Source organism: Tachyglossus aculeatus, chromosome 6 (assembly GCF_015852505.1).
Source record: "Tachyglossus aculeatus isolate mTacAcu1 chromosome 6, mTacAcu1.pri, whole genome shotgun sequence".
Classification (NCBI taxonomy): domain Eukaryota; kingdom Metazoa; phylum Chordata; class Mammalia; order Monotremata; family Tachyglossidae; genus Tachyglossus; species Tachyglossus aculeatus.
This window is the reverse complement of record NC_052071.1, coordinates 11,131,848-11,200,951: the sequence shown is the minus strand read 5'-3', so window position 1 is coordinate 11,200,951 and position 69,104 is coordinate 11,131,848. Positions and strand designations below refer to the sequence as shown.

Below are 69,104 nucleotides of genomic sequence, written 5' to 3'. Positions count from 1 at the left end.
CACTGTGAGGGGGTGGGGGGCCCACCCTCTCACCTGTGCTCCATTCTGCCATGCCCTAGGTGGGAGGGAGCGGGACGGAGGGGCCGTCTTTTTGGCCAGACTTTGAATCTTCCTGCGCGTTGGCCCCCTTGCTCGGTTGTGGTTTCCAAAGGCAGAGTAGGGGGAGAATCTTAGAGTAGTCCACAAAGGACTGAGGAGTGGGGTCTGTCCCCCCCCCATATCTTGACTTCCGTTGGGCTAACTTAAGGCACGGATTGGGTCTTAGTTGAAATCCTGGGGGTCAGAAGTGGAGGGATTTGGGGTAGGTAAGCTCACAGCAGAGAGCCCATCTTTCTCTTGAGCCTTGTGTTCTGGGATGCTGGGAAAACATGAGTTTCTCACCGTGACACTAGTTCCTAACCCCGAAATGGAGGAGAAAGCTCTGCCCACTTCATTCCCATCAGCTAGACTTCCCTGTGCCATAGCCTTCCTTCCCTCTGCTTCTCTCTTCTGCCTTTCCGGCCAGGGTATGGTGGGTTCGGCCTGCGACGCAGCCCGACCCTTTGGCGAGCAGGGTTAGCTCTTTGTTCACCGAATTCTGGAACTGCCCCCCTGTCCTTGACATGAATGACCCCTCGGCCCAGCGGATGGGACCAGCCCTGGCTGGACAAATCCCTGGTAGTAAACCTCTGGCCACGCCACCAGCCTGCTGCTCCTTCCTGTTCTCCATCCTTCCCAGAAACCGAGGTGGGAATGAGGTTAGCGATGGCTGTGCTGAGCCCCCTCTGTGGACAGAGACCTGAGCTGGGTACTGGCAATAGTCAGGATAAGGACTAACATCGGTATAAATGCAGCACACCCACACCAAAATTGTCCCTCATTGACAATTGTTTCTTCGGGTGCCCGATGCTGTTTTCGCTTTTGCTTCGCTGTCTCTCGATCCTCTCCAAATTTCTGCTCAAAAAAGCTGCTCCTTTCTGGCCTGTCCGTAGCAGTTGTTTTCAGCAGAGGTGTAGTGTTATCCCAGGCTTCGTTTTACAGCACCCTTACAGGATTTTCTCTGTTCTTGTTATCGATTGCCCAGTTTCAGCTTTCTATTCACCAGGCATTTTTGGTGTCCTGCCGTCATCCAGTCTCTGCCCGTCTTCCCCAGTGAAACTGTGTTGAGGCGATCGTGGAATCGATGCTGATGGACGGATTTCATTCCATGATTTGGTCATTGGTGACGAGAATTAATTGCGGTACTTGTTAGTGCTTACTATGTGTCAAACACTGTTCTAAGCGCTAGGGTGGATACAGGTTAGGTCGGAATATCCCACATGGGACTCACGGTCCAAATAGGATTATGGAATTTGACCTCTGGAATTGTTCAGCCAGTGGGATGTGGAGGAGATCCGGGCCTCACAGTCACCGCTTGGGCAGTGATATAGGTGTAAAGATGCTCAAATCCCCCTGAAACATGTTGCCATGCTCCCATACTCTTTGATGGTCTCCTGGAGGATGTGTTCACCATCTTGCTCTACTTTCCAGTCTACTGTTGCGTTGCTGGCCAGTGTGCTGCCTAGGTAACAGAATTTGATGATGGTCTTCGGTTCTGAGTGGCCACTGACTACCTTTAGGTTTACGTTTAGGGGTTGCCTGGCACTGCCCAATGCATTACTTGAGTTTAATTTTGTTGTCAATCTGTAACCCCCATCTGGTTCTACAGAGCAGTGACTGTCCCTTGCTTCTGGGGGCTATGAGCCTCTGGGCTATGGTTAGCAACTCCTGGATAGCTGCCTCTGGGACTTAAGACTATGAGCCTCATGGGGCATGGGAACTGTGTCCAAACTGATACTCTCGTATCCCAGTGCTTAGGGGCAGTGTGTGGCACTGGTGGTTAACAAACACCATCATTATCATTATTATTATTATTATTATTCAGGTAGCCTGTTGATTTGGAAGGATCTCCCGGGAAGGAAGATGCGTAGTCCAATGCCTGCCTTCAGGTGCCACATCCAGCGTGGTTGTGTGGGATAAAGCACACAGGACATCACCATAGTGATTATTTCCCCTCCCTGATTTATTCTTTTGGAGATGGGGATTGGCTCAGACAGGAACCTGCAGCCCCCCACCCTAAACTTTGAAACCTGCCATGTTGCGTGAAGGAGTCTTGTCCTGTTGATGAACTTTCCGGGCAGCTACATTTACTGAGTGTTTTCCAGAGGCCAGCCGTACTTAATGGTGTCAGATACCTTCATGAGGCCTAGGAAAACTTCCTGCCCTTCTCCTCCTCCTGAGGTGCTGCCAAGTTCATGTCTGCTGGGTGACCAGAAGCCTGAAGCCCCATTGTGATTCTGGGAGTGGGTGACCAACAGTATTCCTCAGGAGCTGGTCCAGTGGTCCTCTAGATGGAACCTGGTCAGCAGAAGAGTTCAGTGGTGGCCGCGGTCTGATCTTTTATGACAATGGTGGTATCTTTGAGATCCTGTGGCATTGCCTCAGTTATCCACATGTTGAGGATAAGCATATTGGAAGGTTGATCCTTCGTGAATTGCTCGGTGGTTTTTATTGAGCCCTCGCTGTGTTGCTGGCAGGGCAGGGTACTTTGCCATTTTAGTAGTAGTAGTAATCGTATAAAGCGCTTCCCGTGTCAACCGATCACTGGTATTTACTGAATGCTTACTGTGTACTAAGCGCTTGAGAAACTCTGTTGTACTGTATGGAGCACTGGGAGAAAATACATAGGTGGGAATTAGATGTGGTCCCTGTCCCTCTAGGGGCTCACGGTCGCCGATAGTTGGAACAAGTGCTCTTAAAGCAGTTTAAGGTTTTGCCGGGCCTCCTCTTCAACAGTAGAAGGAGGGATGTTCAGGATAGAATTAATGTTCTGCTGCCGTAGTTTCAGCATCACCCTCTGAAGTCCGTGATGAGGGTGGAGTTACCTTCACTCAAGGACCAGTATAGAGGGCTGGAGGGCTCCTTTGCCGACGTGTGGAAGTTGCCGGTCTGATGTTGGTCTGCCTAGCCGTGGATCTCTTCGCCAGTGAGGTGCCCCCAGAGTGCCTTGGCTTGATTTGCAGAAAGCGATGCATGTTTCTGTACGTCTCATCCTCGCAAGGTGTCGGAGCAGTTTGGCTGCAAGTAGACTCTTTCAGCTTGGAGTCACTCTCACCTGACCAGCCGTGGCATCTTCAGGTAGCCAATATCCAACGTCTAGACAGCTGTTGGGTAGAGGAACTTGGGCAGGGATGCCTTTTGGGTGGAGATAGTTCTGTGGCGCCGTGGGCTTGGAGCTGCGGGACCTGGCTTGGTGGGTCGGTTGAGGCAGTTTTATGATATGGCTGTGTCGTCAGTGTCAGAATTTATCAAACCCCGCCCAGCTTTAAGGTCACGCGTCCACTGTGTGGTCCAGTGCATGAGATGCTACTGTTTAGACGTTCGTTTGATGGGCAGAAGTTGGTGTCGGTCAACGAGAAGGATTTTCGGGGCAATGACGCGGCCAGAGTAGGCCATCACCAGATACTCTCATTTGGTCCGATGACTCTTTTTCATGTTGGGATTCCACTCCTGGCCCAAGCGTGAAAACCACCCGCCACGAGAGCTCTGTCCTATCTCGGCACTCCTGGGTTGAGTCTGCTGCCTTGTCAGCTCGCTGTAATTTCGTTCTCAAAGCTTAGCATCAGGGGTAACGTAGGCGATGAGGATGGTGATGATGCACTTTGATTTAAGGCGTGATTGTCAGCTCATTGTGGGCAGGGAATGCGTCTACCAACTCTGCTGTATTGTACTCTCCCAAGTGCTTGGTAAAGTGCCGTGCCTGCGGTAAGCACCGTTGAGGATGATAATGACAGTCACTTGCCATCCCAGGCAGATTCGCTGTCTGGTGGTAAAATCAGCCCGGGGCCCACTGTCCTGACACCGAAAGTCCTTTCCTAAAGAAGGGAAAATCAGTGCCCGTGAACTGCCCCTCATGGGGAAGTCTAGTTTGGCTTAAGGGCTGTGCAGTCTGGACAGTTCTTGCACTACCAGTCAGTCAGTTGTATTTATTGTGCATTTACTGTGTGCAGAGCACTGTACTAAGTGCTTGGGTGAGTACAGTGTAAACACACATTCCCTACCCACAACAAGCTTACAGTCTAGAGAGGGAGATAGACATTAAATAAATTACAAGTATGTACAGAAGTGCTGTGGGGCTGGGAGGAGGGATGAGTAAAGTGAGCAAGTCAGGGTGAAGCAGAAGGGAGTGGGAGAAGGGGAAAAGAGGGCCTCTTGGATATGTGCCTTCAGTAAGGCCTTGATGCTGTGGAGAGAAATTGTCAGATGTGAGGAGGGAGGGATTTCCAGGCCAGAGTCAGGCCATGGATGAGAGGTCGGAGGCAAGATAAGAAAAGATCGAGGTACAGTGAGGACGTTGGCGTTCACCTTCCTGGACCAAACATCCTGCCCTTCCATGTGCAGATGATTATTTTAGTAGTATTCTCTTATTCATCTCGATAACCATGATGATTTATTTGCTAAGCACTTACTATGTGTCAAGCGTCGTTCTAAGTGCTGGGGTAAATACAAGCCAGTCGGATTGGACACAGTCCCTGTCCCACATGGGGCTCACAGTCCTTAATCCCCATTTTACAGATGAGGTAACTGAGGCACGGAGGAGTGAAGCGACTTGCCCAAGATCAGACAGTAGACAAGTGGCGGAGCTGGAATTAGAACCCAAATCCTAATTCATTCATTCAGTAGTATTTATTGAGTGCTTACTGTGTGCAGAGCACTGTACTAAATGCTAGGGAAGTACAGGTCAGAAACATATGGAGATGGTCCCTACCCATGACTCCGAGGCCCATGCTCTATCCACTAGGCCACACTGCTTGCACTGCAACTGTTCCATACCCCTTCGACAGTGAGCCCGGTAGGGTTTAGATGAAATAAGCACCTTTTTTAGGTCCTTTCCACATTGGGGACGAGCAGGGCCTTTCCCTGTCGGGTGACTCGGTTGCCCAGGGTGCTGTTGCCTCTTCAGCACCCCGGGCAGCCAGGAAACTCAATCCATTGAGTGTGCAGTGTGTGCAGAGCACCATATTAAGCACTTGGGAGAGTACAATATAACAATAAACGGACACATTCCATACCCACAACACGCTTACAGTCTAGGAGGGGGAGTTGGGTATAATTTGTGGTTGGGGATCCTTGGCATGTTTCAACTGGGTGGCATCATCGTTAGCCAGGTTGCCCCTGCGACTTCTCCCCCGATCCTAATCTACAGGCGGGGGCCGTGTGTGACTAGAACTGAGTTTATTGGCCGTGTCCCCGCGGATCCTGGTCCTCTCTGCCGAAAGACCCTCACACCAAGAGTCCGCGAACCCCGGAGCCCCAACGCCAGCAGCAAGAGCCCCTGCCCCACCCTCGGGCTCACAGTTTATCCCGTGAGTGCCGCCCAGATGTTGGCGAGATGTTGGTCACTTCCTTCTCCACCCACACCGTCCTCAGCGAGGGCTTCGTATGTAACATAGGGTTGGCGTGACCATTCAAATGAGCCTCTCGCCACAGAAAAACCATCCTCTTCGCCCCTGCGTGTATCTGGTTGCCATGGCGAGGGCACAGCCAGCCCCCAGGTGGTCAGCTCCGCATCCATCCCTATCCGGCGCCTACTCAATTTTCAACTGGTGCCAGCAAGTCTCTCTCATCCTCCGCTCTTCACACACAATCCTACCGTTTTCTTGGGGAGCCGGTTACCCTAGAAACGGGGTCCCAATAGGAGCACATCGAGATTAACCCTTTTCTTCCCCCAAGTCACGAACCGTGTGGCACTTGGAAACGTACAGTAGAAGGGAAAGAAAGTCCTTTCCCTCGGAGAGCTTACAGAGGGAACAGATGGTTAACTACAAAAGGAAAGAGGGCACGAATATTGGTTAAAATGATAAAAACTAAAATTCTGGCAATCAGACTGAAAGGACAGTTCGTTCCTTCAAACCCATCAGTAGTATTGTACCAGGTGCTTCGGAGGGCACAGTAGAGGACAAACACAATACCTGCCCTTAAGGAGCTTACAGTGTAGAGGGGGAGACTGACAAAATTGTTTACAGGTAAGAGCAAAAGAATGGAAAGATGGATAGGTGAATAGGTGTTTAAACATTTGCAGATTGAGACGTTCACATGTGCCAGCGCTAAGAACAGTGCTTGTCACATATTAAGCGCTTAACAAATACCATAATTATTATAAATGTTGAGGTGGGGGTTGGGAGGGTGGAACCTGGGACCCTCTAGAACGTAAGATCGTTCTCAGCAGGGAATGTGTCTACCAACTGTGTTATATTGGGTTTTTTTTTCTAATGGTATTTGTTAAGCACTTACTGTGAGCCAAGCGCTCTACTAAGCTCTGAGGTAGATACAACCTAATCAGGTTGGCACAATTCATGTCCCACATGGGGCCCTCAGTCTTTCTCCCCATTTTACAGATGAGGTAACTGAGGCACAGAGAAGTGAAGTCACTTGCCTAAGGTCACACAGCCTAGAAGTGAAGGAGCAGGGATTAGAACCCAGGTCCTTCTGACTCCTAAGTCTGTGCCCTATCCAACAGGCCGTTCTGCTTCTCTTCTAATAATAATATTATTATATTGTATTCTCTCAAGCGCTTAGTACAGTGCTCAGCACACAGTAAGAGCTCAGTAAATATGGATTAGAGAGAAGGAAAAGGAAACGGAAGAGCCCCTTGGAGAAGGTGGGATTTCAAGAGACCTTTGAAGATGGGGAGAACCGCGGTCTGATAGATTTCAATTGTGCCTCCAGTCGGAATGTGAACCGGGACCAATTTTTACTTCTTTACCTTATTTTTACTCGTATCACTGGGAATTGTGTACCCGATCCTAGATGAGTGTGGTAGGTGTGATAGGGGAGCCATCTGACTTCATCGGAAGTAAAATGGGTTTGTCCAATCTTCCCTGGTCACTCTGCCTGGTGACCGGGGGGCCTCCCTCCCCCCAGCCTCTCGCTCCACTCCACACTTTCTACTTTCCCCTCTTTCCCTTCACCATCAAGACCTTTGAAGTGGTTTCCTCTTTTCCCCCCCAACACCCTTGTAAGCCACATCCTCAAATGCTCCCTGCCCCCTGGTTACCCAACTGCCCCCCGTCCTCCCCGCCAGGCCCTGCCTTCTGGATTATTTTGTATTCCAGTTCAGTGTGTACTTGTCTCCCGGCGAGGCCGGCCCTACTGTCCTGACCACGGCTCCCCCTCCCCGCCGACCCCCCAGGCTTTATAGGGACCACCACAGCTGTGGGGACCCGGGCCATCGAGGCAGGGGCAGGGGGGAGACCTGGGAGAGGACCACCGTGCCCCTCTCCCCCTTCTCTATCTGCTCCGGCTTGGTTTTCCCTCGCGTGGCAGTCCAGGTGGACGGGGGCTGCCCTCCAGGGGAGGATTCAGGGTCATAGGGAGAGGGACTGCTCCCGAGTAGGGGGGCCACTGATGGGCCCTAACAGATGCTGGAATAGGAGATCCCGTGCAGGGGAACGTGATGTCACACACACTGGGTCACTGGTGCAGGGATGTGATGTCACACCGGCCGGGCCTCCCACGTGGGAGAATGTGATGTATCATTTGTGTGGAAGTTTGCTGAGTTTTGTGGGATTCTAGAGTGTTTCTCTGGTGTGGGGGGACCCTGAGACCCCCAGTGGCCCCAGAGCCTTTTGCTTTCCAACCGAGTCCAGTAGTCTTGGAGGCAGTGAACGGAGCAAGCTCCGTAAAAAAGCCTGGGGTTTGTAGAAGGTCAAAACCGATGTGTCGTAAAGCAGAAACAGGGCGGAAGTCTGCAAACGTAGGTGCTGTTCGTCGTCACTCGAATTGTAAATCGGATTGCCTGTGAGCAAAAAATAATAAATTGAATAAATAACCACAAATGAATGCGTCCTTGGGCTGGCGAGATCAGGTCAGGGTAGAACTGGAATTCCCACCCATATCTCCCACACCCTTGCACATTAACACAAACACGCAAGCACGTACACACACAGACACACAGATCCCTCTCCCCACCCCAACCTCCTGTCTCTTTTTGTTATCTGAGAGACAAGATTCCAGGAAGTATTCCATTTGCCTCCCGGGGAATAAGAAAGCCAAACTTACGGATTGGCCAGGAACTATGGCCTCGCCGGCTTCAAAGTTCTCAGTCAGCTTGCCCCCGCCTATCTTTCCTTGCTGATTCCCTACTAAAAATCCAGCATGCGACCTTCGCTCCTGTAATGCCGACGACTAAACCTCGATCTCGTCTATTTTAATGCCGGCCCCTCGCCCACATCCTGCCTCTGGGTTGGAGCTCCCCTTCATCTGACGGTCCACCGCTCTCCCCATCTTCAAAGCCCTATTAAAATCACATCTCCAAGTCTTCCCCAACTAAGCCCTCATCTCCCTTAATCCCTCTCCCTTCTGTGTGGCCCTTACCCTAGGATCATTTAAGCACCTGATAGTCACCCCTCCCTGCCTCACAGCACTTTCGTCCATACCTCTAATTTATTTTAACGTCTGCCCCCCCCCCCCCCCCGGGACTATGTGCCAGACACTGTTCTAAGCGCTGGGGTAGTTACAAGGTAATCAGGCTGTCCCACGGGGGGCCTCACAGTCTTAATCCCCATTTTTCAGATGAGGTAACAGGCACAGATAAGTGAAGTGACTTGCCTAAGGTCACACAGCAGACAAGTGGCAGAGCCGGGATTAGAACCCACATCCTCTGACTCCCAAGTTCTTGTCGCTAGAACACACCACTTCTCCTCCTTGGGATCACGTCTCCAAACTCTACTGTATTCTCCCAAGCACTGAGTACAGTGCTTTACACCCGACACGCGCTCATTAAATACCACTGATTGAGTGATCGACAGAACCGTTGCCATGAGGGTCCTGCTTATTTAGGCTGTGGACCTTGGTTCTCCTGGTGGTGTTGCCATTCCTAGCTGTGACGTCACTGTCCATACCTATGACATCACAGTGATCATGCCACTCCCTCCCTACTCTCCCCTGTCCGTGGGGTCACTTGACTAATGTCCCCCAGGGCCCAAACAGGGAAACGAGCCTATGAACCCCAACCTCCCAGCCCCTCCGGTCAATCTATCAATGGTATTTATTGAGCATTTACTGTGTAAAGAGCATTGTACTAAGCGCTTGGGAGAATACAATATTAGCAGAGTTAGACATGTTTCCTGCTCACAAGGAGCATACAGTCTAGAGGGGGAGGCAGGCTTTATAATAAGTAAATAACGGGTATGTATATAAGTGGTAATGGCGGGGTGAATCAAGGTTGCAACTCCTCACTTCCAATAGAGCCCACAGCCCCTGAGCCCCCAGTGCTGGGGAGAGGAGAAGACATTGTCCTGCCCTCAAGGGGCTGGCAGTCTAATGGGGCAGACAACATACACACATGTAAACATGAACGGGTATGCCCACATATATTGAAGTGGCACTGAGGAGAGGGGCAGATGCTGCGGGGGGGCCTCGGTGGGGAGGAAGGGGAGACAATGATAATAATAATAATAATGGTATTGAGTGCTTGCTAAGTACTATGTGCTTACACTATTATGTGCTTACATTGTACTAAGCGCTGGGGTGGATACAAGCAAATTACACTGTGGGCAGGGCACTGTGCTAAGCACTTAGAAAAGTATAATATAATACAGTTGGTCTCCACCACTTAATAATAATAATGGAATTTATTAAGTGCTTACTATGTGCAAAGCAGTGTTCTAAGCGCTGGGGAGGTTACAAGGTGATTAGGTTGTCCCTCGGGGGGCTCACAATCTTAATCACCATTTTATAGATGAGGGAACTGAGGCCCAGAGAAGTTAAGTGGCTTGCCCAAAGTCACACAGCTGACAAGTGGCAGAGCAGAGAAGGAGCATGGCTCAGAGGAAAGAGCATGGGCTTGGGAGTCAGAGGTCATGGGTTTGAATCCCGGCTCCATCACTTGTCAGCTCTGTGACCTTGGGCAAGCCACTTAACTTCTCTGTGCCTCAGTTACCTCATCTGTAAAATGGGAATTGAGACTGTGAGCCCCACGTGGGACAACCTGATCACATTGTAACCTCCCCAGTGCTTAGAACAATGCTTTGCACATAGTAAGCGCTTAATAAATGCCATCATTATTATTATTATAAGTTGGATACAGTCCCTGTCCCATGTGGGGCTCGCAGTCTCAATCCCCATTTTGCAGGTGAGGTAACCGAGGCACAGGGAAGTGAAGTGACTTGCCCAGTTATTTGGTTTTGTCCAATCCCAGGCCAAGGAGCTGCTTAAGTCCGGAGATGCCCAAAGCCTAACAGTGGCTCCGTCCTCTTCCCACATCTCCAGGTGCTCCTCTCTCCGATGTTCATTCCTTCCCAGAATTCGGGCAGAAGACAAGAAGTGTCTTGTGGGCAATCGGGTCTACCAACTCTTTTTTTGCTTTGGTATTCGTTACGTGCTCACTATATGCCAGGCACTGTACTAAGCACCAGATACAAGTTAGTAAAGTTGGACACAGTCCCTATCCCCCACAGGGCTCACAGTCTTAATCCCCATTTTACAGATGAGGTAACTGAGGCACAGAGAAGTGAAATGACTTCTCCAAGGTCACATAGCAGACAAGTGAGAAGCAGCATGGCTCAGTGGAAAGAGCATGGGCTTTGGAGTCAGAGGTCGTGGGTTCAAATCCCGGCTCCGCTGCTTGTCAGCTGTGTGACTTTGGGCAAGTCACTTCACTTCTCTGTGCCTCAGTTACCTCATCTGTCAAATGGTGATTAAGACTGTGAGCCCCCCGAGGGACAACCTGATCACCTTGTAACCTCCCCAGTACTTAGAACAGTGCTTTGCACATAGTAAGCGCTTAATAAATGCCATTATTATTATTAAGTGGTGGAGACCAACTGTATTATATTATACTTTTCTAAGCACTTAGCACAGTGCTCTGCCCACAGTAAGCATGAAATACTATTGATTGATGAAGCTATCAGTGGCCTGTACTGAACCTCTTCTGGGGGTAGAGGGTGGTAATTATTATTATTATGGGATTTGCTAAGCACAGACTACATGCGACACTGTACTTAACACTGGGGTAGATACAAGGTAAGCAGATTGGACACAGAATTTGTCTCACATGAGGTTTACAGTCTTAAGTAGGTGGAAGAACAGTTACTGAATCCCCATTTTACAGAGGAAGAAATAATAATTGTGGTATTTGTTAAGTGCTTACTATGTGCCACGCACTGTATTAAGCACTAGGTACAAGCTAGTAAAGTTAGATGCAGTCCATTTCTCACACAGGACTCACAGTCTTAATCCCCCAGGAAGCAGCGAGGCCTAGTGGATACGGCACGACTTGGGTTCTAATCCAAGCTCTGCCACTTGTCTGCTGTGTGACCTTGGCCAAGTCACTTAACTTCTCTGGGCCTCAGTTACCTCATAATAATAATAATGATGATGATGATAATAATAATAATAATGGTATTTGTTAAGCACTTACTATGTGCAAAGCACTGTTCTAAACGCTGGGGTGGATCCAAATTGGGTTGGACACAGTCCCTGTCCCACATGGAGGTCACAGTCTCCATCCCCATAATAATAATAATGATGGTATTTATTAATTGCTTACTATGTGCCAAGCACTGTTCTAAGGGCAGGGGTAGTTACATGGTAATCAGGTTGTCCCACGTGGGGCTCACAGTCTCCATCCCCATTTTACAGATGAGGGAACTGAGGCACAAATCAAGTTGGACACAATCCCTGCCCCATGTGGGGCTCACAGTCTCAATCCCCATTTTACAGATGAGGTAACTGAGGCCCAGAGAAGTGAAGTGACTTGCCCAGGGTCACACAGCAGACAGGTGGCAGAGCCGGAACTATAATCCATGACCCTCCAGCTCCCAGGCCCGTGCTCTATCCACTATCCCATTTTATAGATGAGGTAACTAAGGCCCTGAGAAGCGAAGAAACTGAGGCCCAGAGAAGTGAAGTGACTTGCCCAAGGTCACACGGTAGGTAAGTGGCTGAGCCAGGATTACAACCTCGGGGCCAGAGACCTTGTCTAATTCTCAGCTGGGCCTTCTTTCCCAGCACTTAGTTCAGTGTTCTGCACACAGTAAGCACTTAGTGAATGCTATTACCACTAATAATAATAATAATGGTATTTGTTAAGCACTTACTATGTGCAAAGCACTGTTCTAAGCGCTGGGGAGGTTACAGGGTGATCAGGTTGTCCCAAGGGGGCTCACAGTCTCCATCCCCATTTTACAGATGAGGGAACTGAGGACCAGAGAAGTGTAGTGACTTGCCCAAGGCCACCCAGCTGACTAGTGGCGGAGCCGGGATTAGAACCCATTCATTCATTCATTCAATCGTATTTATTGAGCGTTCACTGTGCAGAGCACTACTACAGGAGGCACTTAATAAATATTATTATTACTACTCCAGAAAGTGCTCAATAAATGCAAATACCGTGGGGCATGTCAGAGCTTCGAAATCAATCAATCAATTGTATTTATTGAGCGCTTACTGTGTGCAGAGCACTGTACTAAGCGCTTGGGAAGTACAAGTACAAGCCCCTTCCTTCCTCTCCCCCTCGTCCCCCTCTCCATTCCCCCATCTTACCTCCTTCCCTTCCCCACAGCACCTGTATATATGTATATATGGTTGTACATATTTATTACTCTATTTATTTTACTTGTACATATCTATCCTATTTATTTTATTTTGTTGGTATGTTTGGTTTTGTTCTCTGTCTCCCCCTTTTAGACTGTGAGCCCACTGTTGGGTAGGGACTGTCTCTATGTGTTGCCAGTTTGTACTTCCCAAGCGCTTAGTACCGTGCTCTGCACATAGTAAGCGCTCAATAAATACGATTGATGATGATGATGATAAGTTGGCAACATATAGAGACGGTCGCTACCCAGCAGTGGGCTCACAGTCTAGAAGCTCCAGCCTGGAGAACAGCAGAGCCTGGATGGGAGGAGCGTATTCCCGAGCTCCTGCTCCGCGTGCAATGGGCTCTCAATAAGTACCTCTGCTGGGTTGGTGAGTAGGTGGTTTTCACCCTCTCCTATTCCCTGCTGGTCACGCTCCCGCTGGGGCCCAGAGGGCAGGGATGCAGCACAATACGAAATTCCCATGCCCCATTCCCTGTGGGATGGTTTTTGGCACCTGCGTTGGTCAGCTATTTTATAGAATTTCCACCGAATCGGTGGCCGCCTTTTAGAGCTCGGTTAAGTGAACCACTCGGGGCAGGGCCCGTGGGGGCAGAGCCCGGACTAGGACTCCTCGCCTCCACGTCAAACAAAAACTCCTCACTACTGGCTTTAAAGCGATCACCTTGCCCCGTCCTATTCGTTTAATCATATTAATTGAGTGCTTATTGTGTGCAGAGCACTAAGTACCAAATAACAATAAACAGACACATTCCCTGCCCACAACAAGCTCACAATCTCCCATCACCTCCCTCCTCTCCTATGATGCTAACCTTCTCACAGTAAGAAAGCGGCCTGGCTTAGCGGAAAGGGCACGGGCTTGGGAGTCAGAGGATGTGGGTTCTAATCCTGGCTCCGCCATTTGCTTGCGTGGGCAAGCCACTTAACTTCTCTGTGCCTCAGTTACCTCATCTGTAAAATGGGGATTAAAACTGTGAGCCCCCCGTTGGACAACCTGATCACCTTATAATCTCCCCAGTGCTTAGAACAGTGCTTTGCACATAGTAAGCACTTAACAAATACCATCATTATTATTATTAACAAATACCATCATTATCATTATTATTATTACCTCAACCTCTCACCCACGTCCTGCCTCTGGCTTGGGATGCCCTCAAATCCGTTAGTTACTCTCCCCGCCTTCAAAGCCTTATTGAAGGCCCATCTCCTCTAAGAGGCCTTCCCTGATTAATCCCTCCTTTCCTCTTCTCCCACTTCCTCTGCATCACTCTGACTTGCTCCCTTTATTCCTCCCCTCTCCCAGCCCCACAGTACTTATATACATATCTGTAATTATTTATATTAATATCTGTTTCCCGCCTAGACTGTAAGCTCGTTGTGGGCAGGGAATGTGTCTGTTTATTGTTGCATTGTACTCTCCCAAGTGCTTAGTACAGTGTTCTACACCCAGTAAGCACTCAATAAATACGGTTGAATGAACGAACAAATAAATGAACAAATGAGTAAGGTCTGGCTCCCAGGGATGGGCTTCTTCCACCAGGGTCAGTCAGATGGGGTGGTCCTGGGGCATACGGGGTGGGCTGTGGAGAACCGATGGACCCCAACGGCTGTGGGGGGCCGAACGAGGGCTGCGACCCTGTGAGCCCACTGTTGGGTAGGGACTGTCTCTATATGTTGCCAACTTGTACTTCCCAAGCGCTTAGTACAGTGCTCTGCACACAGTAAGCGCTCAATAAATACGATTGATTGATTGATTGGTTGAGGGACCCTGCCGCAGCCTCCCCAGGCCCCCCACCCAGGGCCAGCTCCTTCCAGCTGATCGCCCCACCTTCTCCCCTGCCCACTCAGATAGACCGGCAGAGGCAGGTAAAGACAGAGAAAGAGAGGCAGAGGCAGACACAGGGAGGAGGAGACTACCTAATAATAATACTAATAACTGTATTTGTTCATTCATTCATTCATTCAGTTGTATTTATTGAGCACTTACTGTGTGCAGAGCGCTTTGAAAGTACAATTTGGCAACAGAGACAATCCCTACCCAGCAATGGGCTCACAATCTAGAAGGGGGAAACAGACAACAAAGCAAGTAGACAGGCATCAAGAGCATCCCCCCTGCCTTACCTCCTTCCCCTCCCCACAGCACCTGTATATATGTTTGTACGTGTTTATTACTCTGTTTATTCATTTTATTTGTCCATATTTATTCTATTTATTTTATTTTGTTAATATGTTTTGTTTTGTTGTCTGTCTTCCCCTTCTAGACTGTGAGTCCGCTGCTGGGTAGGGACCGTCTCTATATGTTGCCAACTTGGACTTCCCAAGCGCTTAGTACAGTGATCTGCACACAGTAAGCGCTCAATAAATATGATTGAATGAATGAATGAAGTAGACAGGTGTCAATAGCATCCCCTCCACCTTACCTCCTTCCCCTCCACAAAGCACCTGTATATGTGTTTGTATTTATTACTCTATTTATTTATTTATTTTATTTGTCCATATTTATTCTATTTATTTATTTTGTTAATATGTTTTGTTTTGTTGTCTGTCTCCCCCTTCTGGACTGTGAGCCCGCTGTTGGGTAGGGACCGTCTCTGTATGTTGCCAGCTTGGACTTCCCAAGCGCTTAGTACAGTGCTCTGCACATAGTAAGCGCTCAATAAATATGATTGAGTGAATGAATGAATGAATGAAGTAGACAGGCGTCAATAGCATCCCCCCCGCCTTACCTCCTTCCCCTCCACACAGCACCTGTATATATGTTTGTAGGTATTTATTACTCTATTTTATTTGTACATATTTACTCTATTTTATTTTGTTAATATGTTTTGTTTTGTTCTCTGTCTCCCCCTTCTAGACTGTGAGCCCACTGTTGGGTAGAGACCGTCTCTATATGTTGCCAACTTGGACTTCCCAAGAGCTTAGTACAGTGCTCTGCACACAGTAAGCGCTCAATAAATACGATTGAATGAATGAATGAATAAACAGAATTATATTCATTCATTCATTCAATCGTATTTATTGAGCGCTCACTCTGTGCAGAGCACTGTACTAAGCGCTTGGGAAGTACAAGTTGGCAACATAGATATATACACACAGCTAATCAGGTTGGACACAGTCCATGTCCCACTTGGGGCTCACAGTCTTAATCCGTATTTTACAGATGAGGGAACTGAGGCCTGGAAAAGTGATATGACTTGGGTCACACAGCTGACAAGTGGCAGAGCCGGGATTAGAACCCAGGTCCTTCCGACTGATTAATTTATATCTCCCCCAGTGCCTAGTACAGGTCCGGGTACATAGTAAGCGCTTAACAAATCTACTATGTGCCAAGCACTGTTCTAAGCACTGGAGTAGATACAGGGTAATCAGGTTGTCCCATGTGGGGCTCACAGTCTTCATCCCCGTTTTACAGCTGAGGTGATGGAGGCACAGAGAAGTTAAGTGGCTGCCCAACATCACACAGCAGACAAGTAGCTGAGCTGGGATTAGAACCCACATCCTCTGACTCCCAAGCCTGGGCTCTTTCTACTAAGCCACTCTGCCTCTCTGAGAGGTGGAGACAAGCAGAAAAGCAGAGGCAGGCAGACAATCAATCAATCAGTTCATTCCTTCATTCAGTCGTATTTATTGAGCGCTTACTGTGCGCAGAACACTTGGGAACACTCGTATTTATTGAGTGCTTACTGTGTGCAGAGCACTGTACTAAGCGCTTGGGAAGTACAAGTCGGCAACATATAGAGACGGTCCCTACCCAACAACGGGCTCACAGGCTAGAAGGGGGAGACAGACAGCGAAATGAAACATGGAGACAGGGGTCAAAACCGTCAGGACAAATAGAATTATAGCTATATGCACATCATTAACAAAATAAATAGAATAATAAATATGTAGAAGTAAAATAGAGTAATAAATCTCTAAACAAGAGCTGTGGGGAGGGGAAGGAGGTGGGGGGATGGGGAGGAAGAGAGGAAAAAGGGGGCTTCATCTGGGATGAGGATGAGGAATCTGTGTTTGCTGTATGTGTGTGTGACATAAAGGGAAACTTGGTTTGCTGAGCTCTCTTCCTCCTCATCCCCCTCCTCTGCCCTTCCACCTTCCCCTCCCAACAACTCTTGGGTATATTTGTACATTTTTATTACTCTATTTTATTTGTACATATTGACTATTTGTACATATTTATTCTATTTATTTTATTTTGTTAATACATTTTGTTCTGTTGTCTGTCTCCCCCTTCTAGACTGTGAGTCCACTGTTGGGTAGGGACCGTCTCTATATGTTGCCAACTTGTACTTCCCAAGCTCTTAGTACATTGCTGCGCACACAGTAAGCGCTCAATAAATACGATTGAATGAATGAATGAATGAATAAATACGACTGAATGAATGAATGAATGAAGGCCTCCTGGAGGAGGTGAGCTCTCAGTAATAATAATAATGATGGCATTTATTTAGCGCTTACTATATGCAAAGCACTGTTCTAAGCGCTGGGGAGGTTACAAGGTGATCAGGTTGTCCCACGGAGGGTTCACAGTTTTAATCCCCATTTTCCAGATGAGGTAACTGAGGCCCAGAGAAGTAAAGTGACTTGCCCATAGTCACACAGCTGACAATTGGCGGAGCCAGGGCTTTGAAGGGAGGAAGAGAGCTGTTATTTATTGAGAGCTTATTGGGTTCAGAGCACTGTACTAAGTGCTTGAAAGAGTACAGTATAACTGAGGTGGGTAGACACATTCCCTGCCCTCAACAAGCTTACTGGCAGGGGCGGGCAGAGAGGTAGGAAAAGAGATTAGACCCAAGGAGAAGTTGCTTGGGCTAACAACGCAGAAACGAAGCAGCAGGTGCAAGCCCACCCTCACAGGATGATCAGCGATTGAGTGGCCAATCATTCATTCATTCAATCGTATTTGTTGAGCGCTTACTGGGTGCAGAGCACTGGACTAAGCTCTTGGGAAGTCCAAGTCGGCAACATATAGAGACGGTCCCTACCCAACAGTGGCCTCACAGTCTAGAATGGGGAGACAGAGAACAAAACAAAACATATTAACAAAATAAAATAAATATGTACAAATAAAATAAAGTAATAAATGCATACAAACATATATACAGGTGCTGTGGGGAGGGGAAGGAGGTAAGGCGGGAGGGATGGGGAGGGGGAGGATGGGGAGAGGATGGAGGGGGCTCAGTCTGGGAAGGCCTCCTGGAGGAGGTGAGCTCTCAGTAGGCTTTTGAAGGGAGATAGCATTCTGCACAAGGCAGTGAGAACAGAGACGAATGAGAATTTATAACATCCTGTCGGTCCTAATTGGATTCCTGAAATTCCCAATTGCTCACCCCCACGTTGCTGTACCTCAATAAAAGACAGTGGGAATGCGATTGGGGCTGCTTGCCACTTGTCGAGAGGTGAACGGGCAGGTAGCCACCTTCCTCCTTTACTGTGAGCCCACTGTTGGGTAGGGACCGTCTCTATATGTTGCCAACTTGTACTTCCCAAGCGTTTAGTCCAGTGCTCTGCACACAGTAAGCGCTCAATAAATACGATTGAATGAACGAATGCTCTGTCTAAACTCATGTCTCCGAGTCATTTTTCCTATCTGCGTCACCACCTTGGGTTCCGAGCCCTGCGGCCGATTTACACCGGTTAACCTAATTTGCACCCTACTTGTCGTTAACAGTAAGTCACTTCACTTCTCTGTGTGTCAGTTACCTCATCTGTAAAATGGGGATTAAGACTGTGAGCCCCACGTGGAACAGGGACTGTGCCCAACCTGATTCCCTTGTATGCAACCCAGTGCTTAGTTCAGTGTCTGGCCCATAGTATATGAGAAGCAGCGTGGCTCAGTGGAAAGAGCCCGGGCTTTGGAGTCAGAGGTCATGGGTTCAAATCCCAGCTCTGCCAACTGTCAGCTGTGTGACTTTGGGCAAGTCACTTCACTTCTCTGGGCCTCAGTTCCCTCATCTGGAAAATGGGGATTAAAACTGTGAGCTCCACGGGGACAACTTGATCACCTTGTAACCTCCCCAGCGCTTAGAACAGTGCTTTGCACATAGTAAGCGCTTAACAAATACCGTCATTATTGTTATTATTGTGGGTACATCTGTAAAATGGGGATTAAGACTGTGAGCCCCACGTGGGACAACCTGATCACCTTGTATCCCCCAGCGCTTAGAACAGTGCCTTGCACATAGTAAGTGCTTAACAAATACCGTCATTATCATTATTATTATTAATAATATATACCATTAAAAAAAAAGCCCAAACAAACCAAAAAACTGCTGAGCTGAAAGGTCCCGGCCTCGACTGTGTCACCTACTCCAGCAGACCAGCTTTGCAGACATTTTGCAAAAATCTTCCCCTGGGGCTGCAGCGTAGTCCCTGTGCCTCAGTTTCTTGATCTGTAAAATGGAGATTCAATAAGTGTTCTCCCTCCCAATTAGACCATGAGCCCCATGTGGGACAGGGACTGTGTTCGATCTGATTATCTGGCATCTACTACAGTGTTTGTGGCTCAGTGGAAAGAGCCCGGGCTTGGGAGTCAAAGGATGTGGGTTCTAATCCCGCCTCCACCACTTGTCAGCTGTGTGACCAAGGGCAAGCCACTTCACTTCTCTGTGCCTCAGTTCCCTCATCTGTAAAATGGGGATGAAGCCTGTGAGCCCCATGTGGGACAATCTGATGACCTTGTATTTACCCCAGCAGTTAGAACAATGCCTGGCACATAGTAAGTGCTTAGCAAATACCGTCATTATTATTAGAGAAGTAGCATGGCTTAGTTTGAAAGAGCACGGGCTTGGGGGTTAGAGATCATAGGTTCTAATCCCAGCTCTGCCACTTGTCAGCTGTGTGACTTTGGGCACATCACTTAACTTCTCTGTGCCTCAGTTACCTCATCTGTAAAATGGGGATTAAGACTGCGAGCCCCACCTGGGACAACCTGATAACCTTGTATCTTCCCCAGCGCTTAGGACAGTGCTTGGCACATAGTAAGTGCTTAACAAATACCATTATATAAATAAATACCATTATTATAAATATATATTTATATATTTGCTACAAATATATAAATACCATTTATATGAATATAAATACCATTATTATTAATAATAACAGAGATTAATAATAAGAGAATAATAATAAGAGAAGCAGCTTGGCTCAGCGGAAAGAGCACGGGCTTTGGAGTCAGAGTTCATGGGTTCAAATCCTGGCTCTGCCAATTGTCAGCTGCGTGACTTTGGGCAAGTCACTTAACTTCTCTGTGCCTCAGTTCCCTCATCTGTAAAATGGGGATTAAGATTGCAAGCCCCACGTGGGACAACCTGATCACCTTGTATTCCCCCCAGCGCTTAGAACAGTGCTTTGCACATAGTAAGTGCTTAACAAATACCATTATTATTATTATTATAACAGTGCTTGGCACAATAATAAGCGCTTATCAAACACACTAATCATCATCCCCACCCCACAGGCACCAGGGGCCCTGGTGAGCCTGGCCACCAATCTCACCTTTGGTAGGTTCCCTGAGGTTTTCTCTGCCGGCTGAAGCAGGGAGGCTCAGGGGTTGTTAGAGGAAGAGCATCCTGGACCCTCTGATGGGCTGGGGGTGGGTGATAGGGGAAGGTTGTGGTATTTCCCTCCCACATCAGCTTGAGAAAAAACCGAAACCTCCTCCCACCCCTCCAACGCACACATTCACTTCTCTGTGCCTCGGTTACCTCATCTGTAAAATGGGGATTTAAGACTTGCGTGCCGCGTGGGACAATCTGAATACCTTGTATCTACCTCAGTGCTTAGAACAGTGCTTGGCACCTAGTAAGCGCTTAACAAATGTATTTATTTTACTTGTACAGATTTACTGTTCTATTTATTTTGTTAATGATGTGCATCTAGCTTTATTTCTATTTATTCTGATGACTTGACACCTGTCCACATGTTTTGTTGTCTGTCTCCCCCTTCTAGACTGTGAGCCCGCTGTTGGGTAGGGACCGTCTCTACATGTTGCCGACTTGTACTTCCCAAGAGCTTAGTACAGTGCTCTGCACACACTCAAAAAATACAACTGAATGAATAAATGAACAAATACCATCTCCTCACAGCACCTATATATATGTTTGTACAGATTTATTACTCTATTTTACTTGTACATATTTACTATTCTATTTATTTTATTTTGTTAATATGTTTTGTTTTGTTGTCTGTCTCCCCCTTCTAGACTGAGCCCATTGTCGGGTAGGGGCCGTCTCTACATGTTGCCGACTTGTACTTCCCAAGCGCTTAGAACAGTGCTCTGCACACAGTAAGCGCTCAATAAATATGATTGAATGAAAATACGAACACACACCACCTGTCCGGGACGTTAAGGGGAGATCCTGACCAGGGTAAAGGGATGATTTCAACTTCATGCGGTCTCTTGGCAACCAGGAATTGCATAATTCCCGTGCCCACCTTAGTTCTGAGAAGCAGCATGGCTCAATGGAAAGAACCCGGGCTTTGGAGTCAGTGGTCTTGGGTTCATATCCTGGCTCCGCCTGTTGCCAGCTGTGTGACCTTGGGCAAGTCACTTAACTTCTCTGTGCCTCAGTTACCTCATCTGTAAAATGGGGATTGACTGTGAGTCCCCCCCATGGGGCAACCTGATCACCTCGTATCCCCCAGGGCTTAGAACAGTGCTTTGCACATAGTAAGCGCTTAATAAATGCCATCATCATTATTTTTATTAGTCTGGCCATGTCAGACTTGTGCCCTTCAGGGGGCTCCTGTTCTGATTGATGGTCAGCTCCTTGTGGGCAGGCAATGCGCCTATGGACTCTGATGTATTATGTAATAATAATTGTAGTATTTATTAAGCCCTTTTAGGGTGCCAGACACTGTACTAAGCTCTGGAGTGGTTACAAGCAAATCGAGTTGAACACAGTCCCTGTTCCATATAGGGCTCACAGTCTCAGTCCCCATTTTACAGATGAGGTAACTGAGGCACAGAGAAAGCGTAGTGACTTGCCCAAGGTCACACAGCAGACATAGCAGCAGAGCCGGGATGAGAACCCACGACCTTCTGACTCGTGCTCTATTCATTCATTCAATCGTATTTATTGAGCACTTACTAAACGCTTGGACAATACAATTCAGCAACAGGTAGAGACAATCCCTACCCAACAATGGGCTCAGAGTCTAGAAGGGGAGACAGACAACAAAACAAAACAAGTAGATGGGCATCGATAGCATCAAAATAGATAAATAGGATTATAGATATATGCACATCATTGATAAAATAAATAGAATAATAAATATGTACATTATATACACAAGTGCTGTGGGGCGGTGAGCAGGGTAGAGCAGACAGAGGGAGTAGGGGTGATGGGCAGTCTGAGAAGGCCTCCTGGAGGAGGTGAGCTCTCAGTAGGGCTTTGAAGGGGGGAAGAGAGCTAGTTTGGCGGATTTGAGGGGGGAGGGCATTCCAGGCTAGAAGGCCGACGGCGGGACAGGCGAGATGGAGGCACAGTGAAGTGGGCTGGTGTTAGAGGGCCAAAGAGTGCGAGCTGGGGTCCAGTTGGAGAGGGAGAAAGGAGGAGAGAGCCCATAGAGAGTGGAGGGAGAAGCGTTTCTGCTCGACCTGGAGTGGAATCGGATAGAGAAGCAGCGTGGCTTAGTGGAAAGAGCGCGGGCTTGGGAGTTAGAGGACGTGGGTTCTAATCCCGACTCCGCCACTTGTTTATTCATCTCATTCAATCGTACTTATTGAGTGCTTACTGTGTGTACAGCACTGTACTAAGCGGTTGGGACAGCATTTGAACCCATGACCTCTGACTCCAAAGCCCGTGCTCTTTCCACTGAGCCATGCTGCTTCTCTAAGACTGTGAGCCCCTCATGGGACAACGGGATCACCTTGTATGCCCCCCCAGTGCTTAGAACAGTGCTTGGCACATAGTAAGCACTTAACAAATTCATTCATTCATTCAATCGTATTTATTGAGCGCTTACTGTGTGCAGAGCACTGTACTAAGCGCTTGGGAAGTACAAGTTGGCAACATATAGAGACGGTCCCTACCCAACAGTGGGCTCACAGTCTAGAAGGGGAAGACAGAACAAAACAAAACATATTAACAAAATAAAATAAATAGAATATGTACAAGTAAAATAAATAAAATAAATAAATAGAGTAATAAACAAATGCCATCATCATCACAGCCTTCACCCTTATTTTGCAGATGAGGGAACTGAGACCCAGAAGTACAATACAGCGACAAATAGAGATAATCCCTGCCCACAACGGGCTCACAGTCCAGAAGGGAGGAGGCAGACATCCAAACCAGTTAACAGGCATCAGTAGCATCATTACACATAAAAGGAACTATAATAATAATGATGGTATTTGTTAAGCGCTTACTATGTGTGAAGTTCTGGGGGGGATACAAGGTGATCAGGTTGTCCCACGTGGGGCTCTCAGTTTTAATCCCCATTTTACAGTTGAGGCACAGAGAAGTTGCGAGATCTGCACATCATTAATAAAAATAAATGGAATTATAATAATAAATATGTACATATAAACACAAATGCTGTGGGGCGGGGGGGGGTAGAACAAAGGGGGCGAGTGGGTCTGCTCTGTGACCTTGGGCAGGCCATGTCGCCTCTCTGTGCCTCGGTTAGCTCATCTGTAAAATGGGGATTAAAACTGTAAGCCCCACGTGGGACAACCTGAGTACCCTGTATCTCCCCCAGCGCTTAGAACAGTGCTTGGCACATAGTAAGCGCTTAACAAATACTGTAATTATCATTCTTATGAAGGGCTGCGGGGCAGCAGGCTGGGCTGGCAGCAGGGAGGCCCGCTCGGGGGAGGGGGCTGCCCGGAAAGGGGGACTAAGCTGACAATGGGCGGGGGGCGGTGGCTCCATCCCCGCCCCCCCATCCCGCAGCCCCCAGCCCCTCCGCACTCCCCCCAAAGCCAGCAGCCCCCGAGTTGGGGCGGGGGTGTGGGGGAAGGAGCCAGGAGGACCCTTCTAGACTGTGAGCCCACTGTTGGGTAGGGACCGTCTCTATATATTGCCAACTTGGACTTCCCAAGCGCTTAGTACAGTGCTCTGCACACAGTAAGCGCTCAGTAAATACCATTGATTGATTGATTGATTGATTGACCCGCCGCCCGTACGCGAGGGGCCGTGGCGGTAAAGACGCCTGGGACCCCGGGGCCCCTGGGCATGGCTGGGCGGGAGGCTGGTTGTGGGCAGGGATTGTCACTGTTTAGTGTCGCATTGTCCTCGCCCAAGCGCTCAGTACAGTGCTCGGCACTCCATAAGCGCTCAATAAATGACTGAATGAACGAAAGTCTAAGGGGGCGCCTGCAAGCCTGGCCATGCAGGCCTTCCCAGACTGAGCCCCTTCCTTCCTCTCCCCCTCTCCCCCCTCTCCATCCCCCCATCTTACCTCCTTCCCTTCCCCACAGCACCTGTATATATGTATATATGTTTGTACATATTTATTACTCTATTTATTTATTTTACTTGTACATATCTATTCTATTTATTTTACTTTGTTGGTATGTTTGGTTTTGTTCTCTGTCCCCCACTTTTAGACTGTAAGCCCACTGTTGGGTAGGGACTGTCTCTATATGTTGCCAATTTGTACTTCCCAAGCGCATAGTACAGTGCTCTGCACATAGTAAATGCTCAGTAAATACGATTGATGATGATGATGATGATGATGGTACAGGCATGTGCACTTCGGAAATGAATGCACATGTTTCCGTGGGGGTGTACTTGCTGGTGGGGCTCTGTGTGTGTGTGTGGGGGGGGGGGGGGGTTAGTAATAATAATAATAATAATGGTGGCATTTATTAAGCACTTACTATGTGCAAAGCACTGTTCCAAGCGCTGGGGCTAATAATAATAATGTTATCTGCTAAGCACTTACTATGTGCCAAGCACTGTTCTAAGCGCTGGCATAGCTACAAGGTTATCCGGTTGCCCCACGGGGGGCTCACAGTCTTAACCCCCATTTTACAGATGAGGGAACTGAGGCACAGAGAAGTGAAGTGTATCTGTAAACTCTTTCTCACGGTCTACAGGTCGGTGTCGAGGCTCTGGACTGGGGGTATAATAATGATGGCATTTATTAAGCACTTACTATGTGCAAAGCACTGTTCTAAGCGCTGGGGGGAATACAAGGTGATCAGGTTGTCCCACGCGGGGCTCACAGTCTTAATCCCCATTTTACAGATGAGGTAACTGAGGCTCAGAGAAGTTAAGTGACTTGCCCAAGGTCACACAGCAGACATGTGGTGGAGCCGGGATTCGAACCCATGACCTCTGACTCCAAAGCCCGGGCTCTTTCCAGTGAGCCATGTTGCTTCTCTATGGGCTGTTCTAAGCGCTGGGGACAATAATAATAATAATGGTATGGGCTGGGGGGAGCATTTTATGGAGATCTTGATGTGAACTCCCCCCCGCCGTTTGCCCACTGCCCTCCTCCCCCACCCCACCGCCCCCCTGCTGCCAGAAGTTAATAATAATAATAATAATAATAATAATTAATAATTATGGTCTTTGTTAGGCACTTACTATGTGTCACACACTGTACTAATCACTGGGGTGGATACAAGCAAATCAGGTTGGACACATTCCCTGTCCCATGCGGGGCTCACAGTCTCCATTTTACAGATGAAGGAACTGAGGCACAGAGAAGTGAAGTGACTTGCCCAAGTTCGCACAGCAGACAAGTGTAACCTCCCCAGCGCTTAGAACAGTGCTTTGCACATAGTAAGCGCTTAATAAATGCCATTAAAAAAAGTGGCAGAGCCAGGATTAGAAGCTATAATAATAATGATGGGGAGGTTACAAGGTGATCGGGCTGTCCCACAGGGGGCCTCACAGTCTTCATCCCCATTTTACAGATGAGGAAATGGAGGCACAGAGAAGTTAAATGACTTGCCCGGAGTCACACAGCTGACAATTGGCAGAGCTGGGATTTGAACCCATGACCTCTGACTCCAAAGCCAGCAGTCTTTCCACTGAGCCATGCTGCTTCTCTGCTATGACCTTCATTCATTCAATTGTATTTATTGAGCACTTACTGTGTGCAGAGCACTGTACTAAGTGCTTGATAATGATAATAATAATGATGGCATTTGTTGAGCACTTACTATGTGCAAAGCACTGTTCTAAGCTCTGGGGAGGTTACAAGGTGATCGGGTTGTCCCACGGGGGGGGCCTCACAGTCTTCATCCCCATTTTACAGATGAGGGAACTGAGGCCCAGAGAAGTTAAATGACTTGCCCAAAGTCACACAGCTGACAATTGGCAGAGCTGGGATTTGAACCCATGACCTCTGACTCCAAAGCCCGTGGTCTTTCCACCGAGCCATGCTGCTTCTACGCTATGACCTTCATTCATTCAATCGTATTTATTGAGCACTTACTGTGTGCAAAGCACTGTACTAAGTGCTTGATAATGATAATAATGATGGCATTTGTTAAGCACTTACTATGTGCAAAGCACTGTTCTAAGTGCTGGGGGGATACAAGGTGATTAGGTTGTCCCACGTGGGGCTCACAGTCTTCATCCCCATTTTACAGATGACTCACAGGCTGGTGCTCTATAAACTAGGCCATGCTGCTTGTGTGCAGAGGGCGGACACAGGTGTTTCAGGATCCTAGCTGTGGCAGGAGAGAAGAGGGCGGTTAAAACTAACTTCACCAAGGCAAATTCTGCAGTTCTCCCCTTCTCCATCCCCTTAGCATTTCCCAGCTGTGACACTGAGACCAGCAGCATCAGGGCACGCACACAAACATACACAGACACACACACAGACCTCCATGTTGTCACATGCCTACACACACTCTCATACAGAGCCCCTCTTTCACAGATCATCATCAATCATATTTATTGAGCGCTTACTATGTGCAGAACACTGTACTAAACGCTTGGGAAGTACAAATTGGCAACATACAGAGACAGTCCCTACCCAACAGTGGGTTCACAGTCTAAAAGGGGGAGACAGAGAACAAAACCAAACATACTAACAAAATAAAATAAATAGAATAGATATGTACAAGTAAAATAAATAGAGTAATAAATATGTACAAACATATATACATATATACAGGTGCTGTGGGGAAGGGAAGGAGGTAAGATGGGGGGGATGGAGAGGGGGACGAAGGGGAGAGGAAGGAAGGGGCTCAGTCTGGGAAGGCCTCCTGGAGGAGGTGAGCTCTCAGCAGGGCCTTGAAGGGAGGAAGAGAGCTAGCTTGGCAGATGGGCACAGATCAAACATTCATCCATCAATCCGGTATTTATGGAGCTGTTTCTGTGTGCAGAGCACCGTAAGAGTACGGGCTTTGGAGTCAGAGGTCATGGGTTCAAATCCCGGCTCCACCAATTGTCAGCTGTGTGACTTTGGGCAAGTCACTTCACTTCTCTGGGCCTCAGTTACCTCATCTGTAAAATGGGGATTAAGAATGTGAGCCCCCCCGTGGGACAACCTGATCACCTTGTAACCTCCCCAGCGCACATAGAACGTAGGAAGCGCTTAACAAATGCAATTATTATTATTTATTATTATTATTATTATTATTGTTACTGCTATATTCCCTGCCCATAATGAGCTTACAGTCTAGATGGGGAGGCATACAATAATATCAATGAATAAATTACGGACGTGTGCTTAAGTGCGGTGGGGCTGAGGGAGGAATGAATAAAGAGTGCAAATCCAAGTGACAAAGGTGACACAGAAGGGAGTGGGAGAAGAGGAAATGAGGGTTTAGTCGGGGAAAGGCATCTTGGAGGAAATGGTATTTGAAGATTGGGAGCGTGATCGTCCATCTGACAGGAAGAGGGAGGGTGTTCCGGTCCAGAGGCAGGACTTGGGCAAAGAGTCAGTGGTGAGGTGGACAAATCGAGTGGGTTAGCTTTAGACGAGCCAAGGGTGTGGGCTGGTTTGGAGTGGGAAATCAGGGAGGTAAGGTGATTGAATGCTTTAAAGCTGAGTTTCTGTTTGATGCGGAGGTGGATGGGCAACCACTGCAGGTTCTTGAGGAGTAGGGGAACGTGGACTGAGTGGTTTTGTAGGAAAAGAGCCGGGTAGCAGAGTGAAGTATGGACTGGAGTTGGGGAGACAGAAGGCAAGGAGCTGATGCAGTCATCAAGGATAGGATAAATGCTTGGATTAACATGGTAGCAGTTTGGAAAGGATGGATTTTAGCAATGTTGTGAAGGATGAACGGACGGGATGTGGTAATAGGTCGAAAATGTGGTTTGAATGAGAGAGATGAGTCAAGTATAACCCCAAGGTTATGGGCTTGTGAGATAGGGAGGATGGTGGTGGTGTCTACAGTGATGCGAAGTCAGGAGGAAACAGCATGGCCTAGTAGAAAAAGCACGGGCCTGAGAGTCAAAGGATCTGGGTTCAAATTTTGGCTCTGCCACTACATTGGGCAAATCAGTTAACTTCTTTATGCTTTCAGTTATCTGTAAAATGGGAATTAAGACTGTGAGCCCCTAGTGGGACTTGGACTGTGTCCAACCTGATTAGCTTGTGTCTACCCCAGTGCATAAGACAGTGCCTGGCACATAGTAAGCACTTATCAAACACCACTAAAAAAAGGCCGGGCGGGGAAAGGGCAGGGATTGGGTGGAAAGATGAGGGTTTGGTGACAGACATTCAACATGTGGGTTGAATGAGAGAGATGAGTTAAGGACGATGCCAAGGTTACAGGCTTGTGGTATGGGGAGGATGGTGGTGCTGTCTACAGTGATGGGAAAGTCAGAGGAAGGAGAAGGTTTGGGTGGGAAGGTGAGGAGTTCTGTTTTGGACACGTTAGGTTTGAGGTGTTGGCTGGATATCCACGTAGAGATGTCCTGGAGGCTAGAGGAAATACAACACAGCAGAGGAGAGAGATTAGGGCTGGAGAGGTAGATTTGGGAATCGTCTGCATTAGAGATGGTAGTTGAGGACACGGGAGTGAATGAGTTCTCCGAGGGAGTGGGTGTAGATGGAGAATAGAAGGAGACTCTGAGGGACTGCCACAGATAAGGGTGGGGAGGCAGAGGAGGAGTCTGAGAAAGAGGCTGATAAGGACTGTCCAAGACAGAATGGTGGAGAACCAGGAGAGGCCAGTGTCAGTGAAGCCAAAGTCGGATAATGTTTCCAGGAGAAAGAGGTGGGCAACAGGATAGAAGTCAGCCGAGAGGTTGGGGAGGATTGGGATAGAGTAGAGGTTTTTGGAATTGGCAAGAAGGAGATCACTGGGGACTCATTCAACACTTATCCCTCAACATAGATCTCCCCAATCTCTCTCTCTCTCTCTCTCTCTCTCTCACACACACACGCACACACACACATACACACACACAGAGAAAACTCCCACCAAACACCCACCCACCCACACACACAACACACGTCTCCAGAGTCACAAATCACACACAGAACACTCCCACCAAACACACACACAAACTCACACACACTGAGGCAGAGTGCCCCCCATCAATCAATCAATCAATCAATCATTCAGGACATCATCACCCCCGTCCTCAAAACAACTCCAGCAGTTGCCCATCCACCACCATATCAAACAAAAACTCCTCACCATTGGCATTAATAATAATAGTAATGTTGGCATTTATTAAGCACTTACTAGGTACAAAGCACTGTTCTAAGCGCTGGAGAGGTTACAAGGTGATCAGGTTGTCCCACGGGGGGCTCACAGTCTTAATCCCCATTATACAGATGAGGTCACTGAGGCACAGAGAAGTTAAGTGACTTGCCCAAATTCACACAGCTGACAAGTGACAGAGCAGGGATTAGAACCCATGACCTCTGACTCCCAAGCCCGTGCTCTCTCCACTGAGCCATGCTGCTTCTCTAGACAAGAAATTGGGGCTGCAGTGAAGGTGGGAATCTACATTCAAGAACAGAAGGAAAGTTTTCCCCCTTTGGAAGTCACTTTTCCATGTCCCTGGTGAGAATCTTCTCATTTCGCGCTATTGCAGTCACCCACTTGAGGGCTGGTGGATTAGAAACCTCAGGCTCACCCCAGTCAGTACACTCCTTTTGGGAAATGGACTCCGTTTTCTTCCCCCATCAGCACCACTGCTGACAGGAGGCAGAATCCCAAAGAATCTGGAGGGTTAGAGGTCTGAAACCCAGGCATTTTCTCACTGCAGAAGACTGAGAGAGTTGTCTCCACGACTCCTCTGCAGAAAGAGAGGGCATTTCTCAGAGAAGCCGTGTTCCCCCAGACGTCAGAGGGAGAGGCCCAAGCCGTAGGGTGATCCCACCTCATGCTGCTGTGGCTGCGTCTGAGCGGGTGAGCCCCCCCCAACCCACAGCGGCGCCCCCAGACCCGTGGCCCGGACCGCCACGGAGGGAGAAAGCTTTCCCAGCCCTAACGCCACGGGAGATGCCGAGGCGAGGCCGCTGGCCTCGATGCCCTCCTCCTTGGTGGCCCTGATGGTGGTGCTGGTAATGATCTTTGCCGTGATCACAACGTCGTTGCTGACAAACGGCTGGTATAGGCGGAAAATGCGGGCTTGGAAACTGCATCGAGCTCAGGGGGAGTATTGGGGAGACCGGCAGAGGGACGGTCTTCGGAGGCCGGCGGAGGGATGCTCTCCGTAAAACGATGGGAAGCAGTGGGGCCTGGGAACTGCGAGACTTGGGTTCTAATCCTGGGTCCTCCACTTGCCACTTGCATGATCTCTGGTAAGGTACTTAGCTTCTCTGAGCCTCGGTGTCTTCGTTAGTAAAATGGCGGTTGAAAATAAAGATAAATGATGAGGTTTGGTAAGCGCTTACTAAAGCACTTTTCTAAGTGCAGAGGGAGATACAAGCTAAGTCCCACTTGGGGCTCACAGTCTTAGTTCCCGTTTTACAGATGAGATAACTGAAGCTTTGAGAAGTGACTTGCCCAAGGTCACACAGCTAAAGGTGATGTCAGGATTAGAACCCAGATCCTCTGACTCCCAGGCCTGTGCTGAAGTACCTGAAGTATAATAATAATAATGGCATTTGTTAAGCGCTTACTATGTGCAAAGCACTGTTCTAAGCGCTGGGGGGGATACAAGGTGATCAGGTTGTCCCACGGGGAGCTCACAGTCAATCCCCATTTTACAGATGAGGTAACTGAGGCACAGAGAAGTTAGTGACTTGCTCGAAGTCACACAGCTGACAATTGGTGGAGTCGGGATTTGAACCCATGACCACTGACTCCAAAGCCCGGGCTCTTTCCACTGAGCCACGCTGCTGTCCAGTTACTGCTGGACAGTATCTGTTTGTTCTTCCTTCCCCTGACAGGGACTGCGTGGCTCAGTGGAAAGAGCCCGGGCTTTGGAGTCAGTGGTCATGGGTTCAAACCCCGGCTCTGCCAATTGTCAGCTGTGTGACTTTGGGCAAGTCACTTAACTTCTCTGTGCCTCAGTTACCTCATCTGTAAAATGGGAATTAGGACTGTGAGCCCCCCGTGGGACAACCTGACCACCTTGTATCCCCCCAGCACTTAGAACAGTGCTTTGCACATAGTAAGCGCTTAATAAATGCCATCATTATTATTATTATCTGTATCTATTCCAGTGTGTGCCGCATAGTAAACATTTAACAAATACTACTATCATTATTTTTGTTGTCATTGTAAGCAGATTGGTCACCACCCCAGCTCCTAATACTGCAACCCAGGCCAAAATGAAGAGGAAAGGACTGCAGGGAGAGAGCAGAGAAAACAAACATTGGATGGGTCCACGTTTGTTCTCATTTCTAATCAAATTGGTAATTTTCTCCAAGTTTCATTAGCAGTTTCAGATAATTACGAGCGGTTCTGCTGTTTGGTCTCTGGGGTTGTATGCAGCCGGGCTTTAGACCTTCGTCAGCATGGCTCAGTGGAAAGAGCACGGGCTTGGGTGTCAGAAGTTATGGGTTCTAATCCCTGCTCCGTCATTTGTCAGCTGTGTGACTTTGGGCAAGTCACTTAACTTCTCTGTGCCTCAGTTCCCTCATCTGTAAAATGGGGATTAAGACCGTGAGCCCCATGTGGGACAACCTGATTACCTTGTATCCCCCCCAGCGCTTAGACCAGTGCTTGGCACCTAGTAAGTGCTTAACAAATGCCATCATTATTATTATTATTATCTCGCAGTGACATGAAGGGAGCTGTAGATCCTCCCTGGGAGGAGACAGCAATGGTTTGGGAGCTGAGCACTTAATAATAACACTAATAATAATGGAATTTATTAAGCGCTTACTATGTACAAAGCACTGTTCTAAGCACTGGGGAGGTTACAAGGTGATCAGGTTATCCCACGGGGGGCTCACAGTCTTAATCCCCATTTTATAGATGAGGTAACAGGCACAGAGAAGTTAAGTGACTTGCCCAAAGTCACACAGCTGACAATTGGTGGAGCCGGGATTTGAACCCGACCTCTGACTCCAAAGCCCGGGCTCTTTTCACTGAGCCACGCTGCTTCAGAGGAACTGTTGTTAGTACTGGGCAGGGGCCACTCACCAAAGGGAAGGGCCCAAATGGGAGTGGGACAGGACCAAAAAGATTTCATGGTGAGGAGAAAGCAAAAGGAGCCATTTCAAGGCCCCCGACCCGTGTCCTCAATTGTAAACAGCAACGGGTCCCTCATTTCCTGGCCTTAAAGGTACATCTCAGCCTAACAGTGGAGTCCAGTGAGTCTGGAAGTAAAATTTATCACTGTGGAACAGAACATTATCCTAAGAAAGTGTTTAAATGCAGGCCACATACCTGTATCAACACCCCCGGCCCCGCGGTTGCCGTTACCTGGTGCTGGATGGATTTTGAGTCTAGCGATGCCTTTGGGATAGTGGTCATGAGAAGCAAACCTTCTCTTGAAGAGGGGATGAAGACGGTGGCTGAGAGTGACCCTCCGCCCGCCACATGGGTGGTTCCAGTGGTTCATCCTCACAAGGATAGCGCACGCGTTTGGGATTCAAGTCATGGGTTCTAATCCAGGCTCTGCCATGTGTCTGTTGTGTGGCCTTGGACAAGTCACTTCACTTCTCTGAACCTCAGTTACCTAATCTGTAAAATGGGGATTAAGACTGTGAGCCCCACGTGGGACAGGGACTGCTTGTATCCACCCCAGCACTTAGTAAAGTGCTTGTGACATAGTGAGCGCTTAAATACCACAATTATTATTTTTATTATTTTTATATCGATAGTGCACATGCAGCCTTCTGTGTGGAATGAGCTGCCCACCCGTGTCCATCCCCCCTTCTTACCTCCTTCCCTTCCCCACAGCACCTGTATATATGTATATAAGTTTGTACATATTTATTACTCTATTTATTTATTTTACTTATACATATCTATTCTATTTATTTTATTTTGTTAGTATGTTTGGTTTTGTCTCCCCCTTTTAGACTGTGAGCCCACTGTTGGGTAGGGACTGTCTCTATATGTTGCCAATTTGTACTTCCCAAGTGCTTAGTACAGTGCTCTGCACACAGTAAGCGCTCAATAAATACGACTGATGATGATGATGATGATGAATGGTAATGCGGAAGGATCCAGCATGGGTGGAGAGGGAGCACCTCCCCAGATGGTCCCCTAACCCTCGCCACCCGCCTCCACTCCAAGGCCAAAGAGCTGGAGAGAGCTCAGTCCCAGCCAGGGGCCACTCACAAAAGGGAAGGGCCCACATGGGAGTAGGACAGAACCAAAAAGATTTTATGGTGAGGAGGAAGCAGAAGGAGCCATTTCCAGGCCCCCTATCCATGTCCTTAATTGTAAACAGGATGGTACGTCTGTGTCGCCCCTCTCAGGATCGCACCAAGAGAGTTTCCAGTACTCTACCGGTCTCGGATATGGGAGGGAGAGTCAAGCAGAGACCTGCCCATTCCATTCCTTGCTTGGGCAGCGGCTAGTGAGCGGACGGCAATTTGCTACAAGTCAAAACTGTGCTAGGCGCATGGGAGAGAGTCGAGGCAATAGTAAACCACTTCCAGATTTTTACCGAGAAAACTCCACTACCAGAACGATTGCAGATGGAGAATGGGGAGTTCTGAGAAAGACATGACCATGCAGTTGCTATGGGTCTGAGGTGACTCGATGGCCCACTTCAATCCATACTTCATGCTGCTGCTCGTATTGTCTTTGTCCAGAAACGCTCTGGGCATGTTACTCCCCTCCTCAAAAATCTCCAGTGGCTACCAATCAATCTGCACATCAGGCAGAAACTCCTCACCCTGGGCTTTAAGGCTGTCCATCACCTCGCCCCCTCCTACCTCACCTTCCTTCTCTCCTTCTCCAGCCCAGCCCGCACCCTCCACTCCTCTGCCGCTAATCTCCTCACCGTGCCTCGTTCTCGCCTGTCCCGCCATCGACCCCCGGCCCACGTCATCCCCCGGGCCTGGAATGCCCTCCTTCTGCCCATCCGCCAACCTAGCTCTCTTCCTCCCTTCAAGGCCCTACTGAGAGCTCACCTCCTCCAGGAGGCCTTCCCACACTCAGCCCCTTCCTTCCTCTCCCCCTCGTCCCCCTCTCCATCCCCCCATCTTACCTCCTTCCCTTACCCACAGCACCTGTATATATGTATATATGTTTGTACATATTTATTACTCTATTTATTTATTTATTTATTTAATTTGTGCATATCTATTCTATTTATTTTATTTTGTTAGTATGTTTGGTTTTGTTCTCTGTCTCCCCCTTTTAGACTGTGAGCCCACTGTTGGGTAAGGACTGTCTCTATATGTTGCCAACTTGTACTTCCCAAGCGCTTAGTACAGTGCTCTGCACACAGTAAGCGCTCAATAAATACGATTGATTGATTGATTGATGGCAAAAGACAACATGTATGTGTCATTGATGGAGCCCCTGGACTTCTTTCTAACAAATCTTCCACATAACCAGCATCATAACCAGCATAACCAGCACCCTACAGTGTAATCTGGGGCACTTTAAAGACCGCCTCTGAAAGTATTCCCAACTTGGAGACGGAGAGGGCCCACTTAGGAGACGGGGAAACGGGCAGAATTCTTGAATCCTCTAAGACACAAAATCCAGCCAATCCAGGGAGGTGGCGCCACGGGGGCCCTGGAGCCTGGAGCTAGGTTGGGTAGGCCAGTAAATTCAAAATTAGAGAAGCAACATGGCCAAGCTGATACAGCGTGTGCCTGGGAGCCCAAAGGTCCTAATTCCAGCTCTGCCATTTGCCTAATGTGTGACCTTGGACAAGTCACTTCACTTCTCTGGGCCCCAGTTACCTCATCTGTAAAATGGGGATTGAGACTGTGAGCCCCACATGGGACGGGGACTGTGTCCAACCTGACTGGCTTCTATCCATCACAGCACTTAGCACAGTGCCTGGAACATAGTAAGCACTTAAATACTGCAATTATTATTATTACTATTATTAATAATAATTCTTAGATCATCTCCTCTTTATTCCAGAACCATAACTACCCACTTGGCTTTGTTCTTTGTATAGCCCTTTTGTGGCTCGGTTTTCCTGTCGTCCACCTGGAGCTCCAGTTTTCCAGTAAACTAGAGGCAGGGTTGCAACCCAGCCATCAGATCCCGTTAAGAAAACAGGCCCGTTTTTCTCCTTCCTGCAGCAGATAGCCGTGAGGGACTCCCAAAATCCCACAAGTGGAACCCACAAACTTGCCGCTGGTCAAGATAACAAGGAAAAACGCCAGCTTCTACCGCATGAACAATGTATTAGATGAGGCGGCTTGAGAGCTGTGCCTCCGGAAGCATTTCTCCAGCTGGGATTGTGAAGTGAGTGTCTTTCCGGTCGGTAGGGATGCGAGAGGGGCTTTACCGATCTGACCGCAGAGTTGCACACTGCTGATCCCGGCCCCTGAGACCTCCAGATCGCATCCTCTTCAGCGGGGGAGAGGAGCTGGCGGAGCAGCAGGGGAGGTGACTGGATCTTCCGCCGACAACCCTCTCGGCTTCGGGCTCGTCGGGATCTGAGACCACTGGGCCTGAGCCTTGGCGTTCAGCTCTGTCCAGACCCACCGTGGGCCCGCCCAAAGGCTGGGGAGGCTCTGATGCACCTCTCCCAGGCGGGTGATCACATCCTGGAAAGAGGAAGAGGGGTCAGCCCTGGCGACTCAGACCCCACCCCCTGCCCCTCAGGACTGTGACAGCCAGCCCCAGGGTGGCATGTTCGGAAGAGCCCGGGGCGGTTTCAGAATCTTGAGGAGGCCGATGTATAACTCCATCAGCCTCCGCCCTTCACCTGCCACCAGACTACTTCTGTCTCTCCACTTTTACTTTTTATCCATTCGGCAAGGCCGACGCTACTGTTCAATAATAAATAATAGCAACGGTACTTGTTAAGCTCTTACTATGTGCCAGGCACTGTACTAAGCACTGGGGTAGATAAAAGTTAATCAGGTTGGACAAGTTGAGCAGGTTGTCCCATATGGAGCTCACACTCTTAATCCCTATTTTACAGATGAGGTGACAGAGGCCCAGAGAAGTTAAGTGACTTGCCCAAGGTCACACTGCAGACACTCCACCACTTGTCAGCTGTGTGACTCTGGGCAAGTCACTTAACTTCTCTGGGTCTCAGTTACCTCATCTGTAAAGTGGGGATTATGACTGTGAGCCCCACGTGGGACAACCTGATTACGTTGTATCTACCCCAGGGCTTAGAATAGTGCTTGGCACATAGTAAGCGCTTAACAAATACCATCATCATCTTGTGGAGGATCCAGAATTAGAATCCAGATTCTTCAGACTCCCAGGCCTGTGCTCTATCTATTAAGCCATGCTGCTTCTACGTATTCTCCCTAGTGCTTAGAACAGTGCTCAGCAAGGGCTCAAAAAATAGATACCACTGGCTGACCTGTTGAAAGTGGGGTTGAAAGGCCAGATAATTTTATGCACTGGGCAGAAGGGAACCATTTCCAGCTTCTGCCATTTGGGTGTAATCGAATGGCACTGCTGCCTCTCTCTCTCAACAAGAGATCAGAACAGGGATCCCATGTTTCCCGGGATTTGGGATTGGGAGGCTGGAGTGGGTGGGGGGCGGTAAAGGTGGGGAGGGGGACTAACTACTAACTTTGGTATAAAGCTGTTCTTCCATTTTTTCTTGGAGTAGAACTGATTCCAGGAGGGTCTTCTTTCGCCTAAGGAAGGTCACCTGGCCCATCTGGGCTCTTTGCTTGTTGCAGTCGGGACACTGGGCGGGCTGGTGCAGTTGAACAGCTGCCACCTGCAAACAAGGAATTATAACAAGCGGGCTGTTTGTTAAACACCCACTATGTGCCAAGCGTTGTGCTAAGGGAGAGACACAGATAATCAGGCCGGATATAGTCTCTGTCCCACATGGGCCTCCCGGTCTAAGAAGATAGAGACCATCCCCCATTTGGCAGGTGAGGAAACTGAGGCCCGCAGAAGTGAAGTGACTTGTCCAAGGTCACCCAGGGGGCAAGAGGCAGAGCTGGAATTTGAACCCAGGTCCTCTGACTCCCAGTTCTGTGTTGGAATCAGAAGTGCAAGAGGGCCTCAGCTTCTTTCCTGTGGTCTAGAGGCCAAGGCCAGGGGCTGGTCTAGCAGGACTTGTCTCCATCTTTCCACACTATTGTCCTGATGAATGGGACTTTTTGCTCTATTTCATTAGCCACTCCCCGTTTCTAGCAGCAACCATGGTTTTATTTAAGGTTCATTTGGTTTGGGAGGCATCCAATTCTACTTTGGTTAGTTATGAGCTTTCCATTCCTGCACTAGGCATGGGCTATTGCTAGACTCAGTCTCAGCCACCCATGCCCCTAAAGAAACTCTGACGGGAAGGGGAGAGAATGAATCCTGAAGCCACCAGTGTTCAATGATTTACACGAAATCTTATGATAAAAACAGGAGGTCAATCCATCAGTGGTATTTATTGAGCACGTCCTGTGAGCAGAGTGCTGTACTAAGTGCTTGGGAAAGAATAATACGACAGAGATGGTAGATCATGATCCCATGATGAGAAGCAGCGTGGCTCAGTGGAAAGAGCATGGGCTTTGGAGTCAGAGGTCATGGGTTCAAACCCCGGCTCTGCCAGCTGTCAGCTGTGTGACTTTGGGCAAGTCACTTAATTTCTCTGTGCCTCAGTTACTTCATCTGTAAAATGGGGATTAAGACTGTGAGCTCCCCCGTGGGACAACCTGATCACCTTGTAACCTCCCCAGTGCTTAGAACAGTGCTTTGCACATAGTAAGTGCTTAATAAACGCTATCATTATTATTATTATTATTATTACTATTATTATCCCTGATCACAAGGAGCTGGAGGGGGAGACATACATTAAAATTAAAAATAGAGGAAATAGTAGAGGATAAGGAGAGGAGTAGAGAAGAAGAGATGGTGCATTAGCAGTTTCCTGTCTGTGTTTAACTATGGTGCCAGTCCAAGGGGGTGTAGTTTTATCTACCAAGTATTCTTGGTCGAGTTTTAATGTGCGTTTCTGCAAAGGCATTCCCAAAATTCCCTCCTAAGAATAAATTCACGTGTCATTTTGTAGTACACTTTGAAACAGTGTAACGATTGAAGCCGTTTCCTTCCAGCACTGAAAATAACTGGAGCTGTTGGTCTCTAGAAAGGGTTTTTTTTTTTGTTTTTTAAGAAAAGGTTTTGTTTGTTCACCGGGCAGAGTTCAGTTGTTGGACACTTGCAGCCAGTATACATGGGCCGGTAATAAAAGCAAGAAAACAGCTGTAATCACTCCACCTCTAGATGTAAGCTCCTTGCTGGGATATGACCTTAGACAAGCAGCGTGGCTCAGTGGAAAGAGCCTGGGCTTTGGAGTCAGAGGTCATGAGTTCAAATCCCTGTTCTGCCACTTGTCAGCTGTGTGACTTTGGGCAAGTCACTTAATTTCTCTGTGCCTCAGTTACCTCATCTGTAAAATGGGGATTAAGACTGTGAGCCCCCGCTGTGGGACAACCTGATCACTTTGTAACCTCCCAAGTGCTTAGAACAGTGCTTTGCACATAGTGAGTGCTTAATAAATGCCATTTTATATATTCATTCATTCAATCGTATTTATTGAGCGCTTACCATGTGCAGAGCACTGTACTATGCGGTTGGGAAGTACAAGTTGGCAACATATAGAGATGGTCCCTACCCAACAGTGGGCTCAAGTCTAGAAGGGGCTCACAGTCTAGAGCCCCTCACAGTATATATATATATATATATATATATACACAGTATATATACATATATACATACATATATATACAGTATATATACAGCATACATATATATACTGTATATATATACAGTACAGCATATATGTACATATATGCAGTATATACATGCATACATATATACATAAATATGTATACACAGTATATATATATGTATACACAGTATATATATATATATCCCCCAACTCTGTTGTATTGCCCTCTCCCAAGGGCTTGATACAGTGCTCTGCACACAGTAAGCACTTAAATATCATTAATTGAGTCACTTTTGGAAGGGAGGGGTATGCACCCATGATGGTCTACATAGTAAGCTCCTTGTGGGCAGGGACTGTGTCTCCAACTCTGTTGTATTGCACACCCCCAAGTAACCAGTAAGTGTATCATGACGCAATTCGTTCCTGAAAGTTCCAAGATAAAGAGTAAGTTGGAACCAATTCTCTCACCCATTATAAATATGGGATGTGTTCCTGAACCCAGGTTAGATAGCCTGTTTTTTATCAAAATGACTCTGAATCATCTACTCAATTACTGATGAGTGACCTGGCTACAGCCATGTTTTTAAATTGAATCTGAGAGGTTCTGACATAGTGGAACTGGTTTTTATTTCATTGGTGAGGAAATGGGCATTGACCCTCCCAGGTGACTCTGCCTGGCGATCGATCTGGGAGTCCTTCTGCCCCCTCCCGTGATCATCCACCCCCAGACCCTTCTGGCTCCATTCCCACCCATCCTCTTTAAACTTTGTCCCACCTCTTCTACTCACCGTGGCTTTTAAAATTGTTTCCCCATTTCCCAGGGCTCTCCCCTAAGCTTGTTCCAAAAAGGCAACTGAGGCCGCAAAGTTGAAATAGGGGTAAATTGCAAAACTGAAGTCCCGTTTGCCTTAACTCAAATTCCTTCCAGTTTGAGGGCTGATTGTAAATTGCTCCAACTGTGGATGGACAGGGGGTTTCTGGAGCGCCTTCTAGCCCAGCTGCCCTTTGGAGAGTCTTGTAGCCCAGATGCCCTTTGAAGAACCTTCTGCCTCCCTCTGTCATCTTCGGCAGATGACCCCCCCAATCTGCCTTATGACCTTTATCTCCTTCAGCCTCCAATTAGCTCCGCAGAGATGTCCCACCAGCACCCTAATAATAATAATAATAATGATAATGGCATTTATTAAGCACTTACTATGTGCAAAGCACTGTTCTAAGCGCTGGGGAGTTTACAAAGTGATCAGGCTGTCCCACGTGGGGCTCACAGTCTTAATCCCCATTTTACAGATGAGGTAACTGAGGCACAGAGAAGTGAAGTGACTTGCCCAGAGTCACACAGCTGACAAGTGGCGGAGCCGGGATTTGAACCAATGACCTCTGACTCCAAAGCTCGTGCTCTTTCCACTGAGCCATGCTGCCTCCCCTAGACTCAATACTCATTCATTCATTCAATCGTATTTATTGAGCACTTACTGTGTGCAGAGCACTGTACTAAGTGCTTGGGAAGTACTGGCAAAAACGGAACTCATCTCTTCTAAACCATCTTTCTATCTTTTATATGGTATTTGTTAAGTACTTACTATGTGTCAGCTACTGTGCTAAGTGTTGTGGCAAGAAACAAGATAAACAGTTGGGCACAGTCCGTGTCCCACATAGGGCTCACACTCTTAATCCTCATTTTAAAGATGAGGGACTGAAGCACAGGGCAGTTAAGTGACTTGCCCAAGGTCACATGGCAGACAGGTAGCCGAGTCAGGATTAGAATCCAGGTCTTCTGACTCCCATGCCCGTGCTCTTTCCATCAGGTCACACTGTTTCTTTTTCCCTCTCTTCCATCAGGATCATCATTACCCCCATCCTCCCTGCCCTATGACCTCTCAAAACTTTATCTTTGACTCCTCTCTGTCCTTTATGCCTCCCAAATTCATTCATTCAATCGAATTTATTGAGCGCTTACTATGTGCACAGCACTGTACTAATCACTTGGAAAGTACCATTCGGCAACAGAGCGAGACAATCCCTATCCAACAACAGGCTCACAGTCCAGAAGGGGAAGACAGACAACAAAACAAAACTACAACTTCCAGTTGCCACAAACCCATCATTTGTCTGCTGTGTGACCTTGGGCAAGTCACTTCACTTCTCTGGGCCTCAGCTAACTCATCTTTAAAATGGGGGTTGCAACTGTGAGCCCCACACGGGACACGGACCGTGTTCAACCTTACTTCTTTGCTTCTACCCAAGTGCCCAGAAGAGTGCCTGGCATACAGTTAATACCATAAAACACCACCCAGCTGGAGGTCCCAGGTGAGGAGAGCGACGTCAGGCAGGGCCTTACAGAGTCTCCTTGGGCAAAGTGGCGTAGACTCTTGGGGTACACATATACACGTGAGGTATACGCTCACCAATCCGCACCTGGGCCATCCTACTCGCTCTGCTGCCCATGATCCTCTTACCCAGTGCCCCTTCTAAATTCCCCTAGTTTTCTGCCCTGGTCATGCCATTCACCCCATCCAACCCCACAGCACTCACATACATCTTTCACTATAAAACCACTTCATCATAGTAAAGTCTCCCTGCCCCTTCTGGTCTGTAAACTCATGGTCTGCTAATTTTGCTGCATTCTTGCCCAAGCGCTTAGAACGGAGCATATGGTAAACACTCAATAAGAAGCAGTGATTGACCAAAGGCTTTGACGTATAAAAGTTTGAGTCGGATAGGGCCCACATCGGACAGGTCCGAGATAAAGACAGGATGGCACCAAGGATTAGTCTTTTCCTTCTTGCCAGTACAAGGAAGGTCCCCTGGGGCTGAGGGGAAGGTGGGTCTCTCCGCTGGCAGTGCAATCGGTCTCTAAATCCTACTGGTTTCTCCTAGCATAATTACTACACCTGCCCTTCCTCTCCCTTATAGCCCAAAACTTTCTGCAGCTAAGGCCGATACGATTTCAGCATGTCTCTGGGAAATGATAAGTTTAATTTCAAGCGTGACTTACGCCTGTCAAATTCAATTTGAACGCTGTTGGTAAATTCTCAGAAGTTTCCCAGGTGACCACCTTGCATTACTGGAAGGAAAATCCTTCAGTAATGCAATATGCTTAGTGCTACATCCATTAGAGTAAAGAATAAAGAAGAAAACATTGGAATTTTCTCACACCATTTTAATAGTCACAGCCATGTGACTGACTGGTCAAAGATGACCATTTCAACTGGCCAACTGCCCCAAATTAGAGAAGCACGGTAGTCCAGTGGAAAGAGAACAGGCCTGGGAGTTGGAGGACCTGGGTTCTAAATTCAGCTCTGCCAGTTGTCAGTTGTGTGACCTTGGCCAAGTCACTTCACTTATCTGTGCCTCAGTGGTCTCATCGGTAAAATTGGGATAAAGTACCTGTTATCCCTTCCTCTGAGACTATGGGACAGGACTGTTTCCGATCTGCTTATAGTGTATCCACTACAGTGATTGGCACAGAGTCAGCACTTATTATTATTAGTGTAGGGACATACACTGAGTTCACCTTGGGTTTCCCCTACCATCACTAGCTCTACTGTACTCAGATACATATATCTGTTCGATTTATTTATTTCCACCACTCTATCAGTAAATCTGTAATTGAAGCAGTGTGGCTTAGTAGAAAGAGCACGGGCTTGGGAGTCATTCATTCATTCATTCATTCAATCGTATTTATTGAGCGCTTACTGTGTGCAGAGCACTGTACTAAGCGCTTGGGAAGTACAAGTCGGCAACACATAGAGGCTGTCCCTACCCAACAGAGGGCTCACAGTCTAGAAGGGGGAGACAGACAACAAAACAAAACTTCAATCCTATTGATTGAGCGCTTACTGTGTGCAGAGCACTGTACTAAGCACTTGGGAAGTACAAGTCGGCAACTCATAAAGATGGTCCCTACCCAACAGCAGGCTCACAATCTACAAGGGGGAAACAGACAACAAAACAAAACTTCAATCCTATTGATTGAGCACTTACTGTGTGCAGAGCACTGTACTAAGCACTTGCAAAGTCCAAGTTGGCAACATCTAGAGACGGTCCCTACCCAACAGCAGGCTCACAGTCTAGAAGGGGGAGACAGACAACAAAACAAAACTTCAATCCTATTGATTGAGCGCTTACTGTGTGCAGGGCACTGTACTAAGCGCTTGGGAAGTACAAGTCGGCAACATCTAGAGACAGTCCCTACCCAACAGTGGGCTCACAGTCTAGAAGGGGAAGACAGACAACAAAACTTCAATCCTACTGATTGAGTGCTTACTGTGTGCACAGCACTGTACTAAGCGCTTGGGAAGTACAAGTCGGCAACATATAGAGACGGTCCCTACCCAACAGCGGGCTCACAGTCTAGACGGGGGAGACAGACAACAAAACAAAACAAAACATATTAACCAAATAAACTAAATAGAATATGTAGAAATAAAATAAATAGAGTAACAAATCTGTACAAACATATACAGGTGCTGTGGGGAGGGGAAGGAGGTAGGGTGGAGGGGGATGGGGAGGGGGAGAGGAAAAAGGGGGATCAGTCTGGGAAGGCCTCCTGGAGGAGGTGAGCTCTCAGTAGGGCAGGCAGTGCTTAGAACAGTGCTTTACACGTAGTATAAGTGTTTGACACATGTCGTTATTATTATTATAATGGTCCCCTCAGGCCTCCCCCTTCTCCAGCCCTGCACAGGGCCTCGTCTCCGCCTGGGCCCGGCATCCCTGCCCCCCCCCCCCCCCCCCCCACAGGGGGCGTTGGTCTCGCCCAAGCCCCCTGGACCCCAACCAGGACCAATCCAACGATTCAGAGATCATGGGTTCTAATCCTGCCTCCGCCGCTTGTCAGCTGTGTGACTCTGGGCAAGTCACTTCACTTCTCTCTGCCTCAGTTACCTCATCTGGAAAATAGGGATTAAGACTGTGAGCCCCACGTGGGACAACCTGGCTACCCCAGCACTTAGTAGTGCATAGCACATAGTAAACGCTTAACAAATGCCATCATTAGTATTATTATTATTATACATATTTCGCTATCAGTCTCTCCCAATACTAGACTACGCTCTTTGTGGGCAAGGTAGCCCATTGTTGGGCAGGGCCCGTCTCTATATGTTGCCAACTTGTACTTCCCAATCAATCAATCAATTGTATTTATTGAGCGCTTACTGTGTGCAGAGCACTGTACTAAGCGCTTGGGAAGTACAAGTTGGCAACATATAGAGACAGTCCCTACCCAACAGTGGGCTCACAGTCTAGAAGGGGGAGACAGAGAACAAAACCAAACATATTAACAAAATAAAATAAATAGAATAGATATGTACAAGTAAAGTAAATAAATAGAGTAATAAATATGTACAAACATATATACATATATACAGGTGCTGTGGGGAGGGGAAGGAGGTAAGACGGGGGGATGGAGAGGGGGACGAGGGGGAGATGAAGGAAGGGGCTCAGTCTGGGAAGGCCTCCTGGAGGAGGTAAGCGTTTAGTACAGTGCTCTGCACACAGTAAACGCACAATAAATACGATTGAATGAATGAATGAATGTCACTTGTTATTCTCTACTTCCCAAGCAGCCAGTACAGTGCACCCCCAAGAGGGCACTCAATAAATGCTACTCCCATTACTACTACTACTACACTACTCTAAGTCAAATGAATAAATCACCAAAGCTTTATTAAAAATATTTTCTTCCAAATCTAAATCCTGGGATCTAGACCCAAGAAATTCCCTTCATGCATGAGGTGGAAAGTTACCAAAACGTTTTCAAATGTCACATTTCCCATGAATACAGAGATGGAAGCGCCATGTCTATTAGATGGCTTACTTCTTCATGCCCAAGTTCCTCAAGGCTTCACGGCTAGTTGCACAATGGAAGAAGTAACTGGAGGAAAACTCATCAGACATTTAACCAGGAATGTTTACATGAAATGCTGTCTCTGTCGTCTCCTGAACGTCTCCAGACTATAAGCTCGTTGTGGGCACGGAACGTGACTATAGACTCTATGCACTTTCCCAAATTCCTGGTACGATGCTCTGCACACAGTAAGCGCTCAATAAATACTACTGATCGATGGATTGATTGATTCTCCTCTCATGGCCATCCCCGCAGGTGTGAGAGGGAGGATAGGGTTTTTTTTGTTGTTGTTGTTTTGTTTTATGGTATTTATTAAGCACTTACTATGAGCCTGGCACTGTAGTAAGGGCTGGGGTTGATACCAGATCATCAGGTTGGATACACGGAGCTCACAGCCTTAATCCCCATTGAAACTATCAGGCGTGATCTCCCTAAAATCTCTCCTGCTCCTCTCCAGTCCCTCCCTCCCATCTTTCCCAGCAGTCTCTCAAGAGGAGATCTCCTACATTCTTTCAAAATCCACCCCCTCCACCAGCACATCCGACCCCGCACCTTCTCAAAGTACTTGCCCCTTCCCTTCTTCCCTCCCTGATCACCATCTTCAATTGTTCACACTCCAATGATGTCTTCCCCACTGTTTTCAAACATGCCTATGTCTCCCTTATCCTAAAAAAAACCCTTGAACCCAAATCCCTCCAGTTATTACCCCCCCCATCTTCCTCCTACCACTCCAAACTCCTTGAATGAGTCGTCTACACCTGCTGTCTCCTGTTCCTCTCCTCAAATTTTCTCCTTGACCCCCCTCCAATCTGGCTTCCATCCCAGTCACTCCACAGACTCCATCTTAATCCTTCTCAACCACTCAGCTGCTTTCAATATTGTCGACTACCCCCTTCTCCTGGAAACAATATTCAACGTCGGCTTCACTGACACCGTCCTCTCCTGGTTCCCCTTCTATCTCTCCCAGGCCTCTTTCCACAGGCTCCTCTTCTGCCTCCAATCCCTAAATGTGGGAGTTCCTCAAGGTTCAGTTCTGAGTCTCCTTCTATTCTCCATCTACACTTACTTCCAAGAAAACTCATTCACTCCCATGACTTTACCTATCACCCCTACACTGATGATTCCCAAATCTACATCTCCAGCTCTGATCTCTTTCCCTCTCTGCAGTCTCGCATTTCCTCCTGCCTACAAGACATCTCTCCTTGGATGCCCTGCCATCACCTCAAACTTATCATGCTCAAAACAGAACATCTCTTCCAAGAGGCCTTCCCTGACAAAGCTCTCATTTCCTTTTCTCCCACTCTCTTCTATGTCACCTTGATCTGCCGCCTTTATTCACTCCTCCCCTCATCCCCACAGCATTTACGTACATATCCATTATTTATGTATTTATATTAATGTCTGTCTCCCCCTCTAGACTGTGAGCTCACTGTGGGCAGGGAATGTGTCTACCAACTCTGTTGTATTGTACACTCCTAAGCATTTAGTATAGTGCTCTGCACACAGTAAGTGCTCGATAAAAACAACTGATTGATTGATTTTACTGATGAGGTAACTCAAGCACAGGGAAATTAAGTGAATTGCCCAGGATCATACAGCTGGCAAGTGGCAGAACTGGGTTTAGAATCCAGGTCCTCTGATTCCCCAGCCCACGTTCTTTCTATTAGGCCTTGCTGCTTTTCGGAGAGCTGGGGGGTTTTCCAGGACGTTGAAGGCATGGGAGGTGTGGAAAGTTGAAGAGGGGAGAGCGAGGATGCAGGTGTGTGTGAGGGGGATGGTGTCAGTGAGGAGGCTGATGCAGTGGTCAAGGGGGGATGCAATAAGTGCTCAGTACTATGCTGGGCACATAGTAAGGGCTTGATAAGTACTATTATGACGGTGATGGTGACTTGCTTTGGATAGGTTACCTGTTGCACTGTCTCTAGGATGTTTTTCAGACGGAGTCTGCTCACCAGCTGATCAGGAATGTCGTGGTTCAACTGCTCTGTCACAGCCTTCCTGGAATCGAAGGAAAGTGCTGGGTTTTTAGGTCCGCGGCTGTGGGCCTGCTGGCGTTGGATCTGGCTTATCTTCAAGCTGCAAAAAGACTGCAGAACATCCAGTTCTTCCGAAAGCTCAGGGATTTCTGTCAAGGGTGTGTCCACAAAACAAAAATGGCAGTAATAATAACTGTGGTATTTGTTAAGTACTTACACTACACCAGGCACTGTACTAAGTGCTGGGGCAGATACAAGCTAATCAGGTTGGTCACAGTCCCGGTTCCACATGGGGTGCACAGTCTCAATCCCTATTTTACAGCTAAGGTAACTAAGGCCCAGAGAAGTGAAGTGACAAGCCCAAGGTCACAGAGCAGACAAGTGGCAGAGCTGGGATTAGAACCCATGACCTTCTGATTCCCTGGTCGGTGTTCTATCCACTAGGGAGAGGGAAGAGGTACTAATCTACTGGGACCTTTAAGGATAGCGTGTCAGGTGAAAAAACCAACCGATCCTTTTCAGAGTCTCAGCATTCATTCAAAAGAGGAATTTTTTTAATGGTCTTTGTTAAGTGCTTACTACTACTACTACTACTAATAATAATAATGGCATTTATTAAGCACTTACTATGTGCAAAGCACTGCTCAAAGCGCTGGGGAGGTTCCAAGGTGATCAGATTGTCCCACGGGGGGCTCACAGTCTTAATTCCCATTTTACAGATGAGGTAACTGAGGCACAGAGAAGTTAAGTGACTTCCCCAAAATCACACAGCTGACAATTGGTAGAGCCGGGACATGAAACCATGACCTCTGACTCCAAAGCCTGTGCTCTTTCCATCATCATCATCATCATCATCATTAATCGTATTTATTGAGAGCTTACTGTGTGCAGAGCACTGTACTAAGCGCTTGGGAAGTACAAGTTGGCAACATATAGAGACAGTCCCTACCCAACAGTGGGCTCACAGTCTAAAAGGGGGAGACAGAGAACAAAACCAAACATACTAACAAAATAAAATAAATAGAATAGATATGTGCAAGCAAAATAAATAAATAAATAAATAGAGTAATAAATATGTACAAACATATATACATATATACAGGTGCTGTGGGGAAGGGAAGGAGGTAAGATGGGGGGATGGAGAGGGAGACGAGGGGGAGAGGAAGGAAGGGGCTGAGTGTGGGAAGGCCTCCTGGAGGAGGTGAGCTCTCAGTAGGGCCTTGAAGGGAGGAAGAGAGCTAGCTTGGCGGATGGGCAGAGGGAGGGCATTCCAGGACCGGGGGATGACGTGGGCCGGGGGTCGATGGTGGGACAGGCGAGAACGAGGTACGGTGAGGAGATTAGCAGCAGAGAGCACTGAGCCACGCTGCAGGCACTGTTCTAAACGCTGGGGTTCAAACAAGCTAATCAGCTACCTTGAAAGGAAAAACAATGATAATAATAATAATGGTATTTGTTAAGCGCTTACTATGTGCCAAGTACTGTTCTAAGCACTGGGGTAGATACAAGGTAAGCAGGTTGTCCCATGTGGGGCTCACAGTCTTAATCCCCATTTTACAGATGAGGTTAACTGAGGCCCAGAGAAGTTAAGTGACTTGCCCAAAGTCACACAGCTGACAAGTGGCAGATCTGGGATTAGAACCCATGACCTCTGACTCAAGCCCATCTTCTTTAATTTGTTCATTCAATCGTATTTATTGAGCGCCAACTGTGTGCTGGGCCATGCCGCTTGCATGCATGCATGCAGAACCATCCATTAAGCCATGCTGCTTCTAATCAATCCCTGGGTAAAGGCAGCAATTACTTGACGGAGTTATACCCTAGGGCAGGAGCTTGGAGTGAACTTTTAAGTTGAGCAACATGGCAAAAAAGCTGTCACTTCTATCCAGCACCATCTACTTCGATGATATTTCTGAAAAGGTCAAAAAGACTTCATTTGCTGGGGTTTGCTGAAAGAGGCAGAAAGCATTCTGTAGAAAGCTCACACCCAGTGTGAGACGTAACCATCTGCCACACTGTAAGAGTGAATGCTACCCAGGAGACAGGAGTTAGCTTCAACTCTAGAAAGTGACTGGTGAGACCCTCATCAAACAGCCCCTGGAGGGAAGAGGAAGGAGAACAGAATATCATTTTAAAACTATAGCCAGAGAAATAATAATAATAATAATAACAACAGTATTCATTAAGTGCTTACTCTGTGTCAAGCACTGGTCTAAAAGCTGGGGTAGATCCAAGTTAATTAGGTCAGAAGCAGTTCCTGTCCCACAAGGAGCTCACAGATTAAGTAGGAAGGAGGACATGAATCCCCATTTTACAGATGGCGTCCAGAGAAGTTAAGTGACTTCCCCGAAGTCACACAGCAGGCAACCAACAGAGCTGGAATTAGAGCCTAGATCCTCCGACTCCCAGGCAGTGCTCTTTCCACTAGGCCACAGTAAGGAGGGGAGAGAATAAAGTCAGGCTGCCATCTGTTAATTGTCATAAACCTGCTACTTCAAAACTCAGCGTGGCCTAGTGGATACAGCATGGCCCTAGGAGTCAGAAGGACCTGGGTTCTAATCCTAGCGCCACTACTTGTCTGCTATGTGACTCTGGGCACGTCACTTCACTTCTCTTTGCCTCAGTTACTTCATCTGTAAAAAGGGGATTAAGACTGTAAAACCCATGTGGAACAGGGACTGTAATCATCCTGATTACCTGTATCTTCCCCAGCACTTAGTACAGTGCCTGGCACATAGTAACAGCTTAACAAATACCACAATTATTATTATTATTGGGTTCAAATTGATCTGAAACAAAACGTGTCTATGGGTTGGGAACATCTCTAAGCCTTTAAGGGGCAAAATTTGCATATTGTTCTTTTGACCGAGCTACGTCATCCTGTTCTGTTCCTGTGTTTGGGGCAGAGTTGGGTATTCGGCGGTGATGATGATGATATTAATGTGAGCTCGTTGTGGGCAGGGAATGTGTCTGTTTATTGTTATATTTTACCCTCCCAAGCACTCAGTACAGTGCTAAGCGCTCAGTAAATACGACAATGAACGCTGATGACGACAATGATGAGAAGCGAGGGGGATGACAGCACCTCAGAAGTTGCTAAGATGAGTAGAAACTCTCCGGGGAAGACCAACTCCCTGAGAGAAAGTTCATCCACTCAAACACTAGATGCTTAGCTAGTGGCTCCGGGAATCCAGCCAATCACGGGGCAGACTGGGAAATGAGGAAGGGGATTATTCCTTCATTCATTCATTCAATCGTATTTATCAAATGCTTACTGTGTGCAGAGCACTGTACTAAGCTCTAGGGGAGTACAATTCGGCAACAAATAAGAGACAATCCCTGCCCACAACAGGCTCACAGTCTAGTAGCGGGGAGACAGACAACAAAACAAGTAAACAGGCATCAATAGCATCGATATAAATAGAATTATGGATATATGCACATCATTAATAAAATAAATAGAATTATAAATATGTACATATATACACATAAGTGCTGTGGGGCGGGGAGCGGGGTAGAGCAGAAGGAGTGAGTGGGGGTGATGGGGACGGGAAGGGGAACAGAGGAAAAGGGGGGCTTAGTTCAGGAAGGCCTCCTAGAGGAGGTGAGCTTTCAACTGGTCCGAGAAGCAGCCTATAGTTTACAATATAGAGTTGAAATGATTTGGCTCAAGAAAGCCAATGCCAGCTGGCTCTCCCCACTCCAGTCCTTACTTCACTGGCCGGATCGTTTTCCTAAAAAAAAAGTTCAGCCCACAACTCCGCACTCCTCAAGAACCTCCAGTGGTTGCCCATCTACCTCCAACTCAAACAGAAATTCCTTACCGTCGGTTTTAAATCACTCAATCAGCTAGCCTCCTCCTACCTTACCTCGCTGATTTCCTACTATATTCCAGCCCAAACACTTCACTTCTCTGGCATTTGCTTGCTCACTATAACTTGGTCTCATCTATGTCACCACCAACCCATTTCCCACATCCTTCCTCTGGCCTGGAACTCCCACCCCACCCATATCCAACAGCCCATCACTCTTCCACTTTGCTTCAAGAGTTCCTCCCAATCGAACACCTCTTTTCCCTAACTCCCTGTCCCTTCTGTATCATCCTGGCACTTTGATCTGTACCCTTTAGGTATTTGATATTTACCCTATCCTCAGCCGTGCAGCACTTATATCCATATCTATAATTTATTTACTTATATTAATGCCTGTCTTCCCCACTAGAGTGTAAGCTTCTTGAGGGGAGGGAACATGTCCCCCAACTCTGTTGTAATGTTCTCTCCCAAGTCCTTTGGATTGTAAACTTGATGTGGGCAGGGAATATGTCTGTTTATTATTATATTGTACTCTCCCAAGCACTTAGTACAGTGCTTTGCACACAATATGGTTGAATGAATGAATGCTTAATACAGTGCTCTGCGCTCAATAAGCACTCAATAAATGCCACTGGTAGATTGATCTCTCTTTCTTTTCTGTGCTTTGGTGACCATCCTCCAGAGGTGACTGATTTGTGAGTCCCTGCTTCCCTGCAGAGTGTCCATCAGATATACCTGCTTCACTAATCAGGCTCATACATTTTTTATGGTATTTATTAAGAGCTTTATTATGTGCCAGGCACCGTACTAAGTGCAGGGGTAGATACAAGATAATCAGGTTGGACACAGTCCATGTCCCACATAGGGATCACAGTTTTAATCCTCTTTTCACAACTGACGTACTAAGGCACAGAAAAGTTAAATGATTTGCCCAAGATCACACAGCAGACAATTGGCAGAGCTGGGATTAGAACTCAGGTCCTCCCAGGGCGATGCTCTTTCAACTAGGCCATCCTGCTTGTTTCTTTGTTCTGGTCCCTTGACTCAGGACTCTTCTTTTCAATGGGGTGGGAGAGAAAGATGCCCAATCAGAACGGCACATCTGAAATCATCCCTAAGCCTGTATATGAAAGGATGGAAAAGCGTCTGTGGGATTCCTCATCGGCTTTCACATTTTGGCAGTAAAAAGAAATGACCTAGCAAGTTCTGATTAGAGAAATGAAAACCGGAGAAAGCTTACCCAGACTCAACTCTTACTCCAGTGCACTGTCTACCTACCAAATCCAGACAGTGTGCTTGAAGGCTGAAATTTGGCAGGATGTCAAAAGCTACTGTGTGCTAATATTTAGGGGCATTTCCAAAGTGAAAATGACGACCGAAGAAAGACGACTGAGTGTGAAAGGCTGCCAGTGTACGTGAACGAAGTGTTGTGCACCAAGAGTATACTAAGATACATTTTTAAGCCATTCCTAAAATGGGTTTGCATGGCAACTGCTCTGAAGGAGGCACAACAGTCTGTCTGCCATCCAACCATTTAAAATTAAATGTTCTGAGGAACTTTAAGAATCCAGAGCAGATCCACGCAATCCTGTAAAAGGCCAGCTGGCCATTGAATTGTCTAAAGACATCCTGCTCCAATTTGCAATGGTCAAGTTGGTAGCAAGGCAGAGACTATAATTCTATTTGTGCTCCATTGCGTGTTGCAGGTATTGGATGGGTATTAAGCCATCAGGGCGATGTGTGGTCTAGATCGGTCCGAGCAATGTGGAGCTGTTCCCCACTGGAGCTCCAAACAGAAATTTAGGGCCTCAGGAAGAAATATTTCCTTCAAGTGTAAGAACGAGCAGACTAGCGGCTTTGCGCATTCCTCAGAGAAGCCAATATGCGGCTGCTTTCAACTGCTGCCTGCATTTTTTTTAATGGTATTTGCTCTCCTCCAATTTTCTCCTTGACCTTCTCCAATCTGGCTTCCACTCCCTTCCACCACAGAAACTGCCCTTTCTAAGGTCACTGATGACTTCCTTCTTGCCAAATTCAACAGTTTCTACTCCATTCTAATCCTCCTCAACCTCTCAGCTGCCTTCAACATCTGTGGACCATCCCCTTCTTCTGGAAAGATTATCCACCCTTGGCTTCACGGACACTGTTCTTTCCTGGTTCCCCTCCTGTCTCTCTGGCTGCTCATTATCAGTCCCTTTCATGGGCTCCTCCTCTGCCTCCCCTCCGCCTCAGACTGTGAGCCCCACGTGCGACAGGGGCTGCATCTGACCTCATATCTACCCTTGCTAGGCATGTAGTAAGTGCTTAATAATAATAATATTTGTTGAACGCTTACTATGTGCCGAGCACTGTTCTAAGCTCTGGGGTAGATACAAGGTAATCAGGTTGTTCCATGTGGGGCCAACAGTCTTAATCCTCACTTTATAGATGAGGTAACTGGAGCACAGAGAAGTTAGGTGGCTTGCCCAAGGTCACACAGCAGACAAGTGGTGGAGTCACGTCCTCTGACTCCCAAGCCTGTGCTCTTTCCACCAAGCCACATTGCTTCTCTGCCACCATTCTTCTGGTTATTATTATGAGAAGCAGCGTGGCTTAGTGGAAAGAGCATGGCCTTGGGAGTCAGAGGTCGGGGGTTCTAATCCCGGCTCTGCCACTTATCAACTGTGTGATTTTGGGCAAGTCATTTCACTTCGCTGGGTCTCAGTTACCTCATCTGTAAAATGGGGATTAAAACTGTGAGCCCCTTGTGGGACAACCTGACTACCTTGTAGAAGAAATGATTAATTAGTAATGCAGTAATGTAGTTATTAATTGTATCTACCCCAGTGCTTAGAACAGTACTTGGCACATAGTCAGGGTTTAACAAATACCACCATTATTATTACAAAGGATTGAATCTAGGATTTATGCCAGGTTAGAGAGAAGATGGGTTTTCTAGCTTTTGATTTCGGTGTGGTGAGTTAGGGCACACTGACTCTCACACCCATGACTGCCAGCATTAGGAATTAATGGGGCAGACCATCATGGAGTGAATCATCTAATGAGGAAGGTAGGCAACAGGTTATTTACAATTAGTTGGAGCAGGAGGCAGAAGGATAAACTGTTAATATCCTTGAGGCTGGTGACTGTATCTTTTTATACTACCAGTGAACTTTCCCAAGTGCTTAGTATAGTGCTCTGCACACTGTAAGTGCTCAATAAATACCATTGATTGACTTTCAAGTTCTTCCATTGCCTGGCTTCATCCTCTTAAAAAGAAGTTGATCCCTGGACTAAGGATGACATCTTCCAAGCTGAATTGTTCAAGTGGTCTTGTGGAAAGAGCACAGATTTGGGAGTCAGAGGAGTTGGGTTCTAATCCTGTCTCTGCCACTTGACTGCTCTATCACTTCACTACTTTGTGCCTCAGTATCCTCATCTGTAAAATGGGGATTCAGTGCATGTTTTTCCTCCTCCTTCTTAGACCGTGTGCCCCTTGTGAGACGGACTGTATCCAACCTGATTATCTTAGTGCTTAGTACAATACTTGGCACGCAGTAAGGGCTTAGTAAACACCATTTTAAAAAAGGCAGCATAAAGAAAAATTCGTAGGATCCATTGCAGTTGGCAGCTTTGCATGCTGGATGTTAGTTTTCTTTGGACAGCTGGGTGGCAGCTTAAATCAGCAGCCACAGCAGATCTGTATTCTTTTATCTACTTGGAAGTGTTTCTTGATTATCCTCTAATTGTTTTGTGCCTAATTAATGGGGAGCTTGCCTGGAACCCCTTCAGTAAATTTAGCATTCTGAACAGGAAGCACCCTGGGGTGTTTTTCTCCAGACACTGTGGCATGATTCACCCCACCTTCCCGGGATTTGCCCAAGTGAGTCAGACATTTGCCCAGGACCCCTCTCCCTTCTTCAGCCCCCCACCCCTGGAGCATTACAAAGCACACTATTTACTTTCAAAATGTTAAGGCTTCTTCATTTTCGGGACCTGAATAATGTATAGACCCTTGACTTTTACTAAGATAAATTGCGGTCTTCAGTTATTATCATTCCCAACTGCTGGCTCCCTAATTTTGATGTCTTGGTGTCTGTTAGAAAGGCTTGCCTGTTAGTTATACATGACAAGATGTCCCAGGATAAAATGGAAAACAGAGGAATCTGAGAAGACAAAAGGAGGCCCAAAGAATGGGGAGGAGGGCGGCGGGGCCCGGGAGAAGAGACTTCTGGAAGCTTCTGGAAGGTAAGAGAACCAGCAAGCTGCCAGGGCTAGTGGTCTGGGGGAGGGAAGGGGGGCAGATGGACATGTGAGGCTCTCTGGAAGTGCCTCCATGGTCTCCCCACAGGAGAGAGGGGGGCTATTTTCCCCTCCCAGCAGCCAGCCTATTACAGAATCCTCCCTTGGGGTAGGAATGAAAACATGCATTCTGGGAACCACTCTGAGTGGAAAACAGAGAAATTCCAATTATCCTGGTGAATAATCAGTGCCCCAAGGTGGGAGGGAGGCCCTGGACCCCTGGGATTCTCTCCCTCTTAGACGGGGCTTCAAGAGAGACAAGGTACAATATTAATAATAATAATAATGATGGCATTTATAAAGCACTTACAATGTGCAAATCACTGTTCTAAGCACTGGGGAGGTTACAAGGTGATCACGTTGTCCCACAGGGGGCTCACAGTCTTAATCCCCATTTTATGGATGAGGGAACTGAGGCACAGAGAAGTTAAGTGACTTGCCCAAAGTCACACAGCCGACAATTGGCGGAGTCAGGATTTGAACCCCTGACCTCTGACTCCACAGGCCGGGCTCTTTCCCCCGAGCCACGCTGCTTCTCTAGTAGTGCTTAACATTCACTATTGTTGCCGTTGTTATTATTACTATTGTTATCATTATTATTTAAGGAGACTGACACTCCTTAAAGCTAAATCTGGGACTACTAGATGCAGGAGTTCAAAACTTCACAACATCAATGGCGCAAAGCCTACCAGGGTGGATTACTCTGAAGAGGATTAAAAAAGGGATTATGTGAAGAAATAAAACAGAACTGGAGAACGCAGAGATTACAGGTGTTACTTGCAGACTGAAGACAGAGCTCACCTGCTGGAGTCCGAGACCTTGGCTGATGGTGCGGAGGGCAGCCTTCTTCGCCCCTCAGGAAGCAGATCCATTTTCGACTCAGTTTCTCCTCGAGCCATGCCAAATCCCATAGCTTGGACCCTTCATCTCAATTACAGCAATGAGTCAATCAATCAGTGGTATTCATTGAGCGTTTACTGTGTTCAGGGCACTGTACTAAGTGCCTGGGAGAGCAATACGAGAAAGTTGGGAGACACAATCCCTGGCCTTGAGGATCTTACAATCTGGCACTTTCAGAAGCAAAGAGGGTCAGTGGTTAAGTCCTCACTACCAACTGCTAGCCTAGAAGATACATTTCCAGGAGAAACCAAGCTCTACTGGGGGCTCATTTAGTTTATCAGCCAAAACCTGATGGTAACAACAGGAATAGTACTTCCCAATAATAATAATAATAATAATAATGATATTTGTTAAGCACTTACTATGTGCAAAGCACTGTTCTAAGCGCTGGAGAGGTTACAAGGTGATCAAGTTGTCCCACGGGGGGCTCACAGTTTTCATCCCCATTTTACAGATGAGGTAACTGAGGCACAGAGAAGTGAAGTGACTTGCCCAAAGTCACATAGCTGACAGTTGGCGGAGTCAGAATTTAAACCCACGACCTCTGACTCCAAAGCCCGGGCTCTTTCCACTGAGCCACGCTGCTTCTCTAGTAGTAATAATAATAAGTAGTAATTAGTAATAATAATAATAATAATGATGGTATTTATTAAGCTCTTACTATGTGCAAAGCACTGTTCTAAGCGCAGGGGAGGTTACAAGGTGATCAGGTCGTCCCTTGGGGGGCTCACAGTCTTAATCCCCATTTTACAGATGAGGGAACTGAGGCCCAGAGAAGTTAAGTGACTTTCCCAAAGTCACACAGCTGACAATTGGCAGAGCCGGGATTTGAACCCATGACCTCTGACTCCAAAGCCCGATCTTTTCCACTGAGCCACACTATAATAATAATAATGGTATTTGTTAAGCGCTTACTATATGCAAAGTACTGTTCTAAGCGCTGGGGAGGATATAAGGTGATCAGGTTGTCCCACAGGGGCCTCACAGTTTTAATTCCCATTTTACAGATGAGGTAACTGAGGCACAGAGAAGTGAAGTGACTTGCCCAAAGTCACACAGCTGACAGCTGGCGGAGTTGGGATTTAAACCCACGACCTCTGACTCCAAAGCCCGGGCTCTTTCCACTGAGCCACGCTGCTTCTCCTAAGCACTTAGTACAGTGCTCAGCACACAGTAAGCGCTCAATAAATACGACTGACTGAATGAATGAATAGTAATAATAATAATGGTATTTGTTAAGCGCTTATTATGTGCCGGGCACTGTTCTAAACACTGGGGTAGATACAAGATAATCGGGTTGGACACAGTCCCTGTCCCACATAGGGCTCACAGTCTTAATCCCCATTTTACGGATGGTGGACCTGAGGCCCAGAGAAGTGAAGTGACTTGTCCAAGGTCACTCAGCAGACAAGTGATGGAGTCAGGATTAGAAGCTAGTTCCTTCTGCCTCCCAATCCCGTGCTCTGTCCATTAGGACATACTGTAACTGGGAAGCTGATTTGCTGCCCTGGCCCACCAAGAGGGAAACCAGCTTAAACCCCACCGGACTCAGCAGCCACCATGGTGACTTCATTAGCTCTCTGCTCTACTTGGCATTCTGTGGCTCAGAGATAGTTCTCCCCGCCGCCTAGCCAAAGCCTCATTCCACTTGGCTTCTACTGGTGCTATTCCCATGTCCTCCCAGGGGTAGAATTAAACTCCTCTTGCCGCCTAATAATTTTTCTGGATGTGCAATGTAATCCAAGCCCTCTTTCAAAGCTTCTTCATGATCCCGATCACACTCCAGTAAACACCAGGGAGAAAAAATAAGCTTTCAATTCCTGGTGTTTTCTCCAAGACAGCTCCCCTGGTTTTTTATGATACTTCTTTAACATTTACTATGTGCCAGGCACTAAGCAGTGTGGCTCAGTGGAAAGGGCAAGGGCTTTGGAGTCAGAAGTCATGGGTTCTAATCCAAACTCCACCGCTTGTCAGCTGTGTAACTTTGGGCAAGTCACTTAACTTCTCTGTGCCTCAAATACCTCATATGTAAAATGGGGATTAAGAGTGAGCCCCCCGTGGGACAACCTGATCACCTTGTAACCTCCCCAGCGCTTAGAACATCATCATCATCATCAATCGTATTTATTGAGCGCTTACTGTGTGCAGAGCACTGTACTAAGCGCTTGGGAAGTACAAGTTGGCAACATATAGAGACAGTCCCTACCCAACAGTGGGCTCACAGTCTAAAAGGGGGAGACAGAGAACAAAACCAAACATACTAACAAAATAAAATAAATAGAATAGATATGTACAAGTAAAATAAATAGAGTAACAAATATGTACAAACATATATACATATATACAGGTACTGTGGGGAAGGGAGGGAGGTAAGATGGGGGGATGGAGAGGGGGATGAGGGGGAGAGGAAGGAAGGGGCTCAGTCTGGGAAGGCCTCCTGGTAGAGTTGAGCTCTCAGTAGGGCCTTGAAGGGAGGAAGAGAGCTAGCTTGGCGGATGGGCAGAGGGAGGGCATTCCAGGCCCGGGGGATGACGTGGGCCGGGGGTCGATGGCGGGACAGGCGAGAATGAGGTACGGTGAGGAGATTAGCGGCAGGGGAGCGGAGGGTGCGGGGTGGGCTGGAGAAGGAGAGAAGGGAGGTGAGGTAGGAGGGGGCGAGGTGATGGACAGCCTTGAAGCCCAGGGTGAGGAGTTTTGTTTTGCACATAGTAAGTGATTAATAAATGCCATCATCATCATTATTATTATTATTATTACTAAGCGCTGGGGAGAACACAAGCTAATCAGGTTGGACACAGTCCACATCGTATATGGGGCTCCCAGTCTTTGTCCCCGTTTTGAAGATGAGGTTACTGAATCACAGAGAAGTAAGTGAGTTGCCCAAGGTCACAGAGCAGACAAGTGGTGGAGCTGGGATTAGAACGCCGGTGCTCTATCCACTAGGCCACACTGCTTCTCGCGCTTTGGCCCCTCTCAGCCGAAGCGCAACTCAGTCTAGGGAGCACTGTTGTCTGTTATCCCACTGCTGAGGGAAAACCAAAGTACTAGCAGCATCGGTTTCCAGGGATCTCTGTCGAGATCTCTCCTGTCCTTTCCTGTAACCTAGAGGATAAAGGTCTCCGTGAGAGTAAAACAAGCATACCTTGGTTCTCCATGCCTGTGGGCGGCTCCCCCATCTCAGGGGTGCTCAGGGAGGCGTTGGGAGGGGACTGCCTTGCCTCCAAAGAAGATTCAGGACCAGATGGTCCACTGCTGCTCTGCGCCCGGATCTCCTGCATCTCGGTTATAGGCCCGGCCATCTCGGCAGATCTATCGGAAATGGACGGGACGCCCCTCCTCCTCGCTCTCCATCTCAGAGTCTCTGGGGCTCTCTGGGCAGGTGACCTCCACTGTGGTCCTTCAGGACACTGTCCCGGATCTCACGATGTGACCCTACAAAAAACCGGAGTGTCCCATGAGTAAGGAAACCCTTGAGGTTTCCTCTCCTGGACGCTTCTAGGAGAAGCAGTGTGTCCTAGTGGATACAACACAGGCTTGGGAGTCAGAAGGACCTGGGCTCTAATTCTGCCTCTGCCACTTCCCTGCTGTGTGTGACTTGGGGCAAGTCACAACTTCTCTGGCTGTAAAATGAGGTTTGAGACTGTGAACCCTATGTGGGACAGGGACTGTGTACAACCTAATTAGCTTATATCTACCCCAGCGCTTAGTACAGTGCCCGGCCCATAGTAAGTGCTTAATAAATACCATTAAAAATAAAACCCAGATTAAAAAATGTGTCCTGTCAGCACAGAAACCCTCAAGGTAGGAACTCTGGGGAGAGGTAGCGAGCGAGAGAGAAAGAGAGAAGAGTGCACAGTCCCAACCTCTCACTATCAAACGATCAAGAGAGAAGACATCTTCTGTCTCCTTGCATGAGATGAAGACTCTTAGGACGTGGGGCTTGAAGGCCAATAACTTGGGCAGTTTGAGAGTTTGCTAACTCTACTTTACTAGCCCAAGCGCTTAGTACAGTGTTCTGTACACATTGAGGGTTCAATAAATACCTGATTGATTGATAGGGACTCAGTTGCATTTTTCCAAATACAACGCTCTTTATCCAACAGGGATTTGATAAATACGACTGATTGACTGATAATAGAACTAAACTAATCCAGGGGGAACAGACCTGGCTTCTACTTCTGAGAAGCATATACGCTGACCTAGGAGCTGCTAGCTGAGCCTCTGTAGTGGAGTGATATCCTTAGGGCCAGGTCTGGCCTGATTATCATGGCCTGATAATAATAATAATAATGATGGTATTTATTAAGCGCTCACTATGTGCCAGGCACTGTACTAAGCTCTGGGGTGGGTACAAGCAAATTGGGTTGGACAAGTGAGCCCAAGTGGGTCTTACAGTCTCAATCTCCATTTTGCAGATAAGGGAATTGAGGCACAGAGAAGTGAAGGGACTTGCCCAAGGTCACACAGCAGACAAGTGGCAGAGCCAGGATTAGAACCCACCATGCTGCTTCTCATAAGGCCTAGTGGAATGAGTCTGGGCCTGAGTGCCAGACCACCTGGGTTCCAATCCCGGCCCCGCCACTTCCCTGCTGGGTGGCCTTGAGAAAGTCACTTCACTTCTCTGTGCCTCAATTCCCTCACCTGCAAAATGGGGATTCAATACCTGTTCTCCCTCCTACTCAGACTTACGAGCCCCATGTGGGTCTTGATTACCTTGTATCTACTCCAGTGCTTAGTACAGTGCTCAATAAAAATAACAATAATTGTGGTACTTAAGTGCTTATTATGTGCCAAGCACTGTTCTAAGCGCTGGGGTAGATACAAGTCATTCAGGTTGGACACATTCATTCATTCAATCGTATTTATTGAGCGCTTACTGTCCCTGTCCCACATAATAATAATTATGGTATTTGTTAAGCACTTACTATGTGCCAGGCACTATATGAAGCGCTGGGATGGATACGAGCAAAATCAGATTGGACACGGTCCCTGTCCCAAATGGGGCTCACAGTCTCAATGCCATTTTACAGATGAGATACTCGAGGCACAGAGAAGTTAAGGTCACACAGCCGACAAGTGGCAGAGCCAGCATTAAAACGCATGACCTAATGACACCCAGGCCTGGGCTCTCTCCACTATGTCATGTGCATGTTCTATTCTCCCAAGCGCTTAGCACAGTGCTTTGCACACAGTAAGCGCTCAATAAATACTATTGAATGATGAATGAACAAGGGGCTCACACTCTTAAACCCCATTTTACAAATAATGTAACCGAGGCCCAGAGAAGTGAAGTGACTTGCCCAAGGTCACACAGCAGACAGGAGGTGGGGCCGGGATTAGAACCCAAGTCCTTCTGACTCATTCATTCATTCATTCAATCGTATTTATTGAGCACTTACTGTGTGCAGAGCACTGTACTAAGCACTTGGAAAGTACAATTCAGCAACAGATAGAGACAATCCTTACTCAACAACAGGCTCACAGTCTAGAAGGAAGAGACAGACAACAAAACACAACAAGTAGACAGGCATCATTAGCATCAAAATTGATAGACTTATAGTTATATACACATCATTAATAAAATAAATAGAATAGTAAATATGTACAAGAAAGAGGAGGGAGAAGAGGGGGAGAAGAGGAGGAGGAGAGGAAGAGAAGGAGAGGAGGAGGAGGGAGAAGAGGGGGAGAAGAGGAGGAGGAAGGAGAAGAGGGGGAGAAGAGGAGGAGGAGGGAGGTGAGGGGGAGAAGAGGAGAGAAGGAGGAAAAAGAGGAGGGGGGAGAAGAGGGGGAAGAGGAGGGAGAAGGGGGAGGAGAAGAGGAGAAGGAGGAAAAATAAGGGGGGAGAAAAGGAGGAAGAGGAGGAGGGGGGAGGAGGAGAAGAAGGAGGAAAAAGAGGAGGAGGAAGGAGAAGTGGGGGAGAAGGAGAGAAGGGAGGAGGAGAAGGAGGAGGAAAAAGGAGGAGGGAGGAAAAGGAGGAAGAAGAGGGGGAGAAGAGGAGGAGGAGGAAGAGAAGGAGGAAAAAGAGGAGAAGGAGGGAGAAGAGGGGGAGGAGGAGGGAGAAGAGGGGAGGAGAAGAGGAGGAGGAGAAGGAGGAAAAGGTAGGAGGGAGAAAAGGAGGAAGAGGAGGAAGAGGTGGGGAGGAGGAGGAGAAGAAGGAGGAGGAGGAGAAGGAAAAAGAGGAGGAGGAAGGAGAAGCGGGGGAGGAGGAGGGAGGAGGAGAAGGAGGAAAAAGGAAGGAGAAGAGGAGGAGGGGGAGGAGAGGGGGAGAAGAAGGGGAGAAGAGGAGGAGAAGGAGGAAAAAGTAGGAGGGAGAAAAGGAGGAAGAGGAGGGGGGAGGAGGAGGAGAAGAAAGAGGAGGAAAAAGAGGAGGAGGAAGGAGAAGCGGGGGAGGAGGAGAGTAGGGAGGAGAAGGAGGAAAAAGGAGGAGGGAGAAGAGGGGAGAAGAGGAGGAGGAGGAGGGAGAAAAGGGGAGAAGAGGATGAGGAGTAGGAGGAAAAAGAGGGGGAGGAGGGAGAAGAGGGGGAGGAGGAGGGAGAAAGGGGAGGAGAAGAGGGGGAGGAGGAGAAGAGGAGGAAAAAGGAGGGAGAAAAGGAGGAAGAGGGGGAAAAAGGAGGAAGAGGAGGGAGGAGGAGGGAGGAGAGGGAGAGGAGAAGGAGGAAAAAGAGCAGGAGGAGTGGGGAGAAGAGGAGGTGGGAGGAGAAGGAGGAAGAGGTCTCAATTGTCCCCAAGCCTCACCGGGCGGAGTAGGCCTTACGTCCCGCGTTCCCCCAGCAACCGCGGCCGGGCCGCGGTGCCACCCTTCCGCCCTTCCCCACGGAAACACGAAGCCGGCGGCCTCTGTTCCCTCGGCGGCGCGTTCCGCCCTCCTCTCCCCCAGTTTCTTGCACTAAAATCCATTTATCCCTTCAGCATGGAGTAGTGCGTGGAGCCCGGGCCTGGGAGTAAGGCGGCCGTGGCTCCTATTTTCGGCTCTGCCACTTGTCTGCTGTGTGACCCTGGACTAGTCACTTCACTTCTCTGGGCCTCAGTCACCCTATCTGTCAAATGGGGATGGAGACTGTGAACCCCACGTGGGACAGGGACTGTGTTCACCCCGATTTGCTGGTATCCGCCCTAGCGCTTAGAATAATAATAATGATAATAATAATAATGGCATTTATTAAGCACTAACTATGTGGAAAACACTGTTCTAAGCCCTGGGGAGGTTAGAGAAGCAGCGTGGCTCAGTGGAAAGAGCCCGGGCTTGGGAGTAAGAGGTCGTGGGTTCAAATCCCGGCTCCGCCACTTGTCAGCTGTGTGACTTTGGTCAAGTCACTTCACTTCTCTGGGCCTCAGTTACCTCATCTGGAAAATGGGGATGAAGACTGTGAGCCCCATGTGGGACTAACCTGATCACCCTGTATCCTCCCCAGAGCTTAGAACAGTGCTTTGCACATAGTAAGTGCTTACCAAATGCCATCATTACTATTATTATTACAAGGTGATCAGGTTGTCCTACGGGTGGGTGGGGGGCCTCGCAGTCTTCATCCCCATGTTACAGATGAGGTAACAGAGGCACAGAGAAGTTACATGACTTGCCCAAAGTCATACAGCTGACAATTGGAGGAGCCGGGACTTGAACTGTGGTCCACCCTAGCCGCGTACTCCAGCAGAAGCGGCATTGACTGCATTTTCCCTAAAGGCTTAGCATAACCGGCTCCATCACATGCAGGCCTTAACAACAGGATATGTGAGGAATAGGTGCCGGCCTGGCGGAAGATCCTGTAAATCGAGGAGGGCTGACACTGGTCAAAGCGGCTAGGCCCTATCTGAGACAACCCCATCCTGTGTGGGCGATGTCTCCTGCTAACATCTCCTGTTCACAAGGTGCCAAAGTTTCCCGCGCCGGGAATCCTTTGTGCAGCTCGGAGGGGGAACCAAAGAAAAGGGAAGAAGCAGTTGGAATTGGGGCTGTTCGTCACGCGTACCTCTCGGAAGGTGAACGGGAGAAAAGTCAGCTTTCCCGCCTCTACTGCTCTATCTGAACTCATGTCTCCGAATCATTTTTCCTATCTGCGTCACCACCTTGGGTTCTCGAACCATGCGGCCGATTTACACCGGTTAACCTATTTTGCCCTCTGCTTGTCGATAACAGAACCCATGACCTCTGACTCCAAAGCCTGTGCTCTTTCCACTGAGCCACATTGGTTCTCCTAGAACAGTGCCTGGCACATAGTAAGTGCCCCCCAAATACCATAATAAAAATAATTTTTATTATTTATTCATTCATATTTATAGAGCACTTACTGTGTACAGGGCACTGTACTAAGCGCTAGGGAGAGTGCAGTTTTCATTCATTCATTAAATCATATTTATTGAATGCTTACTGTGTGCACAGCACTGTACTAAGCACTTGGGAAATACAATTCAGCAACCAATAGAGATGATCCCTGCCCACTAATGGGCTCACAGTCTAGAAGGGGGGAGACTGACATCAAAACAAGTAAACAGACATCAATAGCATCAATATAAGTAAATAGAATTATAGATATATACACATCATTAATAAAATAAATAGAATTATAAATATGTACATATACACACATACGTGCTGTGGGGCGGGAAGGGAGTTAGAACAGGGGAGGAGATGGAGAGGAGGAGCAGAGGAAAAGGGGTGCTCAGGCTGGGAAGGCCTCCTGGAGGAGTTGAGCTCTCAATAGGGCTTTGAAGGGGGGAAGAGAGCTAGTTTGGCGGATGTGAGGAGGGAGGGCGTTCCAGGCCAGAGGTAGGATGTGGGCTGGGGGTCACAGGTGATGGAACAGGTGAGAACGAGGCACAGTGAGGAGGCTAGCTGCAGAGAAGTGGAAGGTGTGGGCTGGGCTGTAGAAGAAGAGAAGGGAGGTGAGGAAGGAGGGGGCATGGTGATGGAGAGCTTTGAAGCCAATAGCTAACTGCACCTCAGTTTCCTCATCTGTATAATGGAAGTTAAATACCTGTTCTCCCTCCCTCTTAGACCACTGGCCCCATGTGGGACAGGAACTTTGTCTAACCTGATTATCTTGTGCTTCCCACAGCACACAGTCAGTTCTTAATACAGATAATTATTATTATAATTATTGTTGTTATTTGGGATGATGTTCAATGTCTCAAGTTCTCCGGCCCAGCAAACCCAGCATTGTGCCCGCTCGCCTCCCCTGATGAGTCTCTGGTGCCCACACAATTGTCCCTGGGGCATGGGGGTGCCTCCCCAGCTCTCTGCGGGAGGCGGGCATGGAGGCTTGTAGTTTGCTCATTAACCTAACACAAAAATATACCTTGGCGGCTGCCTTTCTACCAGCTCGGTCTTGAGGGAAAGGAGAAACAGGAAACGAAAGCAAGAATGTGAGTCCAGTCAGTGATAGCTGAGTTCTAGCACTAGCCCTGACTCTGCAAGGGTCACAAGACCTCAGGATGTGTTTGCCCTTAGGCCTTGAGAGACTCTTCACACCTCCTTGGGTGTTGGGGGAGACGTCTCTTCGTTTCCAGGGGTGAGGAGAAGGAGGCCAGGAGACTCGGGGGTGTCCCCAAGGTCACCCAGAGGGCCAGAGTCAGTTTGGGGCCACCCTCCTGACTCCTTAGGAAAAAGAGGTGATTTTACTGGATGAGGAGTGTGCTTGCTGCTTCTCAGAGGAAGGGGCTGGGTATCCTTTAGACCTTGTCTGTGCCTGGAAATGTACCGCTTCCTAAAACCTCAGAAGATGGTAGAAGATGCTGCCTCAAAAAAGGGAAATGGAGCCACAGAAAGGAACTTTTCCGTGGTCACTAAACAGTTGGAGGGCAGTGTGGTCTAGTGGAAAGAGCATGGGCCTGGAAGTCTAAGTAAGAGGGAGAACAAATGTTGAATCACCATTTTGCAGATGAGGTCATCGAGGCACAGGGAAGTGACTTACTGAAGGCTTATCTCCTCCAAGATGCCTTCCCTGAGTAGCCCGCCTTTCCTCTTCTCCCACTTCCTTCTGCGTTGCCTTGACTTACTCCGTCTGTTCTTCCCCCTGCCCAGACCCGCACCACTTATGTCCATATCTGTCATTTATTTATTTGATGTCTGTTTCCCACCCGCTAGACTGTAAGCTCGTTGCGGCAGGGAATGTGACCATTTATTGTTGTATTGTACTCTCCCAAGCATTTAGAACAGTGCTCTGCACACAGTCAGCGCTCCAATAAATATGACTGAATGTATGAATAAATGACTCTTCCAAGGTCACCCAACAGACAACACAGCGGAGCCAGGATTAGAAGCCAGGTCCTCTGATTTCCAGGCCCCAGCTCTTTCCACTAGGCCACACTGCTTCTCTATGTATGTACTATAGTATAAAGTACATATAGTGCACATTAAGTATATTATTATTATCATTATTATTATCCAGTGCCCTGGATTTAAGAGGAGTTGTAGTCTGGAGAAATCAGCTGCTACTCCACTCAGGTTTCTCCTGACCAGGTGAACAATCCAGAGAGTTAGTTTTAAATTGGTGTGTGTCTGGAGAAGTCCTTAAACCTCTCTGGAATCCCATGCCCTCACCTGGAAAATGGGGAATGATACCTCTGCTAATCATTCCTTCCCTTCCAGGGACACCGTGAGGATAAATGAGCTCTCCATTAGTAGAAACTGTGGACTAGTGGAGCAAACGTGGACGTGGGAGTTAAAGGACTTGGGCTCTAATTCTGCCTCTGCCCTTTGGCTACTGTGTGTCCTTGGACAATCACTTAGCTGTACCTCAGTGTCCTCAACTGGAAAATGAGGGTTCAATACTTGGTCTTGCTCCTTCTTAGACTGAGAAGCCGCTATGGGACCTGATTATTTTGTATCTAGCCCAGTGTTTAGTACACTGTTTGGCACGAAGTAAGTGCTTAACAAATGCCACAGTTTTTACTATTATTATTATAAGAAGTGCTTGAGAAGCAGTGTTGATTAGTGGAAAGAGCACCGGCTTGGGAGTCAGAGGATGTGGGTTCTAATCCCGGGTCCACCACTTCTCTGCTGTGTGACCTTGGGCAAGCCACTTGACTTCTCTGTGCCTTAGTGACCTCATTTGTAAAATGGGGATTAAAAAGTGTGAGCCCCACATGGGACAACCTGATTACCTTTTATCTACCCCAGTGCTTAGAACGGTGCTTGGCACATAGTAAGTGCTTAACAAATACTATTATTATTATTATTATTATTATTATTATTATTATTATTATTATTATTAACTGATGCCACCATTATTATTGCAAAAGGGCTTTGAGGACCACCAGACCAAGAGAGATTTCTGGTGGTAACCAACTTCTTACATGATAATGCACCTGCCAGAAAGCAGTTCCTCCCTTGCAAATGCTCAAGGCCCCAACTATACTCATCTTCAAAGCTGTCATTTACTGGCATTTATTGAGCACTTATTGTGTTGTGTATAGCACTTTATTAAGCGTTTGAGAGAGTACGATATAATAGAGTTGATAGGCACAATCCCTCCCCACTAGGATTTTACAGATTAGAAGTAAATTGTGGTCTCTGTTAAGCACTTACTATGCGTCAATCACTGTACTAAGAGCTGGAGCAGAGAAGCAGCATGATCTCATGGATAGAGCACCGACCTGAGGGTCGGAAGGACTTGGGTTCTAATTCCAGCTCCGCCACTTGTCTGCTATGTGAACTCGGGCAAGTCACTTCATTTCTGTGAGCCTCAGTGACCTCATCTGTGAAATGAGGATTAAGATTGTGAGACCCATGTGAGACAGGAACTGTATCCAACCTGATTATCTTGTATCTTCCCCAACGTTTAGTACAGTGCCTGGCACATAGTAAGCACTTAACAAATACCACAATTATTATTATATTGTTATCAATTATAATATTGCTATTGTTATTAGATATGAGATAAGAAAATCCAGTCAACCACTGTGCCACACAGGGCTCACAGACTAGAAGCCCCTTTTAACTGTAATATTAATAATGGCATTTGTTAAGTGCTTACTATGTGCCAAGCACTGTTCTAAGCTCTGGGTTAGGTACAAGGTAATCAGGTTGTCCCATGTAATCCCCATTTTCCAGATGAGGTAACTGAGGCCCAGAGAAGTGAAGTGACTTGCCCAAAGTCACACAGCAGACAAGTGGCAGAGCCAGGATTAGAACCCATGACCTCTGACTCCCAAGCTCGGGCTCTTTCCACTGAGCCACACTGCTTCTCTACTCTCCCAAGCTCTTAACACAGTTCTATGTATACAGTAAGTGCTCAATAAATATGATTGACTGATGAACAGGGCCATTCCTTCTTTAAACCTCAGTGGCACTCTAGGGGTTGGGGTCGTCCAGTCTCTTGGAGTACTGAGGAGACTAGATCATCTTCTGCCCCCAAATCTGGCTATTATTTTTATCACTATTATTGTATTTGTTAAGCCATTACTATGTGTAAAGCATTGTCCTGAGCACTGGGGTAGATTCATTCATTCATTCAGTCAGTCAGTCGTATTTATTGAGTGCTTACTGTGTGCAGAGCACTGTACTAAGCGCTTGGGAAGTACAAGTCAATTCATTCATTCAATCGTATTTATTGAGCACGTGTCCCACATGGAACTCACGTTCCAAATAGAAGGGAAAACAGGATTTGAATCTCCATTTTATAGGTGAGGAAACTGAGGCACAGAGAAACGAAGTGATTTGACCAAAGCCACACAGCAGATAAGTGGCAGACTAGAACCCAGGTCTTCTGAATCCCAGGTCCGGGGTCTATCCACTAGGCTCTGAACCCCACATGGGACAACCTGATCACCTTGCAACCTCCCCAGCGCTTAGAAAAGTGCTTTGCACATAGTAAGCGCTTAATAAAATGCCATCATTATTATTAGGCCACTCTGCTTCCCGGTGAAAAACCACTATAAGTGTGGTTTCCCTTTACCCCATTCCTCATCTCCCACCCACTTAGACTGTGCTTGACACATAGTAAGCGCTTAAAAAATACCATAATAATTAATAATAATTGTAGGTGGGCAGTGGCGAGTACACCAGGCTTGTAAGTGGGCAGTGGTGCAGCACACTGTGAAGAGCCTGTATACTCTTGGTCCCCGATAGCCCCCACAAGCTAGGCCCTGACCTGAAACGGGAGGCCCAGTTTCTACTCCAGACTTCCAGAAAGGCACCAAGGAATGCGTACTCCCCTGCTTCCTGCTAACGCCACCCCCTCAGAGAACAAACCTTTGCTTCTTTCACGCACCAAATCTGCATGATAATAACAATAATTGTGGTATTTGTTAAGCACTTACTAAGTGCCAGGCACTGTACTAAATGCTGGGTACATTCTACGTTTATCAGGTTGGATACAGACTATATGGCTGACTATATGGCTAGGAAATTAAAAATTGAAACCATGCAATCCGTCTAGACTTAGTAAAGCTTCAGATATTAGAAGGCAACATGTAAACTCCTCATTCTGCCAAATTAGGTGATTGTTTTGAGATTGCTAAATAAATCCCCCCACCCCCACCCCCGCCACCAAAGTGCAAGATTCGCTTTCCTTTGTGGCCTAAACTAGATTTCCAAAAGGAGAAATAATAGTCTCCTG

At 47.6% G+C, this 69,104-nt stretch overlaps 1 protein-coding gene across 1 annotated transcript; it reads right to left on the bottom strand.

Annotated features, from left to right (window-relative positions):
* Positions 1-35,259: 35,259 nt before the first annotated feature.
* C6H8orf48 (chromosome 6 C8orf48 homolog) lies at positions 35,260-60,987 on the bottom strand. Its single transcript, XM_038748269.1, is given in 7 exon segments — positions 35,260-35,642; positions 36,632-36,784; positions 46,487-46,704; positions 55,450-55,575; positions 58,691-58,869; positions 58,871-58,980; positions 60,948-60,987. Coding segments are annotated over 6 exon segments (903 nt in total). The 5' UTR covers positions 58,900-58,980; positions 60,948-60,987; the 3' UTR covers positions 35,260-35,444.
* Positions 60,988-69,104: the final 8,117 nt, after the last annotated feature.